This window comes from Taurulus bubalis (genome assembly GCF_910589615.1).
Source record: "Taurulus bubalis genome assembly, chromosome: 1".
In the NCBI taxonomy this organism is placed as follows: domain Eukaryota; kingdom Metazoa; phylum Chordata; class Actinopteri; order Perciformes; family Cottidae; genus Taurulus; species Taurulus bubalis.
In genome coordinates, this window is record NC_136589.1 from 10,545,641 (window position 1) to 10,617,729 (window position 72,089).

General features: G+C 40.2%; 4 protein-coding genes across 4 annotated transcripts; 2 read left to right on the top strand and 2 right to left on the bottom strand.

Annotated features, from left to right (window-relative positions):
- Nucleotides 1-2,010: 2,010 nt before the first annotated feature.
- Nucleotides 2,011-10,465, top strand: acvr1l (activin A receptor, type 1 like; the record flags this gene model as incomplete). Its single annotated transcript, XM_079216358.1, has 9 exons — nucleotides 2,011-2,083; nucleotides 3,315-3,569; nucleotides 3,692-3,903; nucleotides 5,267-5,366; nucleotides 6,014-6,160; nucleotides 6,987-7,262; nucleotides 8,175-8,372; nucleotides 8,574-8,704; nucleotides 9,074-10,465. 9 exons carry the CDS (start codon nucleotides 2,011-2,013, stop codon nucleotides 9,203-9,205), a joined length of 1,524 nt encoding a protein of 507 aa, XP_079072484.1. The 3' UTR covers nucleotides 9,206-10,465.
- Nucleotides 10,466-11,431: 966 nt separating this feature from the next.
- Nucleotides 11,432-15,753, bottom strand: d2hgdh (D-2-hydroxyglutarate dehydrogenase; the record flags this gene model as incomplete). Its single annotated transcript, XM_079221575.1, has 9 exons — nucleotides 11,432-12,471; nucleotides 12,905-13,070; nucleotides 13,943-14,085; nucleotides 14,178-14,321; nucleotides 14,460-14,628; nucleotides 14,745-14,938; nucleotides 15,025-15,164; nucleotides 15,251-15,308; nucleotides 15,417-15,753. 9 exons carry the CDS (start codon nucleotides 15,751-15,753, stop codon nucleotides 12,209-12,211), a joined length of 1,614 nt encoding a protein of 537 aa, XP_079077701.1. The 3' UTR covers nucleotides 11,432-12,208.
- A 5,784-nt stretch (nucleotides 15,754-21,537) lies between these two features.
- On the bottom strand, nucleotides 21,538-34,568 carry nsd2 (nuclear receptor binding SET domain protein 2; the record flags this gene model as incomplete). Its single annotated transcript, XM_079228267.1, has 21 exons — nucleotides 21,538-21,857; nucleotides 23,387-23,585; nucleotides 24,046-24,152; nucleotides 24,281-24,422; nucleotides 24,727-24,843; nucleotides 26,061-26,330; nucleotides 26,504-26,607; nucleotides 26,966-27,168; nucleotides 27,260-27,416; nucleotides 28,755-28,934; nucleotides 29,202-29,402; nucleotides 29,750-29,876; nucleotides 30,072-30,161; nucleotides 30,465-30,574; nucleotides 30,710-30,818; nucleotides 31,032-31,138; nucleotides 31,474-31,681; nucleotides 32,386-32,616; nucleotides 33,044-33,210; nucleotides 33,334-33,502; nucleotides 33,960-34,568. The coding sequence occupies 21 exons, from the start codon at nucleotides 34,566-34,568 to the stop codon at nucleotides 21,538-21,540; spliced, it is 3,927 nt and encodes a 1,308-aa protein (XP_079084393.1).
- A 3,783-nt stretch (nucleotides 34,569-38,351) lies between these two features.
- On the top strand, nucleotides 38,352-60,160 carry letm1 (leucine zipper-EF-hand containing transmembrane protein 1). The gene is made up of 16 exons (XM_079219021.1): nucleotides 38,352-38,446; nucleotides 42,316-42,373; nucleotides 43,050-43,524; nucleotides 46,166-46,309; nucleotides 47,069-47,206; nucleotides 47,784-47,987; nucleotides 48,084-48,203; nucleotides 48,669-48,800; nucleotides 49,412-49,570; nucleotides 49,829-49,927; nucleotides 50,482-50,505; nucleotides 51,567-51,701; nucleotides 51,797-51,990; nucleotides 53,390-53,422; nucleotides 54,430-54,586; nucleotides 55,175-60,160. The coding sequence occupies exons 1-16, from the start codon at nucleotides 38,362-38,364 to the stop codon at nucleotides 55,325-55,327; spliced, it is 2,310 nt and encodes a 769-aa protein (XP_079075147.1). The 5' UTR covers nucleotides 38,352-38,361; the 3' UTR covers nucleotides 55,328-60,160.
- The last annotated feature ends 11,929 nt before the right edge of the window (nucleotides 60,161-72,089 follow it).

The window sequence follows — 72,089 nt, forward strand, 5'->3', positions numbered from 1 at the left end:
CAGACACACATTTTGTGAAGCGCCCCCGAGCCAACCAATAATTAGATCAATCGAAACAGGTAGAGTTTGTTCACACAGTCAGGTAAAGTGAACTCATCTTCTAATCCACCTTTTAGTTGCAGTGTTATGCAATGGCAGATCTGCATGATTGCTCAGGAAATGAAGGGTCATCTCAGTTTTCATGAAGTGGGAGCTCTTTTTTTGAGGGGGGAGGCTGGGGTATCTGGTTCTCAGCATGCATGGGTAAAGGAACAAGAAAGCACAGTGGTAATTTTTAAATCAAGCAGTATTTGCATGCAAATGCAGTAGCAACCCTATAAAGAAAACAACGTTTCCACACTGAAACTGTTTAGCCACCCAGTTGACACTTCTTGTCTCACAATCAATGTTGTTTAGTCAATGACACATTGCATTTTTCGTGTGAAACAGCATCACTGCTCTTTTCCTCTAGAAAGTGATATTAGTGACATACGATATTAGGGGATTTTTGTTCTTCTATTTCCTGTGTTTCTTCTCATGTAAATAATGTCTCTTGGCAGTGGAAAACATGCCACAAAATAATTCTGTATATATTATTCAATCAAACTAACTCAAACCATATGTCTTTAGTCGTACAAAGCCATACATAGTTATATATTCTTCAAACTAGCAGAAGCAATTATTTGTCATGCAAATAGGGATCCTTGACCCTAGTCTTTCACTCAGAATAAACAGGCAGTGGATCATATTACAAGACACACTGATTGATGATACATTGTAGAATCATGCATTGATCCAAATTTAGCCAAAACATCACCATGTCAAATATCTGTTTGGCTGTTCCAGAGACTGTCAGTAGCTGTAATGTGAAATACTTTCACTTGTTGAAAAAAAAAAGTAACCTAACAGAAATTCAGTCATCAAAAGTGAATTTCACACTTAAATAAGCAATCAAGTGGACAAAAACAAGAGCTTATGAACTGAAGTTAAAACAATATTTAAATGTTTCGTTCCCAATAAATTGTCACATAAAGGCTATTATTTGTAGATAGCTACATCATCATGTTACAGTTATTTTGGTATACAACCTGTAGGAGGACTGCCTTGACCCACAATGCACCTCGAGGATAATGTTGTGGTGACGTCGTGCGTAGCTAGAAGGGAAGACAGCCAGTGGGTGGGCTGGGTTGTGATCCTGTTTTCGCTTCTTACATCTCAAATAACGCCAATACGACCATTTAAACCCAATATAGGGAGAGACAAGCGCCCCACAATGAGTTAGAGGCTGTATGTCGTGTGTGCCAGGTAGGCTTTCGTTGTATTTGTCTCTTTGTTTTGGTGGTTTTCGTCCGGCTGAGCCGTTAGCTCTGCGGCTAGCTGAGCTCGCGCAGGGCTAACGGCAGCAGCACCGGGCAGACGTCCGTCTGACTGGCGCCTCCGAGGCGCCTGTGCACGGACAATAAAAACGCTCGTTAGTGGCCTGTTAGCTACAGCACACAGCCAGGCCCCCGGTCTGTCTGCCAGGTTTACAAAGGACAATAGCTGGTGGCTTTACTTTGGTGGTGTAAATGTAAGGTGTTAGCTTTGAACGGAATTTACATTATGATGCTAGCATAGTTGTTGCAGACGCGTTATGTATTGTTGACTCGCAGAGGAGCAGATCCAGGAGTGTTATGTTATCTTCAGAGCCATTGGTAATGAACAGCAGGCTAATTAAGAATTTTAGAACCATTATTATGTCGGAGTAAAGACCTTTGACGTCCACAGATGAATAGTGTAACTATATTATAGGTGGTTGTCTTTGAGATGCCTATTGTTTGTTTCCTAATCAGTCATGTGTTTTAAATAAAGCTTTGACAAAGACAGACAGAGGACTGTTGGCATTCCGCCATTATAAGTAGTGGCTTCCTTTTTGTGTGAAGCCTTGGCAGGGATTATCAGAAGACATAGAGGGGGGTACATGTCATTATCTCTTTGCATGAGTCCACTCATTTGAACTCCTCTCCCCTTTCTCTCTCAGTGCACTGAAACATGGGTCCTTGCAGTGTCCACGTCCTTCTACTGCTCTTTCTGCAGGACCTGCAGACGTCAGCTGAGGGCTCAGGTATTGTCCTCATTTGTGTTTGACTGTTTTCAGACTGTGATGATATCTTTTGTCTGTGCATGTTGTGCAGACACTTATGATCAACATCTATGGCTGGTAGCTGTTTATTTCAGAGTTCAGAGCTAAGCTAGAGTTTGAGGTGCTCTTCAGACATTGTGGCTTTTCACTATGTAGGTGATGCTATGTATAACAGTGTCACAATTGCGATGTAGTTCACTGTTTGTCACACTGCGAAGCTCTGGACATGCAAGGTCACCAAACACCAAACTGTTCCCCAGAAATGAATATACACACATTTACACTGAAGCACAACAACAGTTGCATCACATAAAATGTTTGCATTATGATTTCTACAAGTAATTAGATGTCCAGAAAGCTAAACCGTGTTCATACAACTTTTTTTTTTTTTTGCTTAAACAGCAGAATCCCTCTTTATAGAGTAGACCTACCTATTCTGAGAGTACCTGCTCACCTAAAATTGCTCTCTAATAATTGTAATGGATTGTCTCTCATTTGTAAGTCAGTTTGGACAAAGGCATCTTCAGAATGAATAAATATACTTGTTTACCGTTTGAATGTTCTGTTCCAAATAACAGAGTGGTCTAACTTTTCTATGTAAAATGTGGATCTTGAGTTAGGTGACAGGACAACTATAGTACATAGGTTATCTTGGCTTCCAGGTAAGAAAAAGATGTCTCTAGTTTACTGAAACAGTGATGACTCTTGAATGCGGAAAAGTGCAGTTTAATAATGAATCATACACGTGGTACATGGCTAATGAAATTGAAAATTGGGAAAACTGGAGGATTTGCTATGATGTTTTTATTTATTTATTTACCAGGGACAGTCCACATTAAATAACATTTAATTTACCACCTCATGTTCCAGAGTTAACAAGAAAGCTATTTTGTTGTCTGTAGTCCCTGGGCAAGTGATTACAAACTAACCAGGCTTATCTTTAGCTATTACAGACTTAATTTTGGACGCATGATAAACCCCACCTTCCTGATGTCATCGACTTGAGGGTGACCAGAGTGCCAATGCTGCTCACCTGTCTTATTTACAGTTATGTTTGCCAGATAGAAAGCCTGCTAGTTTGAGTAAGAGGGGGAAAGTTGGAGAGACAGAAGTCTTTCTGTTGGCTTGCTTCCTTAAATACGTCAACATGTGTTTTCAATGGCCTTTTTTAATGCCCCGAATATATGCTGAACTCATATCATCTCTTCCACAGATGGGAAGTTGGAGTGTCTGTGTGAAACCCCTCAATGCCTTCAGGCCAGGAAGTGCCATGGTACTCGGTGCTTTTCCTCTGTCAAAGTCGGCAGCAGTGGAGTGGTGTTTGAGCATGGCTGCCTAGAGGGGCTCGACAAAATCCGTTTACAATGCTCCACAGCGCCGTCTTTCCACCATGTCATTTTATGCTGTTCCCAGGAAATGTGCAACGGCAACACCACCAGGAGTTCGCTGATGTCTCTGCTTCCAACAGGTAGATAATAGATCATGACATGCTTCATTTAAGCATGATGAATTGTAAAATACAATAATGATTTTCTGTAGCTGTCTATTAAAAGACATGTCACCATCTACTGTTTCCCTTTTTGTCCACAGCCCCAGAAGGTGAGCCAGTTCGTTATCGCGTGGAGACCTTAGCTTTTTTTGTTCTTGGTCCCGTGGTGGTTCTGGCTCTTCTGTCTGTAGTGTCAGTTTTGGCCTGCAGGAGGCTCCATCACGGCCGTCTGCAAAGGCTGCAGGAGTTTGACACTGAACAGGGAGCCATTGATGGCCTCATCACCTCCAATGTAGGAGACAGCACTTTAGCGGTAAGAATGAGAGTTCTTTTAAAACAATGGAAAGAGATTCACAGCAGATTGTACTACGGCTGGGCGGTATGGCCAAAAATTCATATCACAGTATTTTGTAAGATTCTGGCGGTTTCACGGTATATCACGGTATTTTTTTTCTCCAAATAAACACATTAATTTATTGACGCTGAAAAGGACCGCCACCGTTATTCATCACTTGCTCGCAACTGGCCAGCAGCTGTTTTGATTGGTACATAGGGAACGAAACTTGGAGGGATTTAGGACCCAGGGGAATTCCTTGATACAAGTGGCGCATGCACGGCCGTAACGACTATTGTCATTCTTCGGCAGGCAGCAACATTTAATGTTTACAGTCACAGATACGTGTACAGCGGTCTGAGCTACTTACGTCTCACGGATAGAAGTTGACTCATGGTGTGCAAGAAATTACATCCCCAAAATGCATGATGGGTAAAGCCCGCCCACTTTGCTGCACAGGAAAAGACTTCCTGTGTGGGCAGTGTCATTTACCCAGCATGCCTTTTGGCGATGTCATTTCTTGCACACCATGAGTCAAGTGAGTTAACATGAGGCGTAAGTAACTCGGTCCGCTGCACCTTCAGCTTCAAGCTGTGAACATTAAATGTTGTTGCCTGCCATATAGCGGTGACCTGTATGACGGTATATGAAAAAGTCTTACCGTACGGAAAAGTGAAACTGGTATACCGCACAGCCCTAGATTGTACAGAGATTACATCCCTCATGTTCTTCTCACTCCCGGCTCTAACAGTGTGTACATCTCTATTAGTACGGTATTTTTCTCCCCCAGAAACTATTTAAACACAGTTTTTTCAGGGTGTCTACAAGTTGTGGTAAAGAATGACAGATTATGTGATTGATGGAACTGTCTGACCTTAAATGGTGCTGAGTTAATTGTTGCTTATTGTGTTTAAAATTAACTTTTGAAAAGTCTAATATGGTTTAATGGTGCACTGGTCCTCAGTGGATACATTCAATTCAATACAATGTATTCTATTTTGATTGTCATTCACAAGGTATATGAATCTATTTAATTAGTGTAACTTAAAGGCAACCTGATTTTACCCTGTCATTGTAGTGTTTTGGGCATAACCATTAATTAGCCCCAAATAGCCTTAATTAGGCCCCAAATGTCTGTGGTGCAGAAAAATATGTTGATATAAACAAAGAGTGCATAACGCCTATTCACTGAATCCAAAGCAAAACATTTTACCAACCAAGTCAGATCTTTGTTGATGCTGAACTCCAGTAGCCTTACAGCTACGTGTGATATGAGTATACTTATGTGCCTTCTAACGATTATGGCATACGCAGCTAATCTGATATCTGTGTCTGTCTTCAGGAACTGTTGGACCACTCGTGCACATCCGGCAGTGGTTCAGGTCTTCCCTTCCTGGTCCAGAGAACCGTGGCCAGGCAGATCAGCCTGCTGGAGTGTGTAGGTATGTATAAAGCACCACAGTCTTGCATATATATATATATATATATATATATATATATATATATATATATATATATATATATATATATATATATATATATATATATATATATATATATATATATGGCATACTAAACTAAATGATTCAAACAAAACTCCATTTATAATCTGTGGGATGGATTATCTTGTCATCGTTGAGTTCTGCGTGTGGTCACTTGAAGTTTGCCGTTTGTATCAGTATTATAGATGGCTACACATTGTTATTCTAGGTTAAGATACGGATCTGACAGCGATGTCAAACTTGTGATGTGAGGGCAACAATAATAGGACATGCATCATCACATCATTGTTGATTTGTTTAAAGTAACTGTGTCATGTGTTTCTTGTTGACTGTTACAAAAGTCTTAGTACCTAGTTGTCTTAGCTTGGTGATGAAAGGTTTTCTCATTATCAATTAATCAATCAATTTTTTATTTGAGCATTTAAATTCAAACGATGTAGGTCACATGCTTTGAGATCCTGTTTCGTACCACACAGAACTGCTTGTAACAGTTTGGAATTGGAAAAATGTGGTTGCGTACAAGTTTGTGCTGTTGATTTAAATGCAGATGTCTCTTAATTTCTCCTCTTCTCGTCACTCTTTTCCAGGTAAAGGGAGGTATGGAGAGGTGTGGCGGGGCCAGTGGCAGGGGGAGAATGTAGCTGTAAAGATCTTCTCCTCGAGAGATGAGAGGTCCTGGTTCAGAGAGACGGAGATCTACAATACTGTGCTGCTAAGACATGAAAACATACTGGGTGAGTGTGTTACGCACAAATGTTGGTGGAAAGAAAAATCTAATGTCTCATTGTATAAAAAGAGATTTTTTTCCCACTGTCTCCAATTTTATTCATTCTTTCCAAAGATTATAATTTTAGCATTGTTAACAAGAACAAGTTTCTGATACATCTTTGACTTCAGGCTTTTTATTTCTTATCGAAAGCACTTTGCCTTTACCTTTTTAGTTAAAAACATGTTTTTAACTAAATGTTTCTTTTTCAAGCTAAATGCTGTTTAAATGTCTTAACACCTTTATGTTTGAAATATGTTACACACAGAGGTGCACGCAATTCAAATTGCAACTCCTGTGCAATAAGGCAAGCCGGCATAATAGCAAATAGATTAATAAATTAAGCATAACAGCTGCATCACATAACGGGTTTGCATTATGAAGTAATAAGAAGTCCAGAAAGCAAAACCGTGTTTATACAATTAAATTAATTATTAAAAATTATTAAAAATTAAATTGTTTCTGCTTCAACAGCAGAATCCCTCTCTGTATTAAAAATAGCTTGAAGACCGATATTAAGTGAGCAAGAGTACTTGCTCACTTAATATCTCTCTCTGAGAATGAATCTTCAGAATAAATAAATTTTCCCGATTTAAAAAAAAAAAAAAAAGACAACAACAAAACAAACAAATTTCCAGCTCATATTTGCTCAATCCACTACATCTGTTCCAAATAACAGGATTACTGCGTTGTCTGTCTTTTCTATGTAAAATGTGGATCTAGAGTTAAATAGATTAATATATTATACACATTTTGATGATCTTTCATCACATTTCTTATTGCTCTTCTCTCAGGCTTCATGGCGTCTGACATGACTTCTCGCAACTCCAGCACCCAGCTGTGGCTCATCACCCATTACCATGAGAACGGTTCGCTTTATGACTACTTGCAACGAGTTGCTGTGGAGACATCGGAGGGCTTGGCGATGGCGGCGTCGATAGCTTGCGGGCTGGTGCACTTGCACACTGAGATCTTTGGCACAGAGGGGAAACCAGCCATCGCACATCGGGACCTAAAGAGCAAAAATATCCTGGTCACAAAGGAACTGCGCTGCTGCATCGCTGACCTGGGTCAGTATGTTGTCCTTTCTTCATCTACGACTACTGTTAGTCTTCATGTTCATGTCCAGTACTTCATGCTTCAGGCAAACCAAACCACTTGTTTATATATATATATATATATATATATATATGTATATATATATATATATATATATATATATATATATATATATACATAGGTTTTCTTTTTACTGTTTTTTCTCATCAAAATGCATTATGTCAAACAAATATGATGACTGCATCTCTTTATTCCTTGGATTTTTGAATGTTTGTTGCATTTGGTTACATTGGGTTGCAGCGTTCTCTTCATTTATTGATCTTTGGCACAGTACGGTGATCACACAGACGCGTCGCTACAGGTGCGGCCACTTCAAAAACTCCTCGAAAAAGCCCATCATGCAAAGCAGCAGGGCGCCCCTGTGGAGCATGGCTGCATGCGTAACCGAACCAATGTGTTAAGGGGAAAACAATGGATTCAAGTTGATATCACGCTTTTGCCTATGCTGTGCTATTCAATCATAAAGTTCATCATACTAATTCCATATCGCTAATATCAACCTTTTGTCTGCATTTGCCTCCCACTATTCCTTCCTACTGACCACCATCAAAACAGGAAGGAAGTTGTAAAGTAGTTAAGCCCAAAGTAGTAATTCTGCAAGAAATGTATTTGATCCATCGCCCATCCTATCAGACACTGCGTGTCTTTGTTGAAGTAATAAAGCTGCCTCTCGCATGATTTGATTGGTTGTGTGTGTGAGGAGCGTTTTGCTGGCGACACGTTTCTAGCAACGCGTCTCCGTGTGATCGAGGCCCATCTCTGTTTCTGTCCATCCTATATCTGGGGAATATTCGTGCCCGAATTTCTATATCGACACAGATCTAGTCCTCGACTAAAATACTGGCCTTTACTGATTGTTTCAGGGCTGGCTGTGACCCACTCCCAGGCAGACAACCAGCTGGATGTGGGCAACAATCCGAAGGTTGGCACCAAGCGTTACATGGCACCTGAAGTGCTGGACGAGACCATTCAGATAGACTGCTTTGATGCCTATAAGAGAGTGGACATCTGGGCCTTTGGGCTGGTGCTGTGGGAGATAGCAAGACGCACATACAGCAATGGTGAGTGGCATGCATTTGGTGCATATTTAAGGGCTGTTACACAATAAACAAACGCCTCTAATTTCTTATTTACTTTCATATAATATTGTATATTCAGATCTTCAGGCCCTGCTGTTAGGAGGGAGACCGATGTTGCCACTCATTCATCCTATTGATCCGGTTACTCGCTCTAATCTCGATCATCTCAATTTGACTTTCCAGGTATTGTTGAGGAGTACAAGCCTCCGTTCTACGATCTGGTACCAAATGACCCCAGCTTCGAGGACATGAGGAAGGTGGTGTGTGTGGAGCAGCAGAGGCCTTTCATTCCTAATCGTTGGTTCTCTGACCCTGTAAGTATTACTCTATTACTTAAACTGTATTGATGTATTTAAGACATGCTACCTTTTTTATGACACACTGACAATATTATGATTTTTTTGTATTACTTTTACAGGACTTTGCAAACTTTTTTATATGAAGAGTTTTGTTTTTTTTTCTTCTTCTTGTTGCACTGACTGTTTTATGACATGACTTCTTTATGACATTTTTATGGCATAAATAAAATGCTATAACAATTCTTTTTTTTGTGATATGCTGTAATCATAGTGTTTTAAAAAAATGTCAAGATTTCAATAGCAAGAGCCACCGTTCACTGTGGATATATAACTGCATGAATCTTTCTTTTTATTTCTTTATCAACTATTTCTCCCTTCTCTTAGACTCTCTCTGCTCTAGTAAAACTGATGAAGGAGTGCTGGTACCAGAACCCCTCTGCCAGGCTAACAGCACTGCGCATCAAGAAAACCCTGGACAAGATACACAGCTCTCTTGAGAAGGGCAAGGAGTCATGAGAGGGGGAGGAGCCTCAGGTGAAGCTCCCTGATGTCAGGGATCGGCTTAGAGAAGAGTCCATTGTTTGTGGAATGTGAAAGGATGACAAGGGGAAAAGACAGACGACCAGAGGAAAAACATTGTTCAAGTGTCATTCACCTTCATCCTTCACTGGCTCTCTCCCTTCAGCTGTGGTTGCCTTCCACTGACATCCCTCTCTTACTTGAAGCCCATAAACGTTTGGACTTGTCCTGCCAGAATGAAGCCAGCCTTTGTGACAGGACACCAACCAGTTGCCGTTGTGCACACTAACCTGAACTGTAGACTGTTACCGAGCGTGACAAACATGGGTGGAATATTGTAGTATTCCATCCCAATGCTTTAATGCCCATGCAAGACTGCTGACACACACACACATACTGAGTGTCTCTTATAATTACATTTCTGATCCCCAGCCTGTATTTTTGGCATGTGGTTGTGGCATTCTGCTCAGAGACAATCAGAAGTGTTTCACTCATTCAGCTTTAATAGAACATTACAACTGTCGCTACAAAGACTCACAAGACAAACCACACAAATATGTTCACTTACAAAAGGAAAACAGCCAATAGAATCAAATGTTTTAAATTTTTAAATTTTTGTTTTATATTTATTAAATCGCCACTGCTACCAAACTGCTGTGGATAATGTAACACTGATGGTGTGTGAAAAGGATTGTATACTTAGGCATTAACTCTACTGGACTTTCTGCACCCATATTGTCATTATTGGAACTCGTGAGAAATCTTTTCTTGAGAAATTGGAAGACAAGAGTCGGAAATTGTTCCTACTGAGCTTGTTTGTAAGATGTGGGAAAAATGGATAAAACACTGAAGATAGACACTGCTCTGGAGTAGAAGCACACTAAGTATCTGTCATAGGAATTAGTTTATATAATATAACATGAATATGATCCTCTCTGCCTGGCACATGTCGTTAACTCACTGTGGCTCTTCTGTGCAAGCAGAGAGGAATCGAGGAAGACTTGTTTGTGATGGAGGTGAAGTTGTTTTCTGTGGACTCCTTGTCTACCAACATGTCATACACGTCGCCTGAATAGCAAGAAAAAACACTCCATCTTCATTTGGAAAGTGTTTTATTCAAGATTCATTTTAAACAGACAAAGTTGCCAAGGTGTTTGGTTACAACTTAATTTGTTCTCAAATGCTGGGTTTGTTTAAGAAGAAAAAAAGTTGCTTTGTCTTTTTTATATGTAATAAAACAGTTACTGCACTCTTGCTTAGTGATTAGCCAGACTTTTCTCATTATTCTTGATTAATCCTTCTTGCTCTGTTTCATCACTCCCTAGTTAATCTCATGGGTCTAAAACACAGACATGCACAAACGGGACCTGAACGCATTATTGTTATTCGCTCACAGCCTTTGGGAGTTGGTGCCTTGCTCAAAGGTACCTCTCCAGCTACCAGTCCACACTGAAGAGTTTTGAATGGATGAACACTGTTATTAAAACCTAGTATGTCATAGCAATTCTATAAAACATTTATACAATTATTAACATTTATAACATTTACACAATAAAAAAAGCCAGTATATGTAGTATTTTTTTTTTAGAGTCATAAGAAAAATCCATCTTTAAATCATATATTGAAAAGTCATGACAAAGAAATCTTAAAAAGGTAATTGTATAGTATGGTAAAACAAATGAAAACTCAGAGCAACGGACAAATGTTTTTCAACTTTATAGATATAGTATATATATCACATCTCCACCGCTCCCACAGTATTGAAGCGTATGTAAGACTGATAAGCTTGAAATGGACAGGATAGGCATTTATTGGACTTTTGGTACCCATATTGTCAATAAAAGGGGATAGTAAGAAATTATTAGTTGAGGGCAAAAGTGCCATGAACTGACAAAAGAATAAAAATATAACAGATACATAATTATTCTGGTAGTTTCTGGAGTCAAAACACACACACACACACACACACACAAAAGAATATGAATCATCTGCCCGGCACACGTCTGCAAGCAGAAAGGAATCAAGGAAGACTTGTTTGCGGTAGAGGCAACATTTTTAGGATATTGGAGGTGAAGCTGTTTTCTGTAGTGAGACGGGCTTCTATTAACTCCTTATCTCCTATCAAGCCACAGTGCACAAGTGGCCCGAATAACAAAAAAAACAATCAATCTTCATTTGGAAACTGTTTTATTAAAGATTCATTTCAGACAAAGTTGACACGATGTGTGGTTACAAATACAGTTTTGCAGCCTGTGTTGTGATTTAAAAAAAAATGTACAATCAATGGCCAGTTGTTAGATCCAGCTCACTCAAACTAATGCAGTCTAATACAACAGTCCTGCAATACATCAGACCTTCTTAAGGTTATGTTCAGTTTTTCTTTACGTTTTAGAGGTGTTGATTCAACTGTATTGCATTGTACTGACAGGTGTTTCTATTATTTTGTTCATCCCATTTTTATCAGAGTAGGCTTAAATAAATATCAGTTTCAATTCAGTTCAACAACACCACAAACTGCAGCTTTCAGCAGTGCCCATGAAGTTGAATCACCTCAAGTTTTCACAACAAGTTTTTAACATTATGAACCCTGACTGCATTAGTTTTAGCTCAGTGGATCCAACACACTATTAACAGTAGGAGTGTATTTGTACAAATACAATTTAGGGTTCACAATCTTTCAAGTATACATTTAAATAGTCAGGTTTATATGTACATTAGTAATTTACACAACTTTGATCATGATCGGTGTTAAGGTGTTTGTACATTATATTCCCTTTCTTCCTTCCAGCAGTGCTCTATGGACTAAGTAGAAGATGTCCCAAGTGTGAACAGCAGAGAAGCGGATGTCTTTCTAAAAGGTAGTGCTTTGTGCAGATGACAACGTAACGACTTGCAAAACCTGCAGCTCGGCCCTAAATGTGTGAAAAAGGTTTCATAGAAAAGAGCTGGAGCCTCCATAAACACACATGTGGCAATAAGGTTGTGGCTCGGAGCTTTGGTTCATTTCAGGTCATCTGGTAGAGTCTTGTATGGGTTGAGGATGCCCTTCGGGTCCAGCATGGCCTTGATATTACCCATCAGAGCAACAGCCTGGCTGGGTTTGCTGTAGTAGATATAGTTCCTCTTCTTTAGGCCCAGTCCGTGCTCTGCACTGATACTGCCGTGACAGCTGGCCGTCCACTCGTAGACGAAGGGCTCGATGGCAGCGAGAAGAGCGGGATCTTTGGCAGGAGAGGTGATGTTCAAGTGCAGGTTTCCATCTCCTAAAAGTACAGATGGCAAGGTAAGCGAGTACAATTTGTAGTGAGGCACGCGTTCGACTGTGGCTCAGAGTCAAAATGCTCTCATCAGTGTGTGATTGGGTGCGAATGATTAGCTAGTTCTGACTGGCAAGTGACACCTTACATGGTGTGTGTGAATGGGTGAGTGACATGTAGTGCTACTTTCAGAGGTCAGAAGACGAGAAGGGCGCTATACAAGTACATTTACCATAATGTAAATCACCTATATACCACAATTACTTAATATTTCAGAATGGAGATCAAGCCATTGTAGGTATTGTAATAAAAAAGATCATATCTCATGCTAGCAAGCTATTATTTCACTATAATATATATATATATATATATATATATATATATATATATATATATATAAAAAATAATTGTTTCATGTCTTTCCATCTTCTGGTCTTACCGACGTGTCCGTATCCCACCACACTCTTGGCTCGGTCCCCCAGGTGCTCCCTCATGTCCGTCACCAGCTGGTAGATCCGCTCCACCGGAAGAGAGATATCATACTTGTAAGTGAAGCCCTCGTGAGTCAGCGCCTCTGTGACACGTTCACGCATCGACCACAGGGCCTGTAAAGGTAGTAGTGGAAAGTTAGATTACAAGATTACACTCTCTGTTTGTTCCACTGCCATCAGGGAGAAAATTCAGGACTATTAAAACTTGGACTAACAGGCTGAGGAACAGCTTTTTCCCCAGAGCGGTTTCCTCCATCACCCACCACCCCACCCAGCTCACACCGGACAGTGCTACGGGGGGACACAAATAGACAATAACACAACACTTTTTTCACTTTTAAGCCATTGATGCCCGTGTTTTATTTATTTATTTTTATTTTTTATGTCTTGTTCTAAATTAGAATGTCCTGTCTTAATGTTTTTTATACATGTTTTTACCTGGTACTGTTGTACTGACTGATGAGTCGCCAACTTAATTTCATTTCATGTTTTACAATGACAATAAACTCCCTTACCTTACCTTAAGATCTTTATCACTTTAACCAGGATGTTAAACATAGTTAAGGCTAGAAGGGAGTCATTTTAAATCATAAATTAGTTTCAGTTCACACCCCCCAAAAAAATTTGGAATTGTAGTTTTTAGCAAACATTTCTGAAACAGAATAAAATACTGTATTTGTTAGGGACTATTTTCCACTGCAGGGTTTTTGCTGTGGTATGTCTTAACAGCAGCATTATGGTGGATGTGGGATTGACTCAAAATAAATCGCTGTATAAAAATGAGCATGTCACTTAATGCAAAGGTGTGGCTCATTTATGTTATTTTTTTAATAGACATTGGAAAACAATGGAGCCTTATAGCACAAAGGAATAAGCTCCATCACAGTTTGGCGAAACAGAGATAGCTTTTAGTTTGCTTATTGTCTTTTCATGGATTTGTTGGAGGATATAAACAGACTTATTCTGAAGACAATTTGAGACCAGACCTTTATTTTTGAGTCTTCAGTTGCTACAGTCCCATCTGTGACCAATAATGAGTTCATCGCCTCCTCTAGGAAATTGTGGAGTTTCTCCCCGTCATGCGTTGGGTCAGATCCAGATGTTTCTATGACAACGTAGAATGAACAAGCTGCAAGATGGAGGAAAGAGTTTGTCATGGGTGTGTGTGTGGTTAACCGCTTTATTAATTAAGTGTTTGCATGTGTGTGTGCGTTTGACTACCAGAGATGGGATTGGGAAGTTTGAGGTGCGTATTCAGCAACCTCATACATTCACTATCCAGGAATTCGTAGGCTGACAGAATTTCTCCCAGCATGCCTCTGCAGAGCTGAAATGTCTCCAGGAGCTGCTCAAAAGTCTCACAGCCTAACACGAATTAAAGAGAACAAAACCCAGCTTGACATTTATCAACTGGACTGAGACACAATTTCCCTAACGTCCTGTAAGCTGCTGTAATGTAGTTTGAGCGGTTGTAAAAAGGGAGTAACAACGACCAAATCGTACCCAGAAAAACCACATTAACAGATTTGGGTTTCCGTGGACAAAGAATGGACACTGCAGTGATGACCCCCAGTGTGCCCTCTGACCCGATAAAGAGCTGCTTGAGGTCATATCCTGTATTATCTTTACGCAGTGTGGCCAAGCAATCCAGCACTTGCCCATCTGCCAACACCTGTACATGCCACATACATATGCAAACAAACATTAGTGCACATATCCATATATTTTGTAATATAATACTTGATGCTGAAAAACATCTAAAGTTCCTTATTTATTCATTCCACTCACCACCTCCAGACCCAGCACAGTCCCATGTAAGGAACCATATCGCAGCAGCCGGAGTCCACCTGCATTCGTTGCCACATTTCCCCCAATGTGGCAACTGCCTTTTGCCCCCAGATCAAGTGGCATGATGTAGTCTCTCTCCTCAAGGTACATGGACAAGTTCTCCAAGACACAACCTGCCTGGCAGGTCAGAATGCCTGACAGATGGAGGAAATACTCCTTAAAGATTAGTCTAATATGCTCCAAGTACATAAGCAAACATTGAGAACATGTTAAGACTTACCAGAGATACTATCAAGCGTAAGGATGTTGTTCATAAGGGCAGTGGAGAGGATGATCTCATCATAAACAGGCACGCTGCCTCCAACCAGTCCAGTGTTGCCTCCTTGAAGGTTCAACGCCAGATTACGACCGTTACAATACCTACAGGAGGGGAATACAACAACTTAAACCACCGTATACACCCCTCGCTTGTGTATTTTTCATTACATCCACTATTTGTTCTTTACTTGAGAATTTGAGAAACTTCCTCTGTTGTTTGAGGTCTCAGTAACACTTCACTGGAACCTGCAGAAGATGTATGAACAGAGAAATGAGAGATGAAAGACATTATCTGTGAAGTGGTGTAACTTCTATCATGAAGTGGGATGAGCGGAATTACTTTCTCGTCATTACCTCTCACTGACTTGAGCCAATCCACATTGCTGGACTCCAGCAAGTCAGGGTCAGTGATGGCTCTGCCTGGTAGGGTCTTCCTGAAGAAGGCTAAATCTTCCAGCGTTATTCTGGAGAAGGGTCGCCTGTCCGGGGCCGCAGCGGGGTCAGACCCGCCTGCCCCAGAGTGCAGCTTTCGACAGCAGACTCCAGACTGCCATGAGGTGGTGGGAAGAAAAGATCTGCAAAAGTCCACAGATGGACGTCCTGCTGTGGCTGTGGATGAGAAGGTGCTGTGTGGGCTCAGATGTCTGAGAGCTGTCCTCAGTCTTAATGTTCTCTGGAAAAAACCCACCATGACTGGAATATAGATGCAAACAGGCTGCAGAAAAGACAGGATGAATCATTAACACGTTTTCTTCAACATGGCAGCTGGCACTCACTTCAGCCGATGTTCTTATTCTTATTTACCTGGTATGGAGTTGGGTCGAGGTGTGTGGAGCAGTTAGGTAAAGTACAACTAAAACTACGTGTCCCTACTCATTTGTCAGCTTTGTAGCTAATGTGTGTTAGCCACTGCTGTAATGAAGTCTCAAAGTACTGTCCTCCTGTAGAATATGAGTCTATAGGCAACTTATGTATGAGCTGTCCACATACTGAAAAGCTCTAGATTAGAATAATTTGAATCCTCAGAGAGAAACCAGGATAATTTGATAAACAAAAACTAAATTCAACAGTAAATTAAGGAGGTTTTCAGTTACTTCTAAGATTAAAATCGTTATAGTCAGTCAGTGCGTTCATGAAGATGCCTGAACACCTGCTTCATTTCTTCAGAGATCACGTTAAAACTGTTCATCTTAACTTGATTAGGGGATAGTTTGACAAGGCATGTGATATCCTAATTTACTCACCATTAACGTCCGCCTAACAACCCGCACCTCTCCGACCGCGTGTCTTCTTTCATGTCATATCTCCGTGCAAAATCTGTGACAAAGTTGAAGGGCAGTTTGGTTACTTAAGCATGCTAATGTTTACAACTAGCAAGAACTCTGCAACTAGCATGTTATGGAGAGATTGAAAAAGGTCATGTGGATGACAACGGACCAATGAGAAGCCTTCTTTTTTTATGACCCCTCTCTGAGTCCTGAGTCCTGTTTACTAGTGATGTGTCCTTTCGTGTCGAGGCTTCGATGGACGTGTCGAGTAATCCAGGTAGATTTTGGTGAAGCGCGTATCGAGGCTCGTGTCGATGACGTATGCGGTGACGTTCGAAGCCTCGCGAGCCGGCCGTACCACGTGACTGATTCAGAAAATGGTTCGTGGGTTTGCCGTGCGATTTGAAATATAAGGGGCAGCGAAACTCAATGGATTCCCCCCTCCTATCTGTACCCAGCTTCATGTGTGCCTGTGAAAGGGTATTTTATAAAGCAGGCGAAATAGTCTCAAAAAGCCCAGCACTGTGGAAAAGTTCTTATTTTTACTTAAAACATTGGACACATAAACATGGACTAACGGAGCCGAGGATCGAAACACCGATCCTCTGACTGAAAGTCGGATATATCTAACCACTGACCCACAGTCACATCACAACCCTCTCCCAATTTGTTTCGACTTTTGATTTTGACCCCGCCATTATATCATAAAGATAGACACAATATGTATTGGCGTCACAAACATCATTTATTAAATGTAAAGCTTCACACACCAAAGCCATGGTGTCGTTATGATCACTCTGCTTGTTTTACATGTATTGTCCACTTGGTGGCGCAGTAGAGCAAATGAAGCTTCGGCCCATTAGCGAACCAATTGGATGGAAAGCTTCAATGCGTCAGGAAGCTTCATCTCGCCATCACTACTGTTTACTGTTTCCTTATTCCTTGTATCGCAAGTTTCTTATTTGTCGTTTCCTCGTTCCTCGATCTTAGAGGAGCTATGATCAAAGAGCCCCGAGAGCAGCCTTTCAGGAAGTGTTTTAACACTCGACACGCCCCCTTATTGTTCATCAGCTATGTGATTGGACGCTGCAGATTGCTGGAGTTTCATACCAGAGTGAAGACGGATCACAGATTAAACTCAACTTTTACATTTGATTTGTTTTCTGATTCACCATCTGGTTAAATATGTTCATTGTAGGTCTGAACAGCAAAAGGACCACAACGTTTTTTCATTTATTAGAAAGAGCTCATCAACAGAGCCCGGGTCCACTGACTGATTCTGTCACCCCCAGGACTATTTTTCGGACTATTTTTTCACCCCAGGACTATTTTCGGATATTTTTCGGAATATTTTCTCACCACCAGGACTATTTTTCGGAATATTTTTTCGGACTATTTTTTCATTCTTTTCTTTCCTCTTCTTCCCTTCTTTTCTTTCTGCTTACCGGTCACTCCCCTGCACACTTCATATTTAAAACACTTCATATTTAAACGCCCATGCCACTCAACATACACTTTCACTTAAACACCCGTCACTTTAACATTCACTTTAACGTACACTTACATTAACGTTATCTGTTTATCTGAGCACTTTATCGTATACTTGATTTAATATCATTGCACTGTTGTTGTCGTTGATTGATTGTTTGTCTCGTCTAAAGAAAAAATCCTCGATTGTGTAAACATTCCTGGCAATAAACGGTTTCTGATTCTGATTCCTTCAATAACGTTTATTATGGACACAATTAAAGTCAGAGAAAGAGCAGAAGAGACAAACACTTTTTACATTTATCATAATTTCCATTCAGTCACGTGAGGCTGATCATTCCTCAGCCGACTGAAGATTCGTCAAGAAGCTGGCAAACTATGATCATTATGGGTTTTAAATTAAAACCCATAATGATCATAGTTCAGGGTCCGGGGCATGCTCCCCCGTAAGAAAAATGTAAATATTCCATATTTTAAAGCATCAATCTGATGCATTTTGAGATGCTTTGTTTGCCAACCTGGAGAGAGCTGGAGAAACGCAACTTCAGGCATGAGTCAAAAATTATTATGGCCTCCTTACTAAGTATTATGCAAGCCATTTCATGTCAGCCTGTCACTGGGTCTAACATGTACAGTATATGAGGCACAATATGGTAAGGGCACCACAAATGGCTTAATGCATAACCCCCACAAGAGATGGTGGACATGCTGTAACTTAACTTGTCTACTCTTCCATCATGATTGACAGCCAATACAATGTAATTCAGATTGTAATACATTTTATTGGCAAAGATAACAATTTACAGTTCGTAATACTCTCAGAACCAGATTATTTTTTCTTCTTTGCCTGAACCACCAGTGTCTCCATCGCCCGCTTTCACTGTTTTGCCACATGTCTCAGCCTTGCCCTTTTCTCTTCTTCAGCAGTCTGTTTCTTGGCCTGCTGAGCACTGCCAGATGCTTCTGATGGTGGTCTGCACTGGTGATCCTTCGCGTTAACATTTCCATGCACTCGCGCTCCCTTCTGGCACGCGCACCTGTTCGCAGTTCACTGAATAGAAATACCCCACGACAAAAAAATCCTCATCGACTCTACACGATTCACGTAGGTCACCTATTTTGGTTTCAAAACGGCGAATTTCATGCACACCTCTCTCTGTGTGACAGTGATTATAACCGCATAACTATGGATTATAATTAACTAGAGGATACACTTTTTCCATGTTTATTGTTATGCACCTTCACCTAGACAAATTCCTTGTATGTGCAACATACCTGGCCAATAAACGATATAGATTTTCTGATATTAAAGCAGACAGTCGATGCATGTTCGTTCACTTTTTATTGCACGAGTCAACAGACGTGAGATCCTGCAGAAAAGTGTTTCAGCACTGAATCAAGAAAAAAAACAAAAAACATACAGAGAAATTGTATATTTACAATAGATGCATCACTATTACCACTTATACATTATGTACATATTAGTCTCTGGTTTTACTATGACAGTAGTTACAGAATGAAACCCCTACTCACATGTTTACACTTCAGCTCTACAGGGAATTACAGTGCTTATAAAAATAACTGGCTGGACTACATTCACTCAACACAAGTCACGGTTAGGATACATACAAAGTCGAAAAAAAAACACTTGTACGAGACTCGCTGCACCTCTGGACATGTCCCATTCACACACACTGCGGAAACAGAAAAGAAAAGAAAAAAAACACAAAAAAGGTGCAGTTATGAAAAAAAGAAAAGAAAATGGCCTCCCATCTGTCTGTACAACTCAAATTTAGGTTTTTGGAGACGTTTTAGAAGAAAGAAAAAAAAAAGCACAGATAGTGGCTTTAAAATACAAATGTCTGCTTGTTTGAAGTGATTCAGATTCTAAGATGAGTCCCATTTCTTTATTTTTTTAATGAATGTCCTGATATGAAAATGTAACAATGCAAGAACAGTCTGTCGCCTCGGTGCTGCTTGAAACTCAATAACCTCTTAAAAGAAAAACTCAATGACGACATAAATTCTAAATGTTCCGTTTGCTTAACGCAGACTTAAATATGACATTTGAGACAAATTATCAGTGTTTAATCTGGCATCTCCAAATAAAGGTTTTTATTTTTATTTGTTTGCTTAACCAACATGCATCTGAAATTGTTTTAAAGCTCCTAGTACAGTGGCCATATGAGGACATTTAAGATGTAGTTCCTAGCTCCAGTCTAATGGACTCATCACTTTGAAGTGAAGATCGCAAAAGAACATTTGTTTTTCTCAGCTGTTAGTTTGACTTGGATGCTGGATAATGCAAATGGTATCCATAGTGTATGGGTAACGATGGTAACTCCAGAAGCAGCATAAGCATGCCACGTTAAGTACAACAGAGCTTTAAGTGCAGCTGGAGCTCAACACGATCATCGCATGGGAAAAGTTAGTCAGACTTAAATGTACCACTGTACTCGTTTCTTGACCCTCTTTGTGACGCTTCATGTCAAGTACAAATATGAAAAACGTTATCAGATGTTTGCCAGTGGGCTGTTAGCCTGAGTTAAAGTGGTCAACAACAAGCAGGATGCAGTTTGAGACCAAAACCCTCCTGAGAATTAAAAAGATGTCCGTCAATGATTTTACCATCCATTGAAAAAAGCCTGTTCCTTCAAAATGTGAATCTTAATGATGTGTATATCTATAAATCTTCGTCCCTCAGACTTCTGATACTTCAATATAAAAAAGGCCAGGACTCACTCAAAACTCAAAAAAAAAAAACACAACGTAAATGACGCACGTTCATTCATTTGTCTGGTTGAGCACAGAGCACAAAAGACAGATAAACCTCCCAGTAGTGTTTTTACGTCGGAAGCAGGTTTAAGAGTGGCCCTTGTTCTCTGGACAGGCAGGTCGATTAACAGTTTGTGGCGCCGTCGTTCAGCATCCCAAATAAAATAGTAAAAAAAAAAAAAAAAAGGAGAAATAATTTGAATCTAAACAGTAAAACTGAGCTAAAACAAAACAGGTTGTAAAACAGCAAACAAATGTCTACAATTAAATGTAACCGACTAAAAACACAGAGGCCTATCCATAGTGTCTTGATATTAAATCTGACATATATATATATATAAACATTTGGCAACCGGTTTGATGTCTCACACTATTCCAGTAACCATATTTTGGTCTTTGATATACACATATATAGATATAGCTATAAAACTCTGCAGTCTAAAGACCATTTGTTGAGTGATGGGGCGACTGAGATTCAAGTTAGTCGATGTGACGATGCTGCTCAGTTTTATTTCAAGCTGGTTCTGTTTCTTTTCTGCAGATATCAACTGGTTACATTTTCTTAATCTAGAAATCATTAAAAACTCAAATTAAATGAAACGGGCTATTTGTTTGGTGGAAAAATGAGAGTAGAAATCCAGAAGCCGAAGTTTCCAGACCTTTGCTCTGCTGCTGCTTTGTGCTTCAGTGCAGACAAGGAAAATAATAAAAGATAAAAAAAAAAAAAATTAAAAACGGTTTGATCGGCGAGCCGGAGGCTGCTGCCGAGCATGTGAGAGATAAGCGGCTTTCCCTGATGACGGAGATGTACAGTGCCTTGATTGTTGTGATCTTGGGAGACATTATGTGGGGGTTTGTTCATGAACGTGGAAGCAGGCGTCAAAGAGTCTAGTTTGGTCTTTTGGCTTACAGAGGATGGGGAGGGATGGGGTCAAAGGTCCCTTTTAGGCCTCTGCTGCTTTCCTCTTGGAGCGTTTTATTTTCACCTCGACTCCGTCCGCCTTCCTGGAGCCTTTGGGTGGACGGCTGCTGACGGCGGCGGGGGTTTTCGCGGTCACGATAGCCTGAGCGCTGACGCCCTGATCCTGGTGGTTCGTTCCCTCCAGCTCCTCATGCTCCTGGCAGCACAGCTGTCCGGTGAGGGGCCAGGAGCGCAGCGCCCCCTCCTGGTGAGCCTTGCAGAAGGAGTTGGGGCAGAGCTGGCAGAAGGCCTCAGAGTTTTTCCCGCAGACGTCACAGTGGTGCCAGGGGCAGTCCCAGCGGCCTGCAGGGAGCAAGGGCAAAGCACAACAAGTTTAGAACATGAATGAACCGAATAAACTCAAAAAGCTGGACAAAGACGACGAGAAAGATCTGTAAAACTATTTCTAAAAAGATGTTAACTAAAAGTTATACTGCTGATATACACATAGATAGAGCCAAACCTGGCTTAAATCTAAAATACACCTAGCATAAGTAGTTAACTTTGTGAGCAAGAACATTTTACAAATTCAAAAGGCTGTGATTTTATGTCTTTACAATCAATAATGTATTTTTTTATATAAAAAAAAACGTTTTAGAAAGCCCTTTGAAGCAGCCATTTGATTACTCATCAACAAATGTTACATAACAACAAGGCATGTAGAAAATAAATCAAAATAATTTATTTTGAAATAAAATAAAAAGATTTTAAAAAAAGTGGATGTGTGCCTGCATATGCATGTTTTATGTCAACCACATGACTGGGTTTTTGGTTAAAAGGAAGAATATAACTTAGATGTATACGAGTTTTCCGTTTAAAAAAAAAATAATAAAAAAAAAAAATATATAAACGTTTTAAGAAATTCTACATTAACAGTAACATGCAGTAACATTTTTAGTTAACAAAAAATGGGACAAAACATTGTAAATGACAAAACAGTGGACTAAATAAATAAATAAAGTAAATAAATGAATAGGGGGTCACCAATCGTTCATTCTAATTTTTGGTCCATTCTTTACAGGTCAGCTGAGAACATTACTCATCTTTTCCCTGAATGAAGTCCATTTTACCCAGCGTTGTTCATGGGTCCCTGCTTTGATCCTTAAAAATTAAGTCAGTTTTTCCATGTAGTATATCTGTTCAGCCACTGTCCTGTGTTTGGAGGATCACTTTTCAGCCAGCTCCTTGTGATGGCCTTTTTACATGAGTGCCAGAATTTTAAAGAGGTAGATGTCCTTCTTCTGAATTATAGCGACAGGTATCAGTCCCAGATAAACAGTCCGTGGGTCTCTGGAGATCTTGTAGCATAAGATCTCCTCCAGAGTCTGAATAACTCTGTCCCAGAATGTTTGAATTTTTATACATTGTGTGGGGTGTAATAAAAAAGCGGATTAAGTTCTTCCAACCAAATTCCCGCCATCTCCTAGAACTAGTGGAAGTTTGTTGCGTTCTACATATGGAATGCCAATCACTCTTCAACAATTTAATGTTCAGTTCTACTTCCCATTTCAGTTTACATTTATTATACATATTTACAGTGCGTTTCTTCCGTTTCGTTTTTGTAAACCACGGTACAGTTTGGAGACCAGCTTTGAGGGGGTTTGTTTGTAGGCACCTGTCAACACTTCAATCACTTCATTACCTTCTGCTGATATTCCCTTTATTATTTCTGTATCGCAAAAGTGTCCTTAGCCAAGGATGCTTTTACCCATATGGAGGCAGACAAAAATAAATGGACAACGCTTTCCTTCCGGTTGCGTGCGGTTAGAATATCAGTTAATGTACTTTAGTACAATCACAAAGTGTAGCGTCTTACTTCCGGCGTTTCTTACCAAAGGGTCTCTTGGTGAGGTTCAGGCAAGACAGGTGATAAGTTTTGGTGCAGGTCTTCTTGCCACATAGCACCAGCTGCCCTCCGTCTCCGCAGCGGAAACAGTCGTCATCGGACTTCTTCTTCCCCTCGGTTTTCCTCCTTTTATACTTTCTCTTCAACCGCTTGGCTTTCGGCTCGGTCGTCGGGCCATTCGAGTTCTGCAGAGGAGATGCCAGGTTGGGATAAATTTAAATCTACGTTTTTTTTCTTCATCAAAAGGGGGGTTTAAAGTGAATCTTCTAAATGCAAGAAAGAAAATGGATTCACTCAAAACTACTTAAAAGAAAAATACTCCTGAATTCACAGTTTTTTGGGGTTTTTCTTGTGGAGCATAAATGAATTTGGCTGTGCAAATGACAGTGAATGAAGCTTGATATGCTGCATGTAAACTTCCACACACCAGTTATTCTGTGAGGAGGTTGCAATTAACTTTTAAACATCCCTAAATTTGCCTCAAAACACCCAACTCAAGTCTTTCAAACTGCTCCAGAAAAAACTGGCCATGATCTCCAATCTAAAAAGATATGGCCAACTAAATAAACCCGTAATTTGCATAACAGTCCCCAAAACACAGCTTAAATCTAATAATGAACCTACAGCTCGGTTTATAAAGCTCACCTTGGGTCGATCACCAAGAAAACCGCTGCAGTTGGGAGCACCGCAGCGACAGACGGTCTTCTCATTCCCGAGGCAGTCAAGGTTGTAATTAAAAGTCAGCTCTGTGCCTGAAATAATAATAAAAAAAAAAAAGATCTTAGGAAAAATGATTTTGGCGTCAATGATCATATTGTTGGATTGTGAAAGCAACGTGTAGGCAAAGCCCCCGTCGGTCTTGTTTCTAACTCGTCCTCACCCGCTGGGATGTCACAGACGGCGAACAATCCGACCCGCGTGTTGCCGTTCACCGTCCACTTCTGCGTCTCACAGTTGGGCTGACAGCTGTGGTTCATGAAGCGAGAGTAGTTCCCCTTCGGACCGGCGTCAATGATCCGGTCCTTAAAAACCATGGAGAGTAAGTACCTCCAAGTTAATCTATAGCTTTTACAATTTGTAGATTAGTTTCTTGTACCAACATTACAACATAACACAATTAACGTTATTTATATAATTAGCTTTAAACAGATGCATTTGTAGTATTGACTCCTGTAATGCTACAGTTGCTTGTCATGTAACATTCCCAATGCAATACCAGTCTGTTGATCTAGCTCCCAGAAGAAATGGCACTGCTGATAGTAAACAGCGCACCGACACACTGCGGAGCAACAACTAAAACACTCCACTGTCCGTTTGGTCACCAACCTTGTCGATAGTGAGCATGTAAAAGTCAGTGATGTTGTTCTCGTGGGCGTTCTTGATCCTCGCCCTGCACTCCTCCTCGTCGACCAGCTCTCCAATGTACTCGTTCACAAATTCGCCCTGTTTGAGAAACCAGACCAGTGACGTGTTGATATTAGAAATGTCCCCGGTATTGTTGCTACAGCGCCTTTTAAAACAGGGTTCATATACATTCTGACCAATGGATTTCCAGGACTTTTCCATAACCAAACATTTAGTGAAATCTGAGTGTAAACATGAAAAAGTGAGAAAATGTAGTATTTAAACTAACAATGAGAATACAAAGTATACAGTATACCTTAAATGACAAATGAATGAGACTATAGTTTGATTAAAATAATAAACATGTATATAGATGCCTGTATGTATGCCTGCTTATATTTTGTGAGTCTTTCTTTTAAAAGCACATTCATTATTTCAAACTCAGCGTAAATGAACGACATGAACACATGAATATAACACATTTCCATGACTTTTTTTTTTCTTCAAGGACTTTTCCAGGCCTGAAAATAACCATTTTAAAATTCCATGACTTTTCCAGGTTTTCCATGACCGTAAGAACCCTGTTTAAAGTTTTATTGGTTGACATTAATAATCAAAAGGGGGATTTATTTGGGCTTTTATGACACTGATTGGGGAAAAATACCCTTTAGTATCAAGTTAAAATCTAAACTAAACTGAAATACGCAGTGAATGTGAGCCTGATATTCTTTTGTCTTTGCAAGTTATTGAGCTCTGGGTATATGAGCTTTAATTTCTACATTGGCATCTCTCAAACAAAGATGAAAATGCCCCCCCAAAGTAATGTCATTAAAAAATTAGGCACCAAAAATATTTCTTGCATCCAAACAGATAAAAAATAAATAAAATATTAGGTAATTATTATCATGAATTAACATGTTTGATAATCTTCCCTTTAATTATATTTAACAAATATATTTAAAATGAACTTTAATTTCTGTACGTCCATTTCTTGCCATATGTGATACTAATATACCAGCAATGACCGAATATCGGCATGGCTGATTTATCTAATTTCGAGTGATTAAAATAGGGATTAAACAAAAACTTACAGAAAAATATTCCTGCACGTGTTCACGGCGAAGACACAACTGGGATGATGTATTTTTTTAATTTATTTTTTTAATCTATAAATGGCAAAGTCTTCAACTTTCCAGAACTAATTTCCAAAATTAAAATGGCCGTATGGGATGAATCTTCCCCTGATAGTTTGCACATTTGCACCAGACCGGCTGAAAAGACCGTTTTAAAAAAAGGAGGACGGCCCCTTGCCTCACCTTCTTGATGTCCCGGAGAGAGATCAGGCCCCAGCCTTTGCCAGGCGTCTTGATGATCTTGGTCTCCGGGTAGAGGCGTTTGGTGAAGTCCTGGTTACAGCAGCGCTCCCCGCTGGGACACACCTGAGGGTGACACTCGTACTGCAGCATGCGGTTCAGACACTCTGACTCGAACCCGCACGGCCTCTCGTCTGCCAGCTTACAGTTACACTTGGGGATCTCGGAAACATCCGCGGTGTAGACCTGAACTCTACCGAAGGGTTTGTTCACCTGAAAACCAGAAAAAAAGAGTTATAGAGGATAACTTTCATCTGTTCTGGAGGGTATTAATATAGAGTAAACGCTTCACATGTACGACCTGGATATTTGGGTTGGTCACATTAAAAATGTATTCAACCAAAAAGAGACAAAAGCAAAAAGATGCAAACTTTTATATTTCACACCTTGATAAATTTATACGGGGGAGGCTTTCGGCTGTTCTCTTGTGCTTCCTTGGCCTCTCGTTTGATTTTGATCTCCTTGAATCGAACTTCGGCCTCCAGCAGAGCTTCGGAAACAAGACAGTATAGAGGCTCAATACATCTCCGGAAACATTCAGCTTTACATGATGCTCAACAGTGATTGATGCAACATGTGCAATTTCAAAACACCCAAATCTGAAAACATTTAAATAACAGGTTTGCTTTTCTAGATTTTCTTAATCTTCTTTTTGACATATTGTTACAAGAGTCCTGATATCAAATTTGATTAAAAAAAGTTCGCTTTAAGTGTATATAAACGTAAACTGTAAAAATCAAAAGAAGAGACTCCTTCCTTCATGCGTTTTTATGACTAAACAATTGATTATAGAAATGGAATTAAATAGGATGTTTTTTTTTTTTTTAGCAGGTAGTCTAGATCCTCACCGTTCTTGAAGACTTTGCCTATGCCGGTCCTCTGGTGCTTGCTGCCCCGGTCTCCCTCCATGTATGGAAACACTCGGCCCTGGTGAGTCCAGAAGTAGTCCTTGGAGCCGAAGAAGAAGACCGGGAACTCTCCGATCTCGTGACGAAGGTGCTGGATGTTGGTGGGGATGTTTCTGGGGTGTTGGATCTCTGCAGGCCACCATCTGAGGCAGATTAAAAAAAAAAAAAAAAGGAGGTGTGAGTCGAGGTCACAATGGAGAACACAGTACCGAACCAGGGATCTGTTTCTCTGACCTGTATGTTCCCAGTTTTACCCATATGATGTCTCTGTATTTGGGTTTCTTTCCGGCTCGGCAGTCGTTGCAGAACCAGCTCCCATCAGGCATAGCGATGTTTAAGCAGTCGGGGTGAAAAGCGGCAGGACAGGACTCGCAGCACAGCAGCTGCCCTCCTGCAACACAAGAAACGTGCGAACATTTAGGTACAAGTCAGAAGCATCGAAGCTGCTGAGAGAGCTCCAATTTACAGTCGAGTCATCTGAGCAAGGGTGATAAAACTAGCACAATAAAACTTGCTAGCAGACAAAAACACTGCCACGTACCCACTCGTTAATCCACACAGTGTTGCTCTGTGAGTGTTTTAGTGGTGAGGCTGAGAGGATAAAGCAGGAGGACTGGTACCAGTGTCTTGGAGGCATTTACGCAAGGTCTTGAATTATATTTTTAACCCTTTTAGATCACATCCCCAGTCATATTGTGCACATATTTAACAATATTTGGAAAGATAATCAATTTCTTTGTATTTAAAAGAAATCTCAAACTCCAATCATCTTTTGTTCTTGTCAAACGAAATATGAAGCGTGCTCACCTAAGCTTGTATCGACCAGTTTAAACCAATAATATGATGACATCATATTATCAATCTGCAACTTTGAGAGACAAGCGAGGTGCGTGTGAAGCGAACCACAACATAGTCCTCTGTAGATACACTTTTTAGGGGTCCAATCAAATGCGAAGGCTTTTATTCAAATCCCTCTTGTACTACTACACAACTCAAATATTCTGTTTCACTGGGGAATACGTCATAATACAGCAGCTAAAGACCCTCTTACTTTCGTTTCACTGGGACTTTAACTCTTGCTTGACAAATTCTGGAGTTCAGCCTTTCCTCTGATCTTAACTGTTGATACTAAATATCAGACCTGGACCACACTTTGTTGCTCTATTCTCTATTGACATCACATAAAGCAGAGTCTCCAGTCACTTCGCCTGTGTTGAAAAATAAATTTCTAATATGATACAAAATAAAAAATTAAATAAATAAATCACTGTTTTGTTTTATTAACATTCATAAAATGAATTGTTCAACACAGCATTCCGTGATAATCTTAATAAGTGCGTCTACTTTTGCTGTCATCTAATAACAAAACTGATCAGGAGCCGAGATGAGTCAGCATCTGTGTGGTAAATGAACCAGATCCCGAGGGAAACCATGTGATGACGGGTCTGGACATACAAGTCAGATTTCTGTATGTTTTTCCGATTGTATGTAACTTTTTATATAATATTCAAGCCCGCCAATCTTTTCTATTGTTGAAATGTGTCACGATAAAGCCAGATTTTGGGGGGGGAAAGGGCCATTTAAACTTATAACCAAAAGCAGGTAACCCCGATGGCGGTTTTACAGCAGAAATTTGGTTTTAACGCTACATAAATACCCATTAATTGTCACATTTCGATATATGGCTATTGTAACTGCCCTCACTGGTGTTAAAGGAGAGGTGGCGAACCTTTGGAGCAGACAAAGCACCAGCTGACGTTGACGTGACTGTGGTGGCTGTAGCCCTTCTTGGCGTTGAAGTGGTTGGTGCAGATGATGGCGGTGTTGGTGATCATCTCACTGCCCGCAGCCACACACAGGTCACCAACGTGGTATGCAACGGGGCAGCGCAGGCAACGCATCAACCTCCCTATAAAAACAGAGAGCGAGCAGGACACCAGATTAGACAGACATCCATCATGAGGAGTATAAGTGACATCAAGACATGTCTGCTGCGAAATATATTATACATTTTTTTTTTTCATAGTTATAATAATATAACTATGAAAATAAGTGTTCGTAACCTTTGGCAACTAGCGCATTTGATCCTTTATAGAGCCCATAAATAAACTTAAGTCCCACAGCCAAATGTAACAGTCATAACAGTAAAAAAACAAAAAAACATCTGGTGTTGTACCTTTGGAGGACTTCTGCTTGGTGCGGCAGCCGTAGTGGCAGCTCAGGCAGACGTGAAGCGGGCAGCGGAAGCCCTTGTTGTCGAACACAGTGAGGGAGTTGAGGCGGATACACGCCTCGTGGTAAAACTTGCCGCAGTGTGGAACGTGGCAGCGCCGCACAGCGCTGTCGGGCTGCTTACAGGTGAAACACGAGTGAATTCCTGAGAGGAGAAACAGGAAGGGAATAATAAGGAGGAAAGGAATGTTACAAACGTTACTCTATTATCCCGAAAACTTTACAGATACAACTATAACCAACTCTCAGCCCTCGAAGGCACTATTCTTGACGGATAATGATCGGTTATCACAGGTCAGCTATTGGTTAGAAAGAATGTACACAAAAATGAAACTGCATGGATACAATCCCATAAAAGGATCTTGCACACACATAACCATTATCAAATATCCTGGACTGCTTTAAGTGCAACATTTAGAGACCATACGAGATAGAAGAGGCTGTATCTCCCCCAAATCGATCGTTGTTTTCTGGACAGTGTGAGCTCCTCACCGGTGCTGCACTCCTGACACAGCAGCTTCTCGTCAGGTTTCAATGACAGGCCCAGACAGCGGAGGTGAAACATCCCACAACATTGGCCTTCACAGGGCACCAAGTCCTCACCGGCCTGCTCACACGTCTGTAGTGAAAATAAAATACAGATATCAAAACACAGGACATTTCAGTGCATATGGCCAAAATAAAAGATCAAAGATTGATATCGAAATTTGTATTATTATTAAGTGGAAGTAGCTGAAAACATGTATATATCCCACGAATGATTATACAAGGGCGCAGATTTGTGAGAGCCTGTTGCATCAACTCAAAGACCTACCTGGCAGACAAACTCTTTCTTCCGTTCACCCTTTTTTGTCCCGTCTAAGCTGTCACTCGGAGAATCCGGACGTCCTTCACTTCCAGAACCCTGCAGCAAACGCATGGTGGATTTTGAATAAATGAGACAAGGCTGAGTCACAAGAATTATAATTTAATTCACACTATATGCAACATGATGAACAATCAAATGTCTCAAAGATTATGCTTGAAGACAACTTGTACCACTGGTAAAAAAAAAAAACATGTGAAATTAAATGAATACAATCCAACTAACTGTAATAACTATTTAGCAATACCAATCTGTAAAATTTAATCAGATTAAGATTTGTGGCTCCTGAGCGCTTTGGTTTATTAGTAAATTTTGTACTAATCTGGGGTTATTACCCCTCACCTCGGGATCAGGACACGGGGTGACCCGCCTTCTCTTTGCCTTGGAGGGTGTAGTCTCTCCATCCTGCTTCCTTTTCCTCCTACGCTTTGGTTTCTCTGCGTCTTTGTCTTCTGTGAAGACAAAGTGTTTGGACAAAGACAACTAAGTACGTAACAAAAAAAGATCCACACAACAAATCGCAGAGGTTTCAGATGTAAATTTTGAAGAGCAATGTTGTTTTTCAGAACAGACTGATGGTGGTTTACCAGTGAGGAGAGCTTTAGACTTTGTTAGTATCTTCTTGGTTTTTGTTAAGTCTTTGTCGGTTTTCTTCCTTCTTATCTGCTTTTTGTCTGTTCCTTCTGAAGTCGAGCCCTGGAAAGGTGTATAGAAAAGATAAACATAAAAATCAACACTTTATTACAAAGTGCTGACTATCCATTTTAGTACTGAGGTTTAGTAGTAAAAAAAAGAAAAACGCCAATCTGCAGCAAGAAAATCCTCAGTGAGGTCCTTCTTAATGCCAGCTATTACTTTGCCAAAACAGTTTTGAATCAAAAATAACATTGCACCAGAGGGAAACCTCACCTGTTCTGCATCTTTGCTTGTTTTACGTCTCCTTTTAGGCGGCTGAACCTTGTCTGCCGCAGCGTCTTTTGGCGACTGTTTAGATGCATTCTTTCGCTGTCTCTTGACTAAAAAGAAAAATATTAAAAAAGGTAAAACTCCCTGGTTTGGTTCTGATTTAGCGGTTAATGGTTAAAACACAAAATGCTTTTAGAGTATCTTAATGATTCATTTCAAAAGCTTTCTCTCACACAACAAAAATGTACCATCTTTATACAACCAGGGGGGAGAATTCTTAAATATACTGGTCACACAGTGATAAATTCCCCAACAACCTAACCACTTCACTATTTTACTAGCCACATGTGGCAATTTAAAGCAGCAGACTCTGCAGCTCTGGTAAACACATACCAGCCAAGCCCAGATTTAACCGACCCAATCCGGGTTTCAACTTTCAACCAACCTGGAACTGAAACTGGAAGTGAGACTGGCTCTGTTATATTGTCTGTCGAAGAAACCAGCTTTGATTTCCTTTTCTTCACGGGGTCCGTTGCAGATTTTTTCCTTCTCCTAACCGTCTTTGTGGGAGACTGAGCCTGTCTAGGTATCCTCTTTTTCCTCTGAGGTATGACTGTTTCAGCTTGTAGATCTGGTGCAGAAGTGGTGGGATCCTAAGAAGAAAACAACCAAATGGCATCATCTTAAAAAAAAAAAAAAAAAAAAAGGAGGCAAAAGCTTTCTCAGGCTACCAAAATATGATCATACAATTAGTCTTTCAGGGTTCCACAACGGTTTCTGATATAAAATGCTTTGTATTCCTTGAATTTGCTACAGAATTTTCTAATTTGAGTTAACATTGAAAGGTTAAAATATGCAGTCAGTTGTAGGTTAATATTAGTATATACCTGAAGCCTGTTCTTCACAACACCAGCAGCTATAAAATCAGAGTTCCGGGTGGGTCAACGATGAGATTCACTATTTATGTGTTTGTCCCAGAATTATTCTGAGCTGAAAAGCTGTTTCCTGTGATTACCTTCCACTTTATATGTTGTCTGATTTAAGAACTTTTAAGACCAATATTGATAATTTCATACATTTCCCTACTCTCTGAACACGTGTCTGTAAGTCTGCATGAAAACAAACAAAAATTGATGGTTGTACAAACCTGTGAGGCTGGCTGCGGATGAAGCATTTCTTTGGAAGAAACCGTGTCTTTCACTTGCTTTTTCGACAGCAAATTAGTTAGATGGACTTTGCCCCTTCGTCCATATTCTCCCGAGCTGAGTTTTGTTCTGGGTGCTTGTGTCTTTTTCCCTGTTGAAGTGCTGTCTTGGGACTGAGAGGCGGCTGTGGGGTTGTCGGCAGCGCCCATCGGCAGTGAGAGGATATCTGGGCTGAGTCTTGACTCTGTTTCCTGGTCCATCTCGTTGCTCTGTTTTGGACCCAACTTCTCCAGGATGCAGGGGTTCAGATGGGGCCCATCATCATCATACAGAAAAGTGAAGTTTACCATGCGCTCATCCAGTGACATGCTGAAGGCCTCCTTGGCCTGAATGACACCCATGTTCCACTGAGCTTGGAGTTTACGGGGCACAGAGGGAGCCGTCTGCATGGCATCGGGAGAAAATAGCAAGGTTTTACTACAAGTTACAAAAGAAACACAGTCGTAATGTTTAATCATCGTGTTCAACTGGGGAACACATGTTGCTACCAAGAGAACGCCAGTAACAAATACTTGATTTTACACAGTGGGCAATATTTAAAATAAAAATTACAAACTTGATAAGCAGCATGTGTCAGTTACAATAACAGTAACAAACGTGGCAAAAAGTATTTACTTCCTGTTGGTGTTTATAAAAAATAAAAATAAAAAAAGACTATAATGAGGATGTCTGCTCGTATTTGAAAATGAAATGAAAACAAATCAGGCAATGTTTTAATGTTTCAAGGCTTCTGAGCCAAGTCTTTCTAAATGGCAGCAAACCACATCCTCAACAGGCAGGGACATCACGTAGGAGAAGAAGCCGAATTACCCTTTTGTGGATAACACGAGAGGCTGGCTGTTTGTTGCCCTGGCTAAGCTCCTGATATTGATCCTCTCCGGTGAAGGACACCATGTTCTTCTCAAAGATGTAGCCTCTCTCTGGGGCGTCTCCAAAATACTGAACATGGTAAAGGGGGCCCAACCTGCTGTTGACTGCTGAAAGAGGAATCAAGAAAACACAATCAAATTAAATTTATAAATGGTATAAAAACATTGATTTCTTAACTTCAACCGATGACTTAAGGCAAATTGATGCAGGTGGTAGAGACTGTTACTTACTTGTCTGTTTCTGTTTGATGTGATTGTTAAATTCTGGGTCTGTTGCCACCATGCAAGGCCACCAGGGGTATCCTGACACCTTGGTCCAAACCAAATCACCAACAGAAAAACTGATCAGCACAGGGGACTTGTCTGTATCATCCTTTGTCAACTGTGGGATGAGATCAGGCTAGAGAAGAGAAAAAAGAATCAGTTAAATCAATAGATAAAAATAGAAATTATAGAGGATAAACACCCTTTCCTTCTTAAAATCAATTATGTTCTCACACAGTATTTCAGACACATTTGCACCACTACCAATATTTTACACCTGCAATTATTGGCTAACAATAATTCATATACAATACATTGAGTCTCTGCATCTGTCCATCTAAGGTTAAAGAGGCTATATTTTGGTTAGAAAACTTTATTCAGCTGTCCATTACTGTTTGGTCAAACGTACATGTATGGTCCTTTTGTCTTAATACCATCAGTCAGCATAACTGTAGCTCATTATTGGGTTCTTGTTAGTCTTTAAACCAGTATGAGGTAGAATTATTGCAGTTAATATGTTTGCCACAGACAAACAAAAGTTCTCGCTTAAAAAAGACCCTTTGTTTTTTAAAAGTAGGATTAAAAGCAAAAACCTTATCAGCTGCTCCAGTTCCAGCTACAGCATTGGTGTGGTCAAGTGGTTCCACAGGAATGGCAGACGAACTGAGGATCTGTTTGTGAGGTCCCCCCCTCCTTTTCTTCGGGTCCTGCCTCTTCTCTGGTGCAGACATGGTATCTTCGGTGGCTGTGGACAAACTGGTCCCATTGGCACAGCATGGCTCAAACAACGGCTGCTTGACCACCTGGGGTATCGTTGCTTTCAGTTCATGTTCGGTATGAGGAGTGCAATTGTGCTGATGGGTGCCATTCGTAGCAGGGGCTTCAGTGCCGTTAAACGTGGGTGGCTCTGGAGCACAGAGCTTAGGCAGCGTGTCTTGGTCCCCATTCAGCACACAGGAGGTGAGGTCTTTGAGCCTCTCGTGGCTGTGGTTGTTATGACTGTGGCCAGCCATCTTCTGCAGGACACCGTCTTGTAGTGTGGCGGCCAGCTGAGCAGCAGCTTTGTCCATTATTAGTAGAGCAGGGTCACTGCTCATGTCCCCCCCACCTTTCCGTACACTGAGGGACTCCGGTGGCTGCTTCATGCTGATCGGGTTGGCTGGTTCGGGCATTGAAGGCAGGGAGCTACCTTTGCCGTCCATCCCATTTAACCCCCTCCAGGCTCACTGAGCTACAGGACAGGACAGAAAGTTCTTACTCCACAGGTTCCAAATCAGACAACATTAAACATAGCATGCAGAACATTGGTTGGAGCTCTTCATTCAGGCAATTTATAAAATGGTATTCTGGGATATGAATCCTAAGAACAAAACGTTACACATTCCACAAAATGGCCCTCACTCACTTGCCCCAGCGGCGCACGAACATTGAGCAGACTGCACCTGTCACGCAATGTTCCAGCGGCGTAGCTCTGGATGCTTTTAATAAGACCAAAAGTCGCACGCAACAACACCTCTGTTTGGTAAAAGAATACAAACGCCTCAATTAAATACAGACCCGTACGTTGATCCCAACTAATGTGAAAGAGATCAAGTAAAACCCATTCTAAATTTCATCCAGGCGCAGGAACAAAAACCACAAGGCGGGCGGAAACTTCTTACCGCGACAATTTTTTAAAAGTTTGCTTTCTCTCCTGGAAAAAGGGGGACTAGCTGCAGTCTGTGGAGGAGTGAATGGATAATGCAGGAGGCTGTCTGCAAAGCTCCACCGCATGCAGCGAATGCCCAATGAGTGGGTGGCTAGCTGTGCTGCGTAACCACCACATCACTGGCTAGAAAAGCCGCGGAAATGGAAGCAGCTGACAAGTCGGAGTAACGCTTATTGGTGTGCGAATAATGTATGGAATTGAATGTGTCCCACTTCAGTCAGAAGCTTAGCAGGTTACGTTGCGGTTTAGGTCGCAAGATGACGTTAATTTGCTGATCGGTGGTTGTAATGTAACGGCAGGGCTGCTGTCTAATTCACGTTAACAGCTCGGTTATTCTAACTAATACGTGTAACAACGTAAAACACCATCTTCAGACGTTAAACCATCATGTCATACTGGGGCCCCGACTACAATCTGAAGCGGAAGCCACGATGTGGGAATCTCACGGACCCCAGCCACCCCACACAATCGTGTCTCTGTCATGCTACAGTCAGCCATTACTTCGCAATCCAGCAAATAGTCCAACCCGCTACCCCAAAAGCTAGCTAAAAACAGTTATACACTCCCCCGAGAAAAACAAAAAACACGTGACTAAATTGATAAACGGACGCGCGTTACAGCTGGATGATTACAGGAGTGTGTTAAAATTGCTGTGCTGTTGTTTCGCATATGTAAGTTACTCAATTTGTGGGCGCCATGACAGCTCGTTTAAGAAGAAGCTAACCGTGCTAGCCCAGTCAAATTGCCCTGCCGTTAGCTTGCTAGCTAGCTTACGTTAGCAGGTTAAAATGGTCGGTCGGGGCGAACAAGTGTATTTACAAGAAACTCCCGCCGGTTAATATTCTCCGGGATGACAACAGCATGCAATACCGTTTCTCTGTAGTTACCTGTTGGGTCTCCTCTCCGTCGTTAAAGGGGAAATATGTCCGTATTCATCCTGCAAAAGCGAAGGATTTCATTCAAGCCGAATCAAAAGCTTGCGGGAAACTCAAACTCTGGGGCCGACCAGCGCGAAAAATACTCACTTCCGATTGGTCGAGAGCTCAGCGGCTCCAACCGGTTCTTTCAAAAAAAAAGAAAAAACCCAACCGTAGGAAGTGGCTGACCCCGGGGTCTCCCGTCTGTTTTGACGTAGATCCACGACTTTTTCTATTACATTATTATTTTAATCGTTATTGCTCACAATTTACATACACTGTGTGCATGTGTATTTGTATATTAAAACACTAATATAAACGAACTGTGACTACGTAATTAAATGTATAACGTTTTAACGCTAAGCCGTAAGAATCAGTTTTCCCTGAACTAGTCACATCAGTAAAAGTTAAATACAAATATATTCACATGCTCAGGTCAAATACATCGCCACTTAATGGCAATACAACAATAGTTGGCTGATCTTCGAATGGGAGGGGGTACATGATGTAGTTACATGGAAAAAAAAAGTCTGGAACTATTACCTAACCTATGCCCTAAAACCCCAAGTCAGTCCAAACAACCTCATGTTCGGTCACTTATCCTAAATGTTTACTGTTGATCAGGTGAAACAGTGACAAGTCTGAATCCTGGACCTTGTTAATGCTATATCTACACAATAGTCGTCGTGGTTGTATATTTCAAATTCTAGTGGAATTCCTCTGAGGATGTGGTGACACTGGTCATTTTTAACCAGAGGCCTGATGTGAGTTGAGGTCCTATAGTTACATTTTAATCTGAAGATCAGTATCAGCATTGATCCAAAGTAAATGCAATGTGTATAACTCAGTGAACTACACTGAAGTACAGTAAATTCTAGCTGCACCGCCACTAGAGGAAGCTAAGGGACGTAAAACCAGAAACTAATTGAAATAATACATGCAACTTCCTGCACACGTTAGCGTTTCAAAATAAAAGCCACAATCCCTGATACAATTATTACTCCTCTGAATGACACAAAGTGTGTTGGAGAACCATTTTTATTGATCTTTATCTATCTATGGGAATTTCAAGCATTGTTTTGCATCCTACTTATATTGTTACGCATTCACAGTTGGAAGCTGCTTCTTGCAACCACAATGCGTTTTTGTGTTGATCGCAGTCTTATCTGTTGACAGATGGCCGCTGAGGAGCTCCACCGGCTCAGCTGGGCTTCAGGGGCTTCTTCAGTTGTGCTAATGAGTGAGGGGCAAATTAAGTCACCCAGAGTATCCTGCTGGTTTGGGGATCATACACATATGCAAGACCAGTCCTGAAGACATGTGTGCGAAAATGCAACAAAGAAACAGACAAAACCCTTATCTTGTTATGTATTTAGTTTGCTCTTACTGTACCAATTGTCAAGTATATTGAAGCATTTTACCCCCTAACCCAACATGATGTTTGCTGGAGCAGTAACTGGATGGAAGATTAATTACATTTAAGGACCAGTGGATCCTCTTACCCACTCAACTTAAAATGAATGATAACTGGGATCATTTTTAATCTAAAGTGGAATAAATAAATACAAATATTTTTAAAATAAACACAATGTATTCATTTTATTATATGTTCCAGAGGAAACCAACCCAAGCTTCCTATTTGTGAAGCTGTAACCTGCCCATATTGTATGTGCAAACAATTAATTATCAAATAAGTATTGACATTTTCTTTTTTTGCAAAAATAATCAAGATGATATGGATTTATTTCTATAGCAATCTTGGATATGTTTTTTGTATAAATAAAGCACGTTAATTCGTAAGATATTTTACACGTTGGATCAGGCATAAACAGACCTTCCTGTATCTTTCCTTTATCCATTCACAGTTTCCCAAAAATAATTTTAGAAGATTCAGAGCATCACAAAATAAAGTAATGTTGTGATTGGATTTAATATTACGTCTCGAATGAACTGCATTGAAAAAAAACAGACATATGCGTTAAACAACCACATTGCAACACCCGCCACTACTCGGAAACACGGGCTTTTATTTTATCAACGTACCGGATGTTGCTCTTCACTATACGCTCACGAGGCACGAGCTGCTTAACAAACACACAAACACCAGCTTGACGTCACTTGGGAGCCCGGTTCGGTTAGCTGTCAACTAGTTACGTAGAAGGGAAGGGCATAACATGGAGCTACATTTCCCGATGTACAGTTATACATGCGTCGTAGCTTCTTAAAAGTACAAAAGGACTTTTTTAGGGGGTATTTTCTATGTACCAGGTCCGCGACTCATTTTGTTTTCGACAACTTGAACTAACTAGCTGACCCGGCTAGCTAGCGTGTAACTAGTTAACTGTTAAAAAGGTAACTCCAAACTGCCTCATGGCGTTAATCCTGTTTACGAGGTCTCGGGCACCTTTAATGAAAACCTCCAGGTCGTTGAAGAACGAATTCAGGAAAGGTAAAGGTAAGGCTTCTATGTTCGTTTGTTACTTTCCAGTTCACTCCCTTTCTATTATGTCTTTAGAGCCAAGACGTAACGTTAATTAACGTAATCACATTAGCACACAGATGAGTCGTGTATTTACGTACCGAGGCAGGTGGGCCCTGTTTGGGTTTTCAGGGAAGATGGTGGGGGTACTCGAGGTGACAGAATAACTGAGCATCACATATTAATGTTTTTAAACCGTCTGCCATTCATTATTTTAAGCTACACGTCTTTGCATAACGTCTGTGTTCCACGGAAGGTTTAGCGTTATCACCTCTGGGCTTCAGGCCCCGCATCTTTTGTTTTTTTCTGGTGAAAATAAAAAAAAAAACGACAGAAGACACGATTCGGGATTCAGGTTATTTGAGGACAACGTCTGTTCATCTGCGGGCGAGCGCCCCCTTCCTTCCACTGCAGTCTGTGGGGACGCTCGTCGTCGTTGTTGTGCCCCCGTCTGTTTGTTCAGCATCCGCAAGATACCCGGATGTACAGCAAGATGGCTTTATTATTGTTCCATATTCTGATGTGTGAAGCACAGTTTGATCTTGGTCGTCTGTTTATTGTCGATGTGTGAACAAGGCTGGGACGTTGCAAATGCAGAACCCAGTGGGGATGTGGTGGGTTTATGATGCATTTCACGTCTCACCATTTAGAGTATGCTAGTTTAGACATGTTAGTGTTTTAATTACACGTCTATGTCAGAGACCACACACAGAGAGAACATTAATCTCAAACAAAGGGGGATAGAGGCTTTGTATTTTATCTGGTACTAAGTGACTAAAGTTATTTGTGCAACCTATTGGTGTGTCATCTGAACTCAAAGTATTTCCCAAATATGTGTGTGTGTGTGTGTGTGTGTGTGTGTGTGTGTGTGTGTGTGTGTATATCTCACTGAGTGGACAAGCCACATAATAAATAGTTTATGTCTGCATGTCTCTAGTTGGTGCATTAAAGCTGTGCTTATAAATAGATGAGAGAGTCAGAAAGGCAGTTTATCTATCTGCACTGGCCGAACTGAGTCTGAGCTCTTGGCTTTGGGCCTAGCTAGCCTATCAGACAATTTGTGGTGCTTCCACAACGAAAGGTCAGTGCCTCTTTTAACTCCACCTGAGACCGGCTAATCTTAACCAATTCTGCTTTCATGTCCGTGCTGATTTGAGCGCCAACCGGCTTTAAGGTACCGCATTGACAGTTGAACATTGACCAGTATGTCTTGGCATAGTGGAATTGCAGCAGTCATCAAGCGAAGGCTGCAAGGTCAGAAGTAGTAAAGATTGTAGCATTATCTGACAGAGCCTCAATAAACAACTGGGGAAACAATAACACGTGCACCGGTGTAAGTGTCCTTTTAGTGACTGTGTCCAATATAAAACAGTGTATTTCTTATTTAAAGCGTTTACTCATTTTATGTGGTTTTTCCAGCTGAGACGAGTCTCGTTTGAGCACCGTTTACACGCGAGTGTGACTGAGAGGGTTGAGCCAGAAACATTATATTTTATGGCAACTGTGAAAGGAGACGCTCAATATTTGAGAGCTCACTAAAGCTGCATTCTCAGAAAGTCGGGCATATGTCAAACAAACCGCAGTCTGGACGTGAGCTTACTGACATACTGTCCAATAAACACGCTTGTTTGAGTCTGTGTCGTTTTAGTTTCCAAGCTATGGTGGGTTTTCAAGTGGCCACTGGGCAAGTAAACATATCGATAAAGAAATAATGTAGATGTAGCTCATAATGGCCCCGGATTCAGGACAAAAGATTGTAGTGTTTATTGTTCTGGTTCTAATGATAGGAGTTGTCCAATTGTAAGAACAGCCCTGTTCATTTTCTGCTTTTTACTCACACTTTCAATAAAACAACATATTTTACATCACATCCATTATGTTGTTAGATATTCCGGTAATTGCACATGCGGATCGCACATGAGTTAGTGGTTGCAGCAGGTAAAGGTCATGCAGGCATGGCAGCTTTCAAGGTCAGACTTTGTGTAGTTTGAGTCCGGACCAGATCCAAAGGGGATCAAAACCATGTCAGCACAGAATGCTTTACATAATGCAATAGTGATGCTTAAAACGTCTATCAGGATTCGTGCAGCAGGTTCAGTAGACAATGCTTCATAAAATACCAGATACAATTGATCAACATTGATCTAGATGATACATCATTTGGTAGTGTTAGAACATATATCAAATACAATGTTACTCAATACTTGATTTTTCTATTACAGCTTCAAGAAAAAATTGTCATGAGTCATGATCTCTCTATTATGCAATTATGTGGCTACACATAAACCAATGACCATGTTGCCAGAGAAACAGAGAATTAAAATGTCCAGACATGTGAAGGCTCTGAATACTTGTCTGTCTACTTTGTATATAACATGTATTTGCAGGCCTTGGAGCCCTCATCTGTGGCTCATCCTGATTTTTATTTTACTTATATTACTTATTTATTTTGACTTATTTTTATAGTTTTTCCTTCTCTGACGCGAGGGCCTAAGAATACAGGGTGTTGTATGCTGATGTAAAGATAGATAGAATATATATATATGTGTGTGTGTATATATATTTGTGTGTGTGTATATGTTTTCTATGTATGTGTAGAGCTGTACTGAATGCAATTTCTTTTCTCAAATCTCCTATTCGGGTTTTTAAATGTAGCTTCAAATGTCTGGCGTCATGTTTGTATGACTTTGTCATCCTTAAAGTAAAATATAAAAATCCTCCAAAGTATCCACATCGTGATATCTAATAGTTGTGCAACCAGAATTACAAAATGATCTCCCTGGTGTGAAAAATCTTGGACTGAAAGAGGCGCGAATGTGAAACCAAAATTGTAAAACCCCCAAGAGGATCAGAGGCTGGGGTTGGTTTGCTAGTACAGCTCAGGTGGATGAGTGTGAGGTAATCTACTGTATTTCCAGGGTTTTCTTTCTGTGCTACAGTAGGCGGCCTTTCAGCCACAAAGGTGACACTGTTCCAGTAAACTCTGTGTCCTCTGGCCTACCAGCCACGGTCGGCCATGTTCAACCAGGCCTTGCTGGATTTACTCCAGCGGGCCATGTGAGAGCCACAGAGAGAGGCGTGGTTAGGCCATGTGATCTGACGTGATTGGTCGGAAGTGTCTCGCCACTCCGCCTTCAGTCTTCATGTGTGTCATGCTGACAGCCGGCCTCTGGGGTTCGGGAGCCTCGCTGTGGGCCTCACAGTGGGGGGATATCCTGGCCTCCAAGACAGATGAGCGGAAAGACATGAGCAGAAGAAAAATACACTATTTACTTTGCAAAGATCTGTACAGATTCCATACACTACAAAATATTGTAAGATACATTAAGTATAGCAAAGACAACTTCTGGATGTAGAATAAAACAAAACAAACATGTGACCACAGGAGAAAGTAATTAATTACAAAGACCTAGAAGAGATTCTTCGAATATTTTGGATGATTAATGAATCCATCTCGTTCAAGCTGTGTGCCTAACGTATACAGGTATTGCATTAGTGAAGCCCGAGGCAAGATTGCGACTGACTTTTAGATATACATTCGTAGAAACACTATCAGGAGTGGCTTCACTACATATCATGTTAATGCATAACCACCAGATGAAGGCGCTGTGGGGCTTTGCTTGTTTCATATCTGGGTCAGTTAAATCAGAAATTAAGTCGCATTAATGAGTCAGACCTGTCAGAAACTTGTGGATAGCTACTGAATTTGCTCGTTTTCTCACCAACAGCGTTTGACGAAATCCCTGAGTACGCCCTGTGTGTGTTTGTGTCCCCCGTGTGTCTAATGGCTGATTATCAGAACACAGCTGCTCATGTTTGTTTGTTTTTTGTCTCTTACTTTTCAGGGAAGGTACAAGATGGAGCCTGTTTCAACTGCACAGCTCTTAGACTCTCCAGTCAAACGTAAGCCAGTTATATTCAGGGGCTTCTTCAGTGTCTATATTTCCTCCAAACATGTGAAGATAACTTATATTATATGAAGATGTAAGACTTTATAAAGTGTGCGGTACAATATAACAATTACTGACTTGAATCCAGTTTTAGAGGTCTTAAAAACTTGAAATGATTCCTTGGTCTTTTGCTTATTCCAACTGGGATTTGCCTTGTGTTTCGCCACCTCATACACCTTTACTTTTCTAAACATCATTTTATAGATTACGCTTTTAAAGCGTTGTGATTTCTGCTGTTTCGATGTTTAAAAAAAATAAAAATACAGGCCCAATTCACACATCCGCCTTTTCTGCACATATATAACTTAGAATAAATAAAAAACAAATATATATATATATATATATATATATATATATATATATATATATATATATATATATAATCACTTAATGAGACATGCAGACATGCTTCTTTCATAATTTTGAGGAAGTACTAGGTTTTTTTTCTTTTTCTTATATCTATTTCAGCAAAAAGTATTCACCATAATTTTGTTAATCAATATCCAGATTATTTAATTGTTTTTATTTTGTGCAGCAAAGACTTACATTCTGATTGCTCCTTGAGTTATTTCTAATGCCTGATATTGTATTTCAATAAACTGTATTTCAATGTTTTATTTTTCCCACAGACGTTTTGCCCAGGTGTCTTCACTCGGTTCCTCCGTCCCCTCACCAGATGGATTTGTGGGACCCTCCCAGAGCCGGGACTCGCAGCGCCTCTACTGTGCTTTTGTGTTGGGGGCCTCGTCTTCAGCGTACCCCGCAATCACAACGGGGACCCACTGGACAATAGCACGACCGCAGGACATCCCTGGTGTTCGATGGATACACACCTCGAGGAGGAGGTGGGACGACTCCAAGGTGGAGAAGTCGCTGCGTTCGTTAAAGGACAAGAAGAAGAAGAAGTTGGAGGAAGGAGGGCCGGTGTACAGCCCGACGCCGGATGCAGTGGCTGTGAGAAGGACGGTCCGACAGTGGGTCAGAGACGAGGTCAAGCACTACTACCACGGCTTCAGACTGCTGTGGATCGATACCACCATTGCGGGGCGAATGCTGTGGAGGGTGTTGAACGGACACCCGCTGTCCCGACGCGAGAGGAGACAGGTGAGGTCATCAGGCGAAGAAGTATAGATCTCCTGTTGTCATGAAAGGCTTTTTCTGGAGAGCAAAAATCTGTTCAAATTATGGTTTTACTTAATGCATTTATTTAATAGGGACATGCTTTGTCCCCACATTCATACACCCATTACAAAAACATTGTTCCACGATTGGATTGTGTACAGCTCTATTGGAGCCTGACACTCAGAGCTGACTTCCAGTATTCAAAGTGAAAATATATGTATTGCACGGTAGATGCTCATTTTTTGGGGCTTTGGACGTGCAGTTTAAGCCTCTTGTCCTTTAGCGCGACATCGCGCACGTCGTCATCAAGTGCATGTAAGTCGGCTGAAAAGATTTTTTAAAAGACAGCCAAAGATGGTGCTTTCAAGCATGTCATGTAGCTAATGTTAGCTTAACCAGGGGCAGGGGCCAAAATATGTTGTTATGTCACAAATTGCTTGTTGCTGGCTAGAAATGAGAAGCTTGCTTTTGTCTACCTCTGTCTGAAATCAAGGATCCATTTTTTGGGAAATAACTAACAATTTCCATGTATCATTGAAAACGGCATTATGAGTGACTTGTGGAATTGGAAAGCTTGACAAGTGTAGCTACAGTCTCTAAGGGGGGGTCTGGGCTGAGCAAACTTAAATTACTGGTACATTTTGACCACGTCTGGTAAGAATACATAGTATTCTGTTAGTCCTTTTAGCAGAAACCATTCAATGGTCTGTTCAATTACAGACAATTATATTTTAACATAAACAGAAGTGGGTAAACCTTGTGTCCAGCCATTGTTTTTTTCCAGTTTGACTCAGAGTTTATAGAGTGGATACCCAGCATAAGTTTAGAGATCACAGATGACTGTGCATGGCTTAAATCCAACAGCCCAGACAACTTGTTCTGTAATGTTTAATCCACAGCTTCTCAAACTTAATGGGATCAATTATAGACACTGGCGGCAACGCTTAGTGTCTATAATTGAATGCTAAATCTCTTCAGGAAGAAGCTTCACGTGTTGCGTCTTTGAGTTGATAACTCCTCATTTTTTATGTTTATGTCCAATCGGTGGACGTAGTCGATTGAAGCAATAAAGGCCTCAATGATTGAGCCAAAAAACTGAGATTACTGCTGCAAAATGAGGCCGAGCTCCATGAGCAGGAAAACTGTGCTTGTTCGGTCGCTATCGCACAGACCGAGGAAGTTGATGCTTCAAAAGACTACATTTACATTGACTTGAGCTTCAACCAGAGGTTAATCCTAACATTGGTTCAGTGGTTGTAGCTTCCACAACAGCATCCCTTGAAGTAGAAAAAAGCAAAAAGTTTGCGTAACCGATGAAATAATGCAATGTCTTGTTAAAATGTCGCAAAATGTCATTTTTGGCCTTTTCTTTGGCTTTTCTTTATTTAAAAAAGGTTTTTAAGTTTTAAACACATTGTTAAACACATTTTCTGCAGTCATACAGTCACTTGACAATATCAGTATGTATCACAATTTGGAAATGTATGCAAAACAATCATATAAAACAACTTTTAAAAATCACAGTAACAGCATTACATCAGATAAAACACTCCAAACATGTAAAACAGAAGCTTAACCCCCCCCCTAAATCACAGTAGGAAATAAGGCTTTAATTTAAGTGCTAATAGCTGCTGGTCAGTGCTGATGATGATCACAGTCCCCCCCCTCATTAAACCCATACCACGGACCCATCTGTACCTTTTCAAATGCAGCTGACTCCCTCGGAGCGCATGTCCCGAGTCCATCTACGCCCCATTCATCTAACCTGGACTGCCTTTGCCTCTTTAATCTCCTCCTTTCATATTCGCTTACGATACTCAGGCCTCCGTTTTAAGGCTCCTTCTATTTTAATCTTTCCTCTCCCCGTCCTCCCTCCCTTGATGTGGAACTATGGGAGATGATATACATGTCAATGGGGCTGTGGACAAAGGCCTTTTCACTCATGCTGGCCTAAATCCTTCACCCTGGTCCAGTGACATGCAGGTGGAAAGGGTGGAGAAAGAAGGGCTTGTGTTCTGGCCTTCTCCCCTCAGGGACATTTCTGTAGATGGCTGGTTGGGGATTGTGTCCCCGGTCCTTCGGTCAGAAAGCCACGGTTGGACAGCCGTACAATGAAGCAGACCAGTGTTTGCCTGGTACCTCTATACTTCTAGGATTGTTCAGGTTTGTGCAGAACAAACGTGCTTCCTGTTGGCCTCAAGAGGACAGTTTCTGAGCCTTGTGAGGCAGAATGTTCACTTTGGTCTACGGCTCCATGCAAAAAAAAACAAAAAAAAAAACGCACCAGTGAATTAGGAGGTTTCTGTTGCCGTGGAGATGTATGGGGACGAGGTCAAAAGTGCTGACCGTTGAAGCTCGAGGGATTGAGCAGAGTGATTGTACGGAGAGACAAAGGAAGATGAGGTAAACATTTTCACATGGTGGCTTTTCCTCTCGCTGCTGCTCTCTGCTGGCGGCCGAGACAAACGTCAGCCTGGTGGGAAGTTAATGGTTTTAGTCTTGAACACAAGCAGACCAACAGCATCAGTTTATTATCACCAGCCATGGGCGTTCAAGATTACCACAGTTTTCCAGAGTTCTCATTTTGAAGGAGTCCGTTCTAATTCAATAATTCTCTCCCCAGTTCCTCAGAACGTGTGCCGACGTCTTCAGACTTCTTCCCTTCCTGGTGTTCATCATCGTCCCCTTCATGGAGTTCCTGCTCCCTGTAGCTCTAAAGCTCTTCCCCAACATGCTGCCGTCCACCTTCGAGACACAGTCGAAGAAGGTAATACAAATATTTAGACTGAAGCTGTACGATGCATGAAATCAATGCTGCTAAAAGTTTAAGCCCGGTTTTATGTCCACATTGTCGCCAATGTGGTGTGAGACACAGTACCGGTAGCTCTAATAAGGCTGCCAACTAATGATCCTTTTCATCATCCATTAATCTGCTGATTATGTTCTCCATTAAGCGATTTATTCAAATTGTCGTTTATTAATAATAATAATAAAATAAAAAAGATCTTCAGTTACTATAATATAAGACAAAGAAAAGCATCTAATCCTCATATTTAAGAAGCTGGAACCAGAGAATTGTTTACAATATTCTTAAAAAAAATTATGAAAGCCATTTATTGATTATCAAAATAGCAGCCCAAAATATTTTCTGTTGATCTAATTGTTGCAGCCCTACACCGCTACTACTAGTATATTGTGGGAATCTATCTATCTATCTATCTATCTATCTATCTATCTATCTATCTATCTATCTATCTATCTATCTATAATTGTTGTTTCTAAATAATAAGTCTTGGTAAAATCAATAATTGCAGATCAATAAGAATATATTCAGATTTGAATAATAGAATGTGATTGATTTGAAGACACATTGACCTCACATAAATTGGTAAACAATATTGCAATACTTCTATCAGTAGATTATAGATGCATTTTACCACATAGGTAATAACATTCTTTTGAACAGAATATTCAGCAAAATGTCCTTTGTAATAGTTATCATGAATAGTTATTTCTATTGTTTTAGGAGGAGAGGTTGAAAACGGAGCTGAGAGTCAAACTGGAGATGGCCAAGTTCTTGCAGGACACCATCGAGGAGATCGCTCTGCGGAACAAGGTGGCTCAGGGGAACGCGACGGAGGAGTTCTCCACCTTCTTCCAGAAGGTCGGTGTCAGTGTTTTCGCTGAGGCAGGGCCTCATGAAATGAGTGAAGACGGTGCTCGGTGCTGCCCTCTAGTGGTGGAAACAATGAAAGGTTTATTCTACGCAGTAAAATAGTGTAAAACACGACCGTTCAGCATTCATTCTGATATTTTTGTTCTACAGTTATAAGAAAAGCTGCATGATAAGACAAAACTTGATTTATTTTTTGTAAATGTACCTAAGATTAACTTTATCTTATTGATTTTATATTTACAATGCTGTTAATATAACTCCTTTATACTTTATATTTGTTCGATTTCTGTGTTTAAAAAAAAATACATGTTGTTGAAAGTTTTGAGCAATCTCTGGCACAAGAATTTCCCTTAGGATCAAAAAGGTTCTTTATTATCTTATTTGTCCCGAGAGAAATGTTTGTGCAGCAGTTGCAATAATGTCAATATTTCTTGTGGGTGAGAAGTGACCACATAATGAGGACAGAAACTGCGTTAATAATTCACTCATGGTTTAGGTTTTTAAAAACCTATATCTTTGCATGAAAAGCATAAGTTACAAGTCATGCCTTTTATCACCTGTGTAGATCCGGGACTCCGGAGAACGTCCCAGTAACGAGCAGATCATCAGATTCTCCAAACTGTTCGAGGACGAGCTGACTCTGGACAACCTGACCCGCCCTCAGCTGGTGGCTCTCTGCCGTCTCCTGGAGCTCCAGTCCATCGGGACGAACAACTTCCTCCGCTTCCAGCTCATCATGAAGCTGAGGACCATCCGTGCAGATGACAAGGTATGAGCCTTGTAGTTCATTTTACATGTCTGACCTGATTTAGAATGGAAGGTGGTTGATCATCAGAATCACTCTGTGCACTCTGTTGGTTCCCAGCTGATAGCAGAGGAAGGCGTGGCGAGTCTGAACGTGAACGAGGTGCAGGCAGCGTGTCGCGCCAGAGGGATGAGGTCTCTCGGAGTCACAGAAGATCGACTGAGAGAGCAACTCATCCAGGTAACCACAGCAAACAGAGATGGAGGATACTCTCAAGATTTAACCGTTTGGCACGCATGCATTTATGTTTCCTCAGTTACAGAACTTAAATGTTGTCTCATTATTGTCCCCATTTTAGCATTTCTTCTGTGTGTTATTTAAATCTTCACTGTTAAATGTCATTGATGAAGGTTGACGGACTAGATGTGATTGATCTTAAATAGGATATTAACATTTTAAATTGGATTGCATTCGGTCAAAAAGTGTGTGCTTCTATAAACAAATGAAAAAGTAATGTGCATGTTCAAAATTAAATCTAATCTATTTGATTGATTTGAGAGGAATCTGAAGCTAACACAATATTGTTCTACCCTCTCATTTACAGAGGTTATATCAGTTCAAGGAGATTTGACATGGTCTTATTGCTGTCCCTGTTTGATCACATACTTGTCATCACCTCTGTCCCGTTATATTCGGCTCTTCTAGTGGCTCGAGCTTCATCTGAAACAGCAGATCCCCACCTCCCTGCTGCTGCTGTCTCGAGCCATGTTCCTCCCCGACACCCTTTCCCCCGCCGACCAGCTGAAGACCACACTGCAGACGCTGCCCGAGATGGTGGTATGTTAAAGGAATAGTCCGGATGTTTTGAAGTGGGGTTGTATGAGGTACTCATTCATAGTCGGTTTATTAACTACAGTAGATGGTGGTCGTTGCGCCCGCAGTTTGGAGAAACGGGCGTACCAGCACGAGAGCAAAGCAGTATACTGTTGTGGACGTATTTTAGACGTCTAATAAAAACGTGTACACTATATCTAGAATATTTTCACTGCTCTACCTTGCCTACAGACAGCCCTTTTCGACGGGAAACTGAAACTGTTACATCCATCTATGTTGTCTGCTCAAAGCCACGAGAGACCATTGACCAAAACAGTCATTTTAATAAATTTTGTTAACTTTGGTGAACTAACCCTTTTAAAAAGCCAAAGTCACACAATAACACTAACTAACGGAACGGGAACTCACATTTTCTGCGAGGTAAACAAATAATCACCGTATTTGTTAAAGGAGTTTGGTGGCTTTGATCAGAGCGTTGATAATGGCTTCAGTTCCCAGCAAGGTAAGGTGTTGTACCTCAGCCGTGGGCATTTAAGGTTTCGTTTGTGGTTATCTTTTTTTATTTTTATAAAAAGATATATTTTAATACTCTGTTCTATCCTTCTCTTTCCCAGACAAAGGAGGCCCAGTTGATGGTGGCGGAGATGGAGCTCTCCAAAGTGGACAATAAGGCCAAGCTGGAGAACACGCTACGGGAGGAGGCGGCCATACGCCAGGACAACAAGGACAGGGAGATGGAGAGGCTGGCGGACGCTGCAGAGAAGGCGGCTAGGGTAACAATACAATGATACTTACGGAACAGCTTTTGATACTTGCAGGCAACAGACAGAGTACTATGTAACCGTGTCTTGGTACGATTTCCCAGCCTGATAAACTTATTTTCCACGCCAGCTCATGAGGTGTTTATTTGTGAAAACCTCAACTAAACGCATGTGGAGCCGAGTCTATGTTATCCTACAGATTATAAACCGGACTTCTTCCACTTTCTTGATTTTTGTTTAATCCCTTGCCTCTATCTCTGTCCTCTCCAGGAGGGCGAGTTGGAGTTGGAAGCGGAGCCGGTCAAAGCTGACATGGCTGCTCATTCAGAGACGCTGAGGGACACGGCACCTGTCATAGAAGGGCTCAAGGTAATGTCTCCAAACATGTAGTCTGTGAGATCAGTAGGTTTGTGTCGGAGTAGGATTTTTCAGTTGTGTAAGCACGACATATAAAGACAGCCCTTCCTCCCCGGCTCAACGAAGGTTTAGGGTGCAACCTTAGATTCCCTCTTGTTTTGTAATGAGCTTTGTCCGTTGGCTTTTTGCCTCACTATATTTGGATTTTTCCGGCGCTGTGCTTGCCATTTTCGTAGCTTCCTCGAGTGCTCACGATCTGGCACCTTATCTGTATATACTGGTAGTAAAAAAAAAAAAAAATCATAAACCCTACTCATTGTGCCTTTTTATGTGCTGCATAGAATTATTCACATGTAGCTTTAATTTAGACATTACAGTTTCTGGTAAACTTCTAAAGAGAAAACAACAAACTCTGTCCTCACTAAAGCTGTTTTTTTTACATAACATTGATGTGTTCATTTTCTGTTTCTTGTTTAATGATTTATAACCAACACTGTCATTTATTTGTTGTTGCCACTCTTTCATTTGATCACGTCGGCGCCTTCTGCACCGCGCAATTTCAACAGTGGCAGAGATTCCAGCGCTTCCAGGTTTGGTTTGACAATGTCTTTCCTCCCAAAAGACCCTCACAGCTTCACCAGTTTATCCCTGCACGCACACTATCTGGTCTTTCTCTGAGCGACCCCCCCCAGATGAGGATGAAACAGTACTTGCATATGATTCTGGCATTTAAAAAACTATTTCAGACTGCCGTTTTATCAAAAGTTCAGCAGGAGTGAGAACTCTTAGTAACAGAAATAGCTCTAACTTTAATGTTGAGGTTTTACTGGCTTGAAGAGCTGAATGTTGACAGAAGTGAGGGCAAACCACAAATGCTCAAATTCAGCTTTGTGTTTTCTTAAGTGGGTTGAAAAGCAGACAAGGTCAATTATAGCAAAGAGTCCAGACAAATCACAGTTCTAAGATAAAATAATGTTGTTGTTATAAATTATTTTACTAGAATCTGATATTTTCTGACCATTTAAGTCTAAAATATAAGGCTTCTATTTAGAAAAAGAAATAAAACAAATCGTGTGGACAAGTCACGGTCAACGTTTACCAGCATTTACTCTCTTATTATAGAAAACCCTTCTCATCCGCTCTGAATAGGATGAAGAAATGCTAAATATGAATTGCAAATTCTGTTTGGACCACATCTATCAGGATTTCTCCTCCTCCTTTCCTTATCCATCCTTCCTGGCGATGTCACTGACCAAGTTGAACATTTCACCTCTCTAACTAATAGCTTTTATGGCTCCACAGAGTTCTCTTCATTCTGTGGTAGTGTGTTTCGGGGTTATGGGGAGTATCCCAGTATCCTCTAGAGCTTCCCCTCTTTTACGCTTTTTGTGTGTTTAGGTTGGTCTCTTATTTGGGTTTGTATTAAATGCACATGTGGTAATTGTTTGGTTGATGGACTTTTTTACCCTACTTTGTATCCATTTTGTTTATCATTCGGTATCTGAAAAGTAGTCTGTAAAGCAGTTTTAATTTAGCCTGCATCTAAGAACCTATTGTATGTTTTAAAAGGACATTTTAATGGAAGTTTTAATCCGAGTGGTGGATGGTGTCTCTGACATTTCAGAGCTTCAATCGTATGTTTGTGTTCCAGGGTGAGGAAATCACCAAAGAGGAGATTGACATGTTGAGTGATGCATGCTCAAAGCTGAAGGACCAGAAGAGGCTGTTGACTCTGGAGAAAGAAGAGCTTGAAGAACTAAAGGACGACGTACAGGAATACAACGAGGTGCCTGACATGTAGTAATTACAGAGACGAGATGTGTTGTTTTGCTTTCTGTGACACACTTCAATTGTGTTTTTTTTATGTGTTGTGATTTCCAGGATCTGGAGGAGATAAAGATGGAGCTTTCTAAGACCGGTCAAGAAAAGGCACTGGAGGAGTCAAAGGCGAGCCAGCGTCTGTCCAAGAGAGTGAACCGCATGATCGGTCGCATCGGCAAGATCATCGGGGAGCTGGAGAAGGACAAGGTCATCCTGGACTGCCAGGTGGACAGCGGAGCCACCCCACCTGTTGGGTAAGAGCTGAATATGCCGTAGTGGTGGGATTGAGTCGAAATAAACTGCAATGTGTGTTGATGGTGATGAAGGAACAACAGTGAGGCTCATTGATGTGTTTGTAATAGTTTAACAAGTACAGAGAAGGAAGGTATAGCAGGATATGATACACACAGAATCAGAACCATTTATTGCCACGTATTTTTTCACATACAAGGAATTTTACATTTTATCCAAAGCGACTTTGTCATGCAGGTGGTGCATAACATTAAACAATAAACAGACAACAACAAACTAATAATACTTGTTAGTGGATACTATTTATAGTTGGTTTTGGTCTTTTTATGGGATTTGTGGACAATAAGAAAACCATTATAGTCTAATGACAACCATCTCAAAAATACAAAATATAATCTACACTAATGCATCACTATAAAAAAACGTGATGTAAAAAGAAAATCTGCAGTTCAAGAAGACTTTTAGGAGTTGCTGTCTCTTTAAAATGTTCTTCTTTTTTAATAGAAATAGGTGATTTTTACCAAAAAAAACACACAAATGTACTGATGTCATCAAGAGAGTTGGTCAACTTTGACACAAGCACACAGACAAACTATAAAATAATAACTTCAAACAGCAATTTAAATAGCAACGCTTGAAAATGACAATGAAGAACAACAAGAGGGAAAGAAAGTATGTACTGTACGCAACATAAACCCATGAAAATATGCTTGTTTGGTCTGTTCGTTAAGTTTGAAGATGAGGAACTTAAAAGTCCAGCAACACTTGCAGTGTATCGAACAACTTTATTGTAAAACCAACGCCTTTCGCCAGGTTTAGAGCCGGAGTTACGAAGTGTTTAGCACATAGCTTAGCATAAAGACAGTAAGCAGGGAGAAAACAGCTAGCCTGGCTCTGTTCAGAGTTATTATTAATCTCACTCTCGGAAAGAAAATAGATGAGCAAATTTCCCAAAATGTAGAACTTTACTGTGTGCCATGGGTTTGCAACAGTTTGTTTTGTTTACCACATAACTACTGTGGATAGTCCTGCCTGATGCGCTACTGCTTCATGATTTCTCTTAAAATGTTGACTTTGTATCATCTTCTTGGACTCTCAGGACATATAACACATTATTTATTTCAGTTGTTTTAATTTAAAATGTTATTTATGTCTGTTTTTTTTAGCAGGGATCAGTTTTTTATACTGAACGTTTACTATAATGTCACTATCATCATCCTCATTCTCATTGTCATCTTCATCATCATTACTTTCATTGTAAAATGGTGGTGGAGATAAAACAAGGGACAACACGTTTCCCAGATAAAAAAAAAATATAAAACATTTATATTGTCAGTTATGACGCCAGTTATTAGTTTAACAAATATAAAACCAAATCCTAATTTATTCAACATTTTACAGATTATTCTTTTTTAAACGTAGTGATGGCAAAAGGTAAGATGGACTGTGGTAAACCGCCATTTGCTTGCTTGCTATATGCTAACATTGCATTGTGGGTTTTCAAGTGTCAGCTGCTGGAAATTTTGCTGGAAAAGATCAACCAGCTTCCATTTTCTGCTCCCGACAACAAAAGGTCTCCACACTGGCTGCTGTGTTGCCACTTTAATAAACTGTTAATGTTCCCTAATGAAGGATACCAGTTTGACTCCAAAAGATTGAACTCAAACTGCTTGATTTGATGAGAAAGTTTAGCTTAGTTTAGTTTTTGTTAGATGTGTGACCTCTAGTGAGAATTAACAAATATTAGATGTCTGATTTGAAGAAAAAAAACAAAAAACTACATGACGATATTTTAATTTCAATTGATTCTTTTTGCTGCCATTTCTGAGTATGAAACAATATTTACCTGCTTTAAAAACAAATAATCCAAAATCATCTATTAATTAAGGATGCACCGGTCCAACATTGGGTATCGACCGATACCGAGTACCGATTTAAATACCAGTGGTTCACCAATAAGCTGTATTCTCACTGCGTGGAAGAGACTGGGATCATCCTGTTATGTGTCAGGCCTGACTTACTCATGTGAAAAATATATACAGTACATAGGCCAATGTATTAAATTGTTGTTTATCAGTAGTAATTTGTACACGAGCAACTTTGTAAAACATCTTACTTTTTTTTTTAAAGAGGAATTAAGTTTCTAGTATATCATTTATATAATATAAACACATGTAATTGTCCCATTATGCAGTATCGGCCCGGTATCTGGTGCATCCCTACTAATAATTTTAAGTAGCATTTTCAGCATGAATTAACTTTGAAGCAGCTTTGACCTTAAATTGTAAGCCGCAATGATTAGAAATTAAGCTTGGAAAAAAAAAAATATATATCACTTTGATTGGTGTGATCTGGACACATTGAAATGCAGCATGTTGACCTTCAAGACTTCTCCACCACGTTTCCGTTGCATTTGGTTACACACCGTTTCCTGTATGCAGTCTGTTCTACGCCTTCAGGGAGAACCTCATCAGCATCGGAGAGCTGATCGGCGTCATGCGGCAGATCCAGAACATTCCAGAGCACAAGCTGCAGAGCATCGCCGATGCCCTCGACGACAACAAGGACGGCAAGATCGACATCGACGACGTCATCAAAGTATGTTGACAGAAAAATTATTTGTGTTGTGTTGTTCATGTTGTGGTTTACTTTAATTACCAGATATATTTCTATTTTTGAGATTTGTTTCAAAGAGAAAAAGGTTTAAAAAGGTTTGTTATGGATCAGTGCTGTGATTTTCCATGTACATGGTAAAACACGTCACTTTGATGAGCACAACAAGCCCAATTTGGTTTTTAACACATTGGCCTTTAGAATATTTGCAGTAATTAATCCTATCAATCAATCCGTTTCTGACTATAAACTGATTGATTAATAGGATTAATTGTATACTTAATGTAATGAAGTTGAACACTGTAGTTATTCTATTTAGAGTCAAACTTCTACTTCAAGTCAAAGGTATGTACAAATCCTTGATACTCATATGAATAATATTCATCACTCTAAAAACAGAATATTCCTCATCAGCCTCTTATCCTATACTATTTATGTTTGATTTCTTACAAGGTTTAAACAGTTTTGGTTATTTCACACGAGAGATTTAGTTGTTGGCTTTTTTCTTTAACATACAGCAATATGTAATATTTAAAAGGCCTTAATTCCTTCTGTCCTGCATTATTATCCCAGGTGGTGGAACTGATCGACAAGGAGGACATCGACATCTCCACCACTCAGGTGGCCGACATTATGGTGATGCTGCAGAAGGAGGAGAAGCTGATCGAGAAGGAAAAGGCCAAAGAGAAGGCTGAGAAGGAACAGGCAGTCACACACAACCGCTAACTCATTTTCCATAAAGACACATAGCATTGTAAACAAAATAAAAAAGAGAGAGAGAAGGGGAACCGCTGCCTTCTCAAATATATAATTTCACCATAAATTTGATCTCCAACAAAATGAATTGTGATACAATTAGGAAAAAGAAGGCATATTGCCTTTTTAAAATGCACATAATCAAAAAGAAACTTAAATTGCCATCATGTTTAAACTCTCCTGGACTGTTCATGTATTATATGCTGATATTTAGTTTTGTGTAATTTTACTCAATTTAATGATGGAGGGAACAAAATGACATGAAGCAATGGTTGTTCTCCCGACTTGAAAGATGGCAAATTGATCAGGAAAATTCTGTTTGGAAAATATATATTCGGAGAACGATTGTTTAAAGCTTGAGGTGGAGCGCCTTGCCTTTCATTTCATTCATGTCATCATCTCAGAGAAATGAGAGATCATTTCTGGACTTTGCACAGTGAAAATCATCGTCATTACCATCAGAAAACATTTTTCCCTATTTTGATTTTGTTTATTCATCATACTCCCACATTGTAAAGTAACCTGTTGTTTTATTCTAAATTGTACTCGGACAGGGTAGCTTATTGCGCGCTAAAGAAGGATAGAATGGTGGCTGCAACCAAATATATAATGACACACAACATAGAAGTTCTTTCAAAAACATCTAATAATGTGAGTTTATTCTAACAATCCCAAAAAATAATAATTCATAGTTTTACAGTCATTATTACCACGAAAACCTAAGGAAATGGATGATTCATGCTGTTGAAGCATTTATCCGAAAGCCAAGGACTGAAGTTAGCAACATTTATATCAACATAAAAAATGACTACTGTAATTTCTTTTCAGTTTGTTCTTATAACGTAATTGTGTTTTGTGTCGCATTGTAGCACATATCTTCAAATATATTCCTGTTGCGTTCAACAGATCTCTGTAATATGCCAAAGTTGCACTGTGGCACATTTAATAACAGCTTCTGATTGTTCCTCAAATTAACAAACAAACAAACAAACCAGTTCAGACTGGCCGTGAGGATCATAATCAATGCGGGGGCACCAAAGCAGCCCACCAATCAATAACCAATCAGTTGTAGCTAGAGTTAGATCTTTTTGACTAGTTTCTCAGAAAGTATCCATGTGTTAAGGGTGAAAGTGGCTTTTTGATGACGTTAATAGTTTATTTTGTGCACAAAAGTAACGCAATAACCTTTTTTGTAATCTTGACCTCCATAGTTTTTAATGCAAAGTGGCCTTATATATATCATGACCATACACAGATATTATGGATCATATACGGTTGTGTATTTATTTTTGAGTATTATAAGGAGATGGTGGAGAGCTTATATTCTTTTCACTGAGGATTTACTTTGATGAAATTTATTTTTTTGCGATTCATTCAGCCGTAGTTCAGGTGGTTTGAGGCGCGTACGGAGTCCTCGTTGCGTTTGTTTTTATTTTCACTGTGGCGATGAACATGTGTGGGTTGTAAACACAGACAGAGTGATTTTATATGATATTCCAGTCAACTGCTGACCTTTACGTTCATCTCGCTGCCTGTTGGCATTTGATCGACTGTGTTCCCACTGCAAGCAGCTTGGCCAGCGTCTTTGACTGGATATTCCAGTTAGGGCGGCTAACGGATGTTTATTTAGATTATATTTGATTTGTTTTGTTTAATTGTTGAATATATCAAATATGAACAGAAAGAAAGATGGACATCAGAAGAGCCTGGGATTAAAATTTCATTTAATTTCAACGATTATCCTGCCAAAATAATCATCTGAAAACCACTTCAGCGTATATGTTTTTATTACATCACAGATAAGACATACAACCTTTTAACATGAACAACAACAAGTCAATCGTAAATCATAAGCCTCTTCTACATAAATAAAGGATAAATAGTTTTGATAAATAGAAAAGAGTCTGTTCTTTCTTAATTCTTGTATTTTTTTTTTTTAAATCAGTCTTTTTAATTTCTCGAACATCATAACCAGCTGGAAAGCTTTTTCAAGTCACTCGTGTTCCGTTCACGTTTATCCCGATAACGTCCCACGATCAACATATCGTTTATCCTTTAATATGATCTTTTCAAGTCATTTGTTTGTTTGTTTGTTGAAATTTGTAATGTGATAATTAAATTACTACCTAATCAAGTCATTATATGAAAACAATCAAATATAAATTGACCACTTGTGCTCTTGTAAGGCATATCTGATTACATGTTTTTGTTTTTTTATGAATCCCTTGTTGCTCATCTTTGCAGGAAATAAAAAGTCTCCTGCTGAGTAGTTCGTCATGTTGCTTGCAGTGTGAACCCCCCCAGTAAAGGGTCGATCCGCCTGGTTTGTGCTCCTTTTGTGGCTGTTTCTCCACGGTAACCGGAGAGGAGCTCAGGTGGAAGACAAAGCGGTGCTTGAGATAACGCCAAGTGGACGACGTTTAATCCGTTCCCGGAATCCGGATGATTAAGAGCATCGTCCCAGTCTAGGAACCGGCGCTGCCTGGACTGGGACCAGTCAGACTGATGGGCGCTGGGTAAACACTCGCCCCATACATGGGCCAAAGCCAGCTCCACTGGAGGGTTGTGTTTAGGTTAGAGTCAGTCCGGCGGGACGTGGCATGCTCTCGGCCGCATAAATCAGCCGCCGGTGTAAACATGTCGCGGCGGCGTTGTGACAACTTCTCGATTACACTTGGCAGGGGAGGTGTGATGAGTCGGGCCGAGGGCAGCGCTGTGTACGTCGGCAGCACTGCCACTGTTTCTAGGCACGAAGGGGTCAAAGGTCAGGGGAGGGGGATGCATGACAGTCTTCTCCCGGTAAATTAGTCTGTAAAATGTGAGAACATTGTTAAAAATGCTGATCACAACGTGTCAGCACCAGAACCGCCGTCTTTAAAACCTTTGTTTTATCAAACTAACAGTCGAAAAACCCAAATAAATGGAGTTTACAATTAAATAAAACCTAAAATTCATCGATCAAAATGTATTTATTTTCTGTTGATCAATTAATCGACTTATCTTTTCAACCCTCTTACGCATTACAATTTCTGAGCGTAGTCAAAGTGCTCGTTTTGTTCGAAGTACAAAAACGGTACAAAGGTTTTGATTATTCAGAGGAAATTTGTTTTAAAGTAATTCAAAAAAGATATACTGATGATCAGAGATTTTATAATCTCACTGTCTCTGTGCTGTCACTCCATGCTCTGGTGTATATTCATTGTGAGGAATTTATTTCATCTGTACAGTCAGTGATATGTCCCAATTATGACATTTGCATTCAAGAAATCCCAGGATAAAAACAATTACATTTTGAAATAAAGAACACGGAGTCAAAAGTAAAATAATACGTACAACAAAACCTCCAAACGGAGACTTCTGCCGGTGGTGTTCTGGTTGTGTCGTGTTTGGCTGCAGTGAGAGGAGCGGAGGTCGCCGCTGGCAGCACTGTTGCACTATGTTTAAACTACCTAAGGGAAGAGGGAAACAGTCGGCAGTAAAGGGAATTTTGTCAGCAAGTTTAAATAAGTTTTTACAGCTATTTTAAGTTGAGGTTTTCAGCTCGTTAGAAGAAGAAATGGCTGAATTGTTTAAACTTTTCTTAAGTTGGCTGGCATTCTTCTGTCCTCTGCTGAGTTTTGCCTCTGTGTAAAATGCACTATTGGTTGTGTGTGTGTGTGTGTGTGTGTGTGTGTGTGTGTGTGTGTGTGTGTGTGTGTGTGTGTGTGTGTGTGTGTGTGTGTGTGTGTGTGTGTGTGTGTGTGTGTGTGTGTGTGTGTGTGTTGATACAAAACCGTCCTAAAAGATTCCTGACGGGTGAGAGGAGACGAAGTTGCAGACCTCGTGTAGTAGAACAAAAATATGTAAAGCAATAAGTCATTCATGCATCCTTTTTGAGGCGGATCAAGCGAGTTTGATTTGTCGGAAGCATTTTGTAATACAGAAAAGAGAAGTCCTCAACAAAGGGACGCTATAACTAAAAAGTAATGTGTGGATTCAGTTTTTCTTCCTGACATCAGGGTTAGTAGTTCATCGTTGTGCGGGATGTGTCCCACTTTTTTTTTTGCACAGAAAAAGGGCAGCTGGAGACTGAAAGCAGAATCAGCAGCAATCATGATGATGATTCTGTCGTCTTCTACATATAGAGACCTTAAGGAGCAGGTCAGACCTCTTTCAGGTCTGCGAAAACTGACCAATTTCATTTTAATAATAGTGCAGCCACCATCTTTTAATGACAGGAACATTGTTTTTCTAAAAAGGTGTGTTCAGGCAGAAACTCTGCTTCTTTCTGTTATCCCCCAGGGATAAACGCACTGCTATGCAACTGTCTGAAGAATTCAAAAGACAAATGCACTTCACTTTCTGTCTGAACACACAGTAAAGAGTCACTTGAAAGCCTCATGTTGGGCCGCCACGATACAAAGTTAACGCAAAGTTTTCAGCTGAACGCTAGAACGGACGAGTAGGGATCCAGTGTTTTAAAAGAAAAACCTCAGAGCCGGAAATCTGGATAAATCATTTGAAAGGTGAATCGTGTTGCAGTATAACACCGTTATGTTTATGCAAATACAATTTAAAAAAATATAGTCATTGAATCAATATCAAATATAGCCTACTGCAGTTTTGTTTTGAGATAATTATGTTATTTATTTATTTATTTTTTGGTTTTTCATCCAAAAGATCTTGAAGAAATGACCGAATTGGACTTGATTCTAGTTTAACTTGACTCTCGAATGTATGAGATGCATCAGTTTTCTTTTCTTTTTTTTTTAAACGTTCATGTAAAGAAATTAAATCATGAATGTTTAATAAATTATAGATGATCCTGGATTCTTTTCTTTTCGTCCTGTTTTTTCATCTCATCTTATCCATCACTCGTCACTTCCACCCGAACCTTCATCCCTGAGTTCTTACCAGCCTCACTGCACTCCTCCTCCTCCTCGTCATCCTCATCCTCCTCCTCCTCTTCACAGAGTTGCTGGAATGCAACCAGACTTTATTTCTGCAGCGACAATTTCATCGTCCATTTTAAAAGAGTAAAGTGCCCTTTACGACCTTTAGAGTTTAATCGGTGTCATAGGTAGTCATGTACCTGTAAAGAATATTCAGTGTCGTGCATTGGATTTGAATGGGAAACCGAAATATTTTGGACCTTGTAGATTCTAAATATTTGCATAGTCAGAAATTAAAGAATAAAATCCAACTCTTTTTGAGTGCTTTGTCTAGACAAAAAACTGTTTTCACAACATTGTGTTTTAAAGCGGCACATTGATCTTAGGACGTGTGACTTCAGGGAGTTTTTGAGGTATATGATATTTCTAATGAGGAGGTGATGATTGCAGAAGAGGGAGGAGAACAAAAAGAGGACTTTTGAGTGGCTTAAAAAAAAGCTCAAAGAAAAGATGTTGACAGTTCTGTGTGTGCACGATGTTGTTGGGGCCTGAATCCCTTTTCTTTTTGAGATTATGATGCCAGAGATCAGGATTGTTCTGTGCGGATGTGTGAGATAAAATGCGCACAGAGAAGGTTGAGAATAATTTTTCTACCGGAAATTAGAGTCTTCACCCTAAAACTGAATTATGCTGGTGCTGCAGAAAAAAGGGGTTTGAAGCTGAATTTATAGATTCTTAGTATATTTGTAGGAACCGTTTAGAAGTTGAGATGTACTCGGCTAAAGATAAAGTAAATGTACAATTTTTGCACACTAAATATTCTGTAAATATAAAGTAAAGAGGTATTGTTCTATACAAGATTTAGAAGGGAAAATTCTGAAGCCGTTTAGAAATTGAAAATGTGTTGACAATCAGGGCTCTAAGGAATTTCCTTTTGTAAACTACTACTTTAGCTTTCTTGATGAAAATGTTAATGTCCAAACACAAAGTTGACACATGTTCGCGCTTCACATTTTGTTTTGTCGTTTGTTTTCATTTCAGCGAACTTCCTACTTTTTCATCCCTTTTTCATCTTTTTCCCACATTCATATATCATGATTATAGCTGAAGGGAAGGGAGGCACAAGATAACCAGGACTGAGCGGGGCAGTGTCAGACTGCCGTAAAATGAGAGGTTTTCTAAAGGGACTCTGGTGCTCTGAAACACTACCGCTTTCCTCCACAGGGGGCGCCAGAATCAACACAGAAATAAAGTTCCTCACAGTAGCTTTAAAAGGTTTTGCACAAACGAAATGTTTAAAAGTTCCAATAAATAATTGGCTTTTTGACTCCTTTGTTGGCGGGTTAGAACATTTTTGACTGTAATTTGTAGAAGTCTGATAAATATGGGCTCCGGATGAGATGTTGACATGAATAAACCTTACCGGAGATACTCTGATTTAGTAAAAAAAAAAACGACGTAAGTGTTTCTCAATCCACATTATTGAAACAGCAAATGTAGGTCGCAACTGCTGTATAAACTGTACAGAGGCCTTCTTTTAAAGTAACATTGTAATGTAAATAAGTGAAGGAGCTCACTAGATGTCTCCTTGTGCAGCAGATGGCTGCATCGCTGACTGCATGCTGGAGAAGACATAACCATCTTGTTGCATGCCGGTTCTACAGATCCATGTGTTGTATCAGTGAAATACCTGAGTGTGTAATGTTGTAAATCTCACATTTTGAGGGAGTCTTTTCCTGATGCTTCTGAGAAACAACACCCACGGACCGTCACCCCGAACATTTCAGTGTTGAGACTCTCCTCGCTGCTCCCGTGTTGATCTGGGAGCTGCAGCTTTCTCAGATATGTAAACGGACTGGACAGCCCGCTTCACTGGGAGACTCCTGGACTGTTAACACTCAAGAAGAAGAAGTGACTTGTTTTAACACAGCTGATGTCCGCTCAGCTGAAATATCATCTCATCGCAGATGCTTCATGCTTATGTACTGTAATTTGTATTATTTTCTCTGGAAGTCCAGTGTTTCCTTTCGGATTTTCTGGAACATCAGTGCCTGGAGATCATTTTTATTCTGGCGCCACGTCAGTTTCCCAGTTACTGGTCTTTAAACAAATTGTTCTTTGGACATTTTATTTTTGTAAACACATTCATTTCAGCATCTAGTTTCGGTCCCCAAAGGAACTTATGGTTTCAGTGAACTGTTATGATTATTCAATTCTTCCAAAGCAGCATAATGTTTTTTGTGTGCGTTACGAGGGGATTTTAACATTTTAGAAATTACAATTTTATAAAAAAGGAATTATAAGGAATTTATCACCATAAAATTTGATTTCCCACTCAGTCGTCCATCAACATTATGTTTGTCAGGCCTTTGATTAGACTGAAGTTTAACAAAATGTGGGTTTAAATACAAAGTTAGGATTTCTTGTTCTTGTTTATTGTTTGAACAAACAATAAACATTTCAGGCTTTTAATTTTTTTTTTACATTGTCTGCATCAGAAAAAAAGGAGGCCAAGACCACTTTTTTTTTGTATATTACCTTTCATACACCGAGGTAATTCAAACCGTTCAATATAAAAGGCAAAGAAATGCATCAGACCGACACAATCAAAAGGAAAACAATATGCAATTTAAAAAAAAAGAAAAAAGACCAGAACACAACCAGTAAAGGAGCAGTAGGGTCACATCTAAAATGTCAGCAGAAGTATAATTAAACTCTAAATTAAAGTTGTAGTCATGCTTTCACGACCTTTGACCTTTAACTGTTGTTCTGGTGTGGGTGAACTTTGGGTTTACATCTTGCAGAGCGCCTTATGACTGGAAACAGCATCACTACTCACTCTGCTGCCTTCAGGGCTTCTCCACCTGTACACTCACGGAAAACTATTATTTACCACTAACTTTGTTTCTATTTATTTTTGCTTGGTCTTGATATTTTGTTTAATTTCAGTCAGTTGTCCGACTGTATGATCTTATGGAAAGCTGCATTAATAGATCTCTTTGGCTGTAAAAACAACAGTGATATACAATAATCTTAGGAAGTTGTTATTGTGAAGCAAATGTTTACACACTTGCATTTATTAGCAATTGTGTTTCTATCGCCCTGATGAATTCAAGTCCCATGTTCACTCTCCTTTTAACTCTGTTTTTGTCTCCATCATCACCTCATTTTTTGTATCAGTTAGATGCTCCACTTTATTCATTTGCCAGTCCCTAACTATGTCTCGGTTTATTAGCTGAAAACAGCCTTCTGCAGTTTGAGTACAACCAGAACAAATGATCCAAACTAGACTAGAAGGAGACCCTGAAGTTGGGTGATGATTCTCTTTGTGTTAGTCACTCTGCCGTGGAAACATCTACAGATGAACGGACGTTAAAGAGGCTGCACGCTGTGAGAATCTGCCCACATTTTGCTTTGCAATACATCATCCACACAAACACAATCATATTGGTGCTAACTGATAATGTATCAGCTGCAGCTCCCTGTGCTGGTTGGAAATGTTGATTTAAGAACCCCCCTTTGTTACATCTTAAGGGCTTTGCAATAATGATATTAATTCATAATATAACAGCTGATAAAGGTGTCATGAATGTACATTTACTCATTATTTTCACCATACTGTCTAATTGACATGATGTTATAACAATCTTTTTTTAATGACATTACCTTGGAGTCGTTCTGTTCAGGCGTCATCGGTTCAGATTTTCTGTGATTGTAGTTCAACGCCATGTTAGAGATTTACAGTCAGTCACGACATCTGAATGATGTCACATGACAGAAAGCTGATTGAAAATGTGCTCATAGTAAGTGTTGTTTCACACGGAGACACTAGATGCGAGAAAAAGTAGATTTAAATCTTCACAAAGAGGTTTGTAAATAAAAAAGATCCACTGATAGTGAAACCCGCTCCTGTATGCTGCAGTATAAACCGCACACTGCTGTCTGTCTGCTCTGCTTTTAGTCTGAAGATGTAACAACTGCTCTGCTCCTAAACGAAGGAGAACCGAACATGAGACATCTGGATTGTTCAGAAGCCGCTGTGATCACGCTGTTGTTCATATCGCTTGAAATAAAACTGCAATACATCTCTTAACAGCTTCTCTCTATGATTCTGTATTTTCTAGCAGCTGTTTATTTGATCCGTTTATGGATATATTTGAAATGGAGCAGAACAGTTTTAATCTGTAAAAAAAAATCATAGATTTGTAGTTTTAAATGTACGGGACATTCGGGCCCTCATAACTGAGATTAAAGCAATTTCAGGCACCAAATATCAGCCGTCAGCCTGCAAAAAGCTCCATTCATATCAATCAGTTTAGTGGTATTTGCAGTGTGGCCACTAGATGGCAGTCTGTGACAGTGTTTTGACAGTTCAGATGAAATAATTCTCTCACTGGTGAGTGATGAATGAGCAAGGACCAGTCAGCCGCATAGACTGAAATAAAGACAGACAAGGAAACCATTAGTCCTCACACAGAGGTTTAAATCAGCTGAGAGTTTATTTTTTACTGTGTCTAATTGGCATTCAGACACTTTCTCTGTGATTGTGTAATCTCTCGACTCTTTGTATTTTGTAGGGAAGCTCCACCTTCATGGCATCTCAGCAGGGAAAACCAACCATAAGAAAAGTGTTTCTTCATGAAACTGGGCTGAATCAATGAAGTATTTAACTTGTTATTTAGGGTTAAATTGCCAAAATGCACATAGTTTTGCTTGTTTAAAAATGTCACAATGATTCAGGATACGGTGAATATGTTATGGTCTGGAAGAAGAACTTCTTTACTTTAAAAACACCACAATGGTAAAACAACAACAAAGAAAATAGTCTTGACATGTAAATGTTACTTTGCAAGAATGTTAAACAGCAGCACCAAAACTATCCCAGATGTCAGACATTTGAGTGACTAGTTGTGGAGAGTGGTCTTTATTTTGTAATAATGAATCAATAAATCCAAACAATGAAAAGATGGCATGTTTTAAAGATCACCTGATGGATTACCTCTACAATGTCTCAAATTGTGACATTTTGAGGAAGATTTTTACCTGACAGTAGGGGTGGGAATCACCAGAAGTCCCATGATACGATATTATCATGATACTGCGGTACATTGAGTACTTTGTCAACATATTTTATCTAATAAGATAAAGTTTTCAGTCTGTTCATCTCACTTCAATCATTTTTATTGCAGCAAAATGGGATGTCAAGCAGACAAACTGACGAACACTGTCATAATTGTTGCTAGTAAACTAGTCAATGTAACAACATAATTTAAAATACAGTGGTGCGAGCAGCGGCGCTACAAGTGACAGGAAGTCCAGACGTTTGATTTAAACGCGGATGGCGCATTTCTAATTTCTTTCTTCGATGCCTCCATTTAGTTTTGACCAACTTCCTACCGATCGCGCTGATCCGGGACGTCTGCTTACTTCACCAGAAAACAACACAGCACCATCTAGTGGACTGAAAAAGCAATCAATTTTGTAATGTTTGTGTGCTAATCTAAATCTGAATCTAAAAGAAAAATAACCAGCAATTATTGTGATTAGTTATTACTTATGAATTACTGCACTTGAATAAATCAAGTGAGAAATAGGGTAATTTTCTCATAGATTTCTATACAATCGTACTTATTTTTGCAAACAGAGGAGTCACCCCCTGCTGGTCAGTAAAGAGAATGCACATTTAAGACACTCAATCGTGTCAATCGTCAGAAGCGGAGGTTCGCCGCCTGGTTGTCCATCTAGTTTTATCTAAAGAACAAATGTGCAGCCTTGATGTAGAGGTAGCATGAAATATCAGTCAAGCAATGCTGCGACATCATTCCTAAATGCAGTACAGGAGTAAAGGTTGATGGTATTTTACTGCTCAGTATGTCTTTATGTGTGATTTAGCTGCACTGAGGCCTCTCTGTAGGGGAGAGAGCGAGGCCTGTCTCCCTTCCAGACCAAACACACATCCATCTCCCCGGCTGCCGGTGACCTCTGCTATCTGGCGTCGACTTAACCTTCTCTCTGGCGTCCGTAAACAGGTTGGCTCGTCACCGGGGCCACCCAGCCTCTGTGGTCACTCACAGGGGATCAGCATTAGTGCGGGGATGATGAACGCCTTGGAGCGGCCTCACAGTCACCAAGAGTACACACAGAAGTTTTTGAAGAGGTAATAAAACTTCTCAAACTTCTCACAGTGGTGTTTCTTTGCTCTGCTAGAGCTAAATGAACAGGGGAGCCATTTTTATTCCAGCCTTATAGGAGATATTGACTGGGAACGACTCCAACTACTGCAACCACCAGAGAAAGAGACTGTTGTGTTCTCTACTCATGTTATCAAAGCACTGAATCAATGTGACCAATATGCAGCCCATTGAAGCTTAAGGAGGCACTACAGGCAAATACATGGTGTTTCATGCGCTGATCAAATCAGAGATTTTGGTCTATTTTGCTTCCATAATAGTGCACAGAAAACAGCCAAAATATACATTTTGGTATTTATTTTATTGCTTTCTCTGTTTGCGTTTGTAGATTTCGTTTGAAATTCACCAAAAGTTACCATTAGATAATGTCTCAATTGCATATTAAAAAATAACATTTCAGCAAACTTGTAATACAAAAAACTATTATCTTAATGTAAGTAATCATGTTGGTAAGTCTCATGGTGATATCTATTAGTTGATTTATTTTTTTACCCTATTCTCTAAATCTATGTCACAAGAATTTAATCCAATGTCCAGATTTGTGTTCTGTATGCAAATGTCCACCTATTTGACAAAATAAGGCTTAATTTGCATATTCTAACATAACATTTCAGAAAACTTGTAATACAAAATTAAAAGTATTATTGTAAGTAATCAAGTGCGGAAGTTTCATGGTGATATTTATCCCGTTCACCTGAAGTGTTCACCTTTACATATGATAACCAGTAGAATGAGCCGTCATTTTGATTTACACAGATTATAATACATTTACTTATATTCATAAAGAGAATCAGGGGAATTCCTTAATTCTTGTCAATGTAGTTGAGCCTTTATGTAGTAACTCTTATCTAGTAGTTATGTATGTCTGCATTCACATATAAGAGGAATACATGTCTCTATACTCTCTCTATTATCTCTATCTGTACATCTATGTCTGTCTTTAAATCCCCCTCATCATTTCCCAGAGAGAAAGCCACAGACATTAGCTTAAAGTAACGATAACTGCACCTTGTTTACGTCAGACTCTCCTGCATGCAAATCCCCTCAATGAAACACCACCAGACCCCCTGGAGTGAGAATGAGTCACCAAAGTGAGTTTTTTAATTTAAATGCAGATGATGCTTTCAAGTGCCTGGAGGTCAAGCGTGTGGCCGGCTGTTCAGGTTCACAGTTCAGTGCAGAGAGACGGAGGGAGCGAGACTGAGGCGTTGTTTGGCCGGCACTGAGGTCCGATGCAGCGCTGGGATGTCTGGGAGTGAAGTGGGCAAGCGTCAGGGATGAGATGATAGTTTTTAAACAGGGTTGTTTCCTGGCCGCTGCACAGCTGGCCGCTCCTCAGAGACTCATTAGGAGTTGCATCGGGTGCTGATGTTTGGTGGCATCGCTAAGTTCAACTCACAAACACCAGAGAAAACAAAGCAAAACCCATGACTGCTGCTTCACTGGCAGGAGCACTGCTTCATTTGAGAGAGTGTGTGTATGTGGGGGATTGCATTGTGCACTGAAAATACTATTTGTGCACGAATGAGCTTCAGCCCCTCAAATTCTGGAGAGTGAGGACATTTCATCAAACGTTTCCTCCCACAGGGATCAATAAAGGTCTGATCTTATCTATGATGTTATTTTTTGGTGTGAGTGAGGACATTGTGGAACAAGAGAGTCTAAAATTCTGCCGGTGGGTCTGTGAGGAGGTACAAGATGGCACACCTCCAATGAGGAAGACCCTTAAACCTGCATTCTCTCCACTTTCCCCTAGGGGGTGACTCCTCTGTTTGTATAGAAGTCTATGAGAAAATGACTCACTTCTCACTTGATTTATTACCTCAGTAAACATTGTAAACATGAGTGTATGGTCTCAATCTCTAGTTTCAAGTCTTCTTCAATGCAGCATGATGTTCACTACGTAAATTAAGTTCCATTTAGAGTAAAATAGACCATAAAGCAGGGTATGCTTTAAGGCGGGGATTGACAGGTTGCTACCAGAGCCGTCTCCTCCAAAGTCCAAATACGGTCCCTTCCATTCACTGGTTGCAATAAACCAAGATGCCGACGGCCAAAATGCTGTGATACTTGAAACGAGAGGATTTTGAAGGTGTGGATATCATTTTGTCAAGTCTTTGAAATGACCGTCTGAAGGTTAACATTTGACATTTAAGATTGAGGAAAAAGAAAGTATACAGCATTTAACAATGAGCCTTTTTAATAGGCCCTCACAAGTAGTACACACATCTGTTTGTGTGGGTGTCTGAGGTTCTGTGTAATGTCATAATGATGTGTGTTTAACTCTCTGAATGTTGCACGTGTACCTGTTTTAAACATGCATGTCTGTGTGTGTGTGTGCGTGTGTGTGTGTGTGTGTGTGTGTGTGTGTGTGTGTGTGTGTGTGTGTGGCAGAGCAGATACAGCTTTATTGTTTCCATTTAATCACCATCTTCCCTCTAATTGGCAGCTCTCTCACTGAGGGCTTTTTAAGGACCATCATCAGCATTCTATCACCATTATGGTTAATTCACACCGCTGCACAGAATGAGACGTTCTCTCCTCCTGTGCACTTACTCATCTCGTATAAATAGTAAAAGAGAAAGTCTGGGTTTGTAAACGTCCACCCAGTAGCAGCCGAGAGAGGCAGAGTGACAGAATTCGTATCCTGTTATGAAACCACCGTCATGTTTGTTCATGAAGCACATTCTTCCCCTCTGGACAGCAGGGCTGGAAGCTGGATGTGACGCCCCTACACCAACATTTGGAATATTGCCCATAAAAAGTCTTTGTCATAATCCTCACTCGCTCATCACGGCGGACATATACTCATCCCCTTTTTCTGCAACACCGTCCTGTTTCCCAGCGTTGATACGAGTCAATTGACTCTTCACGAAGCTCGGACCTCTGCTGCTACTCCGTCCAGCTGTCAGGGATCCGTTACCATGGAGCCCACACTGCACCCAACTGTCACATTTTTGGAGAAAAAAACAAAAGAAGCTATTTCAGAGAGAAGCAGACAGAAGGGTCACATCCTGGGTATCTATCCTTCAGACTGATTCAGCAGGGAAAACAGGTTGAAAAGATAAAGATAGAAGCTAAAGCTACAGATCGCTGTGTGAAAGTGAGCCACTAGCAGCTTGATGGTCACATTATATGATTATTTATGTTTTTATATTAGTGTTCATAGCATGTGGCTTGTATACCTGCAGTATGTCTTTTGGTGTACCTTTTGGAATAACAAACACAGACTACCGATGGGAGAGTTATTTCCCCTCATGCAGGTGCTGAACGTACGTGCTAGTTAGCTGCGGTTTTGGTATTTGCTGATGCTCCATATTTCCTTTTAATAATCTTGCCTTTAAATGTGAACATTTGAATACTTTGGTGGTAAAAGTCTGTTCTCAATTTGCGATAATGAACCAGATTCCTTCTTTGGGAAAATGACCCAGTGATGCACTCAAACCTGTCAATGTGTCTTTCAACTATTGTCCCTTTATTTCTACTGCACATAGAGGTTTAAAACCATATCAGGGATATAGGAAAATACCATTGCAAAGTATTATTTGTGGAATATTTGGCATTTCCTTGAACGCTTGACTAGGAAACATTTAAAGTGTCTTTGCATATTTGCACTCGGCCGCAATGATAAGTTAATGTAGCAACCAAAAGTGAAGCGAATCATCTCTTGCAGCAGCAGACGGGTCAAAGTTGACAAAAATCCGCCTGGAGTTGAGTTCTCAAGTCTCCATCTCTGCCAGCAGTCGTCCATGGTTGGAAATAAATGGGAGAGTTTCTGGTAGGTCGCATGAGATTTGAGGATAATAAGCTAAAATGGGAAAAACCCACCAGCATGGTGCTTTAAAGTGGCATCCAGCCGGCCAGGAAACGTGCCATAACCCCCCCCCCCCTTTCCTATTAGGAACCAACCACGTTCCCCTTAAGACCAAATTTGGGATTCCCTCCAGTAGCTTCCCAGTGTGATAAGATGCCCGGTATCTTCATGCTAATGCAGTTTCATCACCTCTGAGAGAGCTTGCTGAGCGCACACCTGCGTGCATCTTGAAGACGCCTCTCAGGGTCCTTGGGGGAGATGTGATGGAGCTGCATGCAGAAGTTTTACTCTCTCCTTCACCACACACACTCCCTCCCTCACACTCCTTCCCTCCCTCCCTCGGTCTCTCCCTCCTCTCCAAACCAAACCACACTACAGATGTGGTGGGAGCTCTGCTGTGTGAAGGGGGATAAGACCAGCTAAATAAGACGGCTTGAAAGAGGAAAAGCGTACCGAAGCACTGCCAACAGGATATTTCCATATTTCTTTAAAAGCATCTCTGATGAATGGAAAACAAATGTGTGATTGATGTGTTCGACTTCGGCGATGACGACAGACGAAAGAGAACAGACGCCGTCCCTAAACGTTCTCTTTGAAATGAGAGACCGGTGAAAGGAAAGTGAGAGGGTGAAAAGTTATATGACGTATCAGTGAGTATGTGAGGTCGCTTTCATGGTGAAATAAAAAAGATTTTCTCGAGGGCTTGGGATCAAAACAAATTAAAAAAAAGGTGTGAGAGTGAGACAAGGAAGATTTAATTGATGGAAGAAGCACTTAAAAGTATTTTGCAAACAAAAAAAACCCAAATTGACCTTGATGGGATGTAAAAGACTCATAGAGACATCAGGGTCTTGAATCCAGTGAAATAAAAACACCGGAGTCTGAAAGCACTCTTGGTTCGAGAACTCAAACTCCTAATGCCAAAACAAATCATTAACTTCCTGTCACTGTAAATCTCAGGAATCTCAGCTCTCAGTTAAAAATGACTTCTCTATCAAGAAAACCTCCTTCTGGATTTGAACTCTGGATTAGCTGCATAGTTATGGCCGTAAAGCAATAATCTTCCCTCGGAAATTCCTGATTCCTGAACACAAAATTGTATTCGGCCCCGAGTGTGTCGATCGAATGTCACGGCAATGTGTCGATCAGGTATCGAGACACTCGATTCCAGTTTGGCAGTCGGACAAACTCACTAATAAGCGTGAAAAATGAAACCTTTCTGGCAGAGGTAACCATCATAAATCACACACTTTTGCCAAAAAGGGTGAGCGGATCATCTTCCTACATACATAACAAGAAGTCCATTGGTTCCGTCAGTCATTTTTCAGGATTAGCTGTCAGCATCCGATTCTGAAAACAAAACCCAACAAACTTGTCGAAAATATATGGAAAGTGGAAAAAAAAAAAATAGAATATACTAGGAACTTCTTCATCAGCATCTCCTCTCTGCATGCAATTATTTTCTTCAACCACGTCCATTAAACCAATGGCAAAACGTTTTTTAATCATCATGATGCCTCTAGCTTTGTGCAATGACAATAACTCTTCTTCTTTAAAGAAGCTTAACTTTTCTTCCAATAATTGAAGTGTTTTCTGGTGGGACAAGTTGTGCTTTCCAAAATTGGATCATGTTGTTGGCAATAACAAAAAAGAAAGAGTTACAGAATAATAAGAAATTGTTTATTACATTGTTATTGTTTTCTAACTTGCCACTTCTTTCTTTCTTTCATTCTTTCTTTCTTTCTTTCTTTCTTTCTTTCTTTCTTTCTTTCAATCATTTTATTTTAAGTTTATCCAAATTACACATTACCTCAAACTAGATAACAAAAAACAACAACAAATAAATGAATACAAAA

Coding starts and splice junctions, on each gene's coding strand:
- letm1 (XM_079219021.1), top strand. CDS start 38,362: ATGGCGTTAATCCTGTTTACGAGGTCTCGGGCACCTTTAATGAAAACC. Junction 49,928..50,481: donor CTGTCATAGAAGGGCTCAAG/GTAATGTCTCCA, acceptor CAATTTCAACAG/TGGCAGAGATTCCAGCGCTT. Junction 51,702..51,796: donor ACGTACAGGAATACAACGAG/GTGCCTGACATG, acceptor TGTGATTTCCAG/GATCTGGAGGAGATAAAGAT.